Source organism: Lolium perenne, chromosome 6 (assembly GCF_019359855.2).
Source record: "Lolium perenne isolate Kyuss_39 chromosome 6, Kyuss_2.0, whole genome shotgun sequence".
Taxonomy (NCBI): domain Eukaryota; kingdom Viridiplantae; phylum Streptophyta; class Magnoliopsida; order Poales; family Poaceae; genus Lolium; species Lolium perenne.
In genome coordinates this window covers 31082583-31154671 of record NC_067249.2, presented here as the reverse complement: position 1 = coordinate 31154671, position 72089 = coordinate 31082583, and the positions used below count along the sequence as shown (strand labels likewise).

The 72089-nt window shown below is 44.7% G+C and overlaps 1 protein-coding gene and 3 long non-coding RNA genes across 6 annotated transcripts in view; 2 read left to right on the top strand and 2 right to left on the bottom strand.

Annotated features, from left to right (window-relative positions):
• Positions 1–480, top strand: part of LOC127308420 (uncharacterized) — a 3555-nt gene extending 3075 nt beyond the window's left edge. For 2 of the 3 annotated variants that reach the window (XR_011746612.1, XR_011746614.1), the window contains one exon: positions 1–480. This exon is cut by the window's left edge and continues 1052 nt beyond it. This is a non-coding gene — a long non-coding RNA (uncharacterized lncRNA). The other variant, XR_011746613.1, reaches the window with a different exon arrangement.
• Positions 481–33442: 32962 nt separating this feature from the next.
• Positions 33443–35261, top strand: LOC127309744 (uncharacterized). The gene is made up of 3 exons (XR_007857311.1): positions 33443–33571; positions 33653–34924; positions 35039–35261. It is a non-coding gene; the product is annotated as an uncharacterized lncRNA (long non-coding RNA).
• Positions 35262–38045: 2784 nt separating this feature from the next.
• On the bottom strand, positions 38046–38628 carry LOC127309745 (uncharacterized). Its single transcript, XR_007857312.1, has 2 exons — positions 38491–38628; positions 38046–38347 (listed from the first exon to the last, which is right to left on the bottom strand). It is a non-coding gene; the product is annotated as an uncharacterized lncRNA (long non-coding RNA).
• A 22311-nt stretch (positions 38629–60939) lies between these two features.
• On the bottom strand, positions 60940–62274 carry LOC127310619 (polygalacturonase QRT2-like). Its single transcript, XM_051341276.1, has one exon. It carries the CDS (start codon positions 62272–62274, stop codon positions 60940–60942), a length of 1335 nt encoding a protein of 444 aa, XP_051197236.1.
• Between the last annotated feature and the right edge of the window lie 9815 nt (positions 62275–72089).

Here is a 72089-nt window from a genome sequence, read left to right as displayed (position 1 = left end):
ATAGAACTGTTACCTTGTGCGCTCTCTTATCTTCTCTGAGTAGACGGATGTTGTAGCGAGTCTCTATTGGATAGTAGCTTTGCTGCCGCTAAACTCCACATATAGCCGGGTGAAGTTTATACCGCCCACCAGCGAGCATAGCTGGTCTTGTCTCGCAAGTACGTGCCAATGGTACTTACCCTCGCCTTCCTTTCTTTTTGTCTCCTCCCCCTTCTGTCGGCAACCGATGGCCCGACTTCGACAGGTACGAGATGACGACGTTAGCAAGGTTACCCTTCTGGCTTGGCCTGGGCAGGGTCATGGACGCCACTGGTTATCTTCAGGACTCTTAGTCCAATTTGTATCTTGTCCGTACTCGGACATATTCGATCTTCTGTATGATTTGGATCTTTGTATTGTATATTTGTATCTTGACTCGTTGGAGTCGTTGTTGTAATATATGTATCTTGTGGGCTCTATTGTAATCCTGTTGTAATGTTACCGCTCGTGTTAATTCCTCTGGCATCACGTGTGTGATTTGTCGCGCACGTCGTGTCGGAGGGCGTCTCTGGATCGATATCGTGCGGATTTTGGCGGGTTCGCTGGAATCCTCATGGTACCGGTTCCGGGGCGTCACAAGTTGGTATCAGAGCCCAGGTTGACGGTACCCCACTAGTTCAGCCTCTAGGATAACCTTGCCAATGAACGTTGTTGTGTCTAGTGTCAAAACTATTTTCTAAAATTCGTTGGATAGATCTGATTAGCTCTGATTTTTCTCCTTACCCCAATTCTTTCTCCTCTTACCTTTGCGAGTTTTGAGTCTTCTCTCTTATCTAATTTCTCGGAGTCTTAGGTTCCGACGTGGGTTGTACGATCTTTTCCCTTAACCTAATAGGACCGCTCTCTGAAGACTTTCCGACAGAAGAACATCACCGGCGGCCACCTCTGTCTGCTCCGTTGACATCAACTATGTGTTTGTGATCCTTCTTCAAATCTCTATGCTTTGACCCCGTCGAATCTCCGCTAACGATGCTTGTCGAGATCGCCAATCTGAATTTTGGGAGTTGGTTACACGATTCTCCTATTCATGTGCAGAGTAATACTTCGAGTGCGGGATGGAGTCATGACCATACCGACTACTCTTATTATTCGCTCTTGTTACGATGAATTGGTGGGTCCATGTGCCTATTGTTCCTTCCTTTGTTTCTCCGGAGTCATCATCATCGACGGAAGAACGACTTCTTGTTGGTGGTGTCGCCGATCAAGCAGGAGCAAGACTTCTTGTTAGTGGTGTCGAGGAGATCGACACATCGCCTGAAGATCCGATAGTTCACCTCTCTCCCCCGTACCATGGCGTGGAACCTCGGGGCGAGGTTCCTTGTTAGTGGTGTCGATTGTAGCGGCCCCGGGTAGCACCCCTATTAGATTTGTTTGTTATTTTCCTTTTGTGCATCATCATGTCATCATGCATCAGCTCATTCACAAGATTTTATCAAATAAAAATTATTTTAAATAAAAATTATTTTGTTTCCCTCTCATATGGTTTTTATAATAAAACCACCCCCACTCTTTTCTTGTTTTAATAAAAGCCGAAGCAACGATATTTGATTTATTTTTGAACAACTAGTTTTAACTAATAATAAGTTTTTGAAAATGTTTGTAAATTTCCTTTCGAGTTCCTATCTTGTTTTATTTCTTCTACCTATCCCTTTTTCCTTCTTCCTACTTTCTTTGGGATATTCCCAGAAATTCAAAGCAAGGCTGTATCTCTGTCTGGGTCATCTCACGTAAAGCCCATCACCAAAGCCTTTTCCTCACCGAGCAATGAGATGCTCGTCTCTCTCCTCATCTCTGTACAGTCACACAGGAAAACGTGATCCTCCTCACATGGCCGACGCCACCTCCAGCCATCGCACCCACAGCTCCCTCCCCTCTTTATTTCCCCACCGAAGCCAGAGCAAACCCTAACCCGCATCCTCTCCATCCTCGTGCCGCCGCCCCTTCTTTCCCCCTCGACCACGCAAACGAGCGAGACGAAAGTTTCAGAGAAAACAACGAACACCTCCGCCGCTGCATCACCGTCGCCCCATCGTCTCCGACCATCTTTCGCCGAACCATGGCCACCACGAGCTTCTCCTCGTCACGCTGAGGCTCCTCGACACACGCGCGCAACAAATCGAGTTCGAAATCGACGACAAGGATCGCTTCTCCATCTCCGCCGCCGGCAGAAATCACGTGTTTCCGGCCGCCTCCGACGTCGCCCACCCCCGTCGAGGTGTTCATCATCTTCCTGGTGAGATGGCGCACCTTTTCCATCTCTTCCCTGTCATGTTTGCTCTTTGTTCGGCGTCGTCTATTTCTGACGGAAGTGTCGTCTTTCTGTTCGAGATACGCTGCCGACGTTCGTTTTCACCGCCGTCGCCTGGAGCCGTCGTCCACTTGCCGCTGCGGTGCTCTCTGGCGAGTACCTCGTCGTCTCTGCTTCATCTCCGTCCTTGTCGAGCTCACCTGCCTCGCCACCGACTTCCTGGGTGAGCGCCCCTCTTTCCCACCCATTCTCTGGTCTTTCCATCAGCGTAGTCTACTTCTCTGGCGATGTCCGTGCACCGTCGTTACCGGCGCCGGCTCTGTCCGCTGCGTCGTTCACGACCCAGGTCGTGCGTCTGGAGATACGTCAGCTGAACGTGCATCTGTATCTGGCCACAAGCTTCTAGCTTGGTTGCGTCTTGATCTACTGCCCAGGATCAAATCCCAAGGGAAAACACACGACCAATCTTTTTAAACTCTGCTGTTCTCCTTCCAGTTTCAGATAACACATGTGCAAGTTCAGTTATCTTTGGTCTAACAGTTCCCGTTATCCTCGTGCATAGATCATCTCATGTTTTTTCTCTCTGGCTAGCTGTCCGATTCAATTACATGCAGTCCAAAGTTCAGTTAACATTTTCGTTTACTCGTCAGTTAACTGTAGCGACTAGCACTTCCGCTCTGTATCTGTTCATTCTTTTGAAAACCTGGTCGGTAGCCCAGTGGTCTTACCTTAATCGAGCCAGATGGTCCAGGCAACAAATCCTGCTAGCTTGCTTGGTTCAGCTAGCTAGGCATCAACGATCAATTGATCCAGCTACTTGTCTGCATGCTTAGCTGCTAGCTACCCATTCCATGTGTGTTGTCTCTCCGTCGGCATGTCTATGCTTTTCACTTCAGTTTCGTCAGACAAGTCACAACACTCCCAGATACATCTCAAAATTATCTGAACCCTGCCGTATCACATCTGCCTGCCCTCTTCTTTCTTTTATTTTGTTTTATATAAATCTGTTTGTACTTGCTGAAGTTAAATATATAAATTGATCAGAAAAATATGAGAAATCTAAATATGTCATCTATATACTTAGCTTGCATCTCGCATCATGATGTACCGTTGTAGTTGCATCGCACCTAATAAATATAAACGCGGAGTATTTTGGAATTACCGGATAAGAATTCCCCGCTCCGTTTAATATTGTTGTAGCTCACCCATGCCATGTGTTGCCATGCTAATGAACACTTAACTTTGTCGGTAGAAATGCAACTCTAACCTTAATTTGCTTGTCCGGGGTTCCGACTCCGATTAATTTGGATAAGTGCATCGCATCATGTTTGCCACGTCATGCATATCATCTTGATCATGCTGGATCTTCTTTATCCGTTGTAGTAAGACTTGCATCCGTTGATTGTCCAGCATTTGCTTCTTCCCGGATAGGATCGCGAAGTGTTGATGTGAGATACGACGAGTTCTCCGACAAGTTCTTCTGCAGCTTTCCACAAAGTAGCCCACCCCTTCACCTATTTTACTTTTACATGCTCTTTTGATCTATTGCTATCCTTATGTTGCGATTCTGTTGTGTCACGTGTCCTATCCACCTGTTACCTATATGTCCGAGATACACCTCCTCGCCCTACCTATTGTTTGTTGTTTGCCAGCTTTGCGAGTCGTAGGCGAGTTTAGGGTCTTGTTGATATCTCGAGATGTTCGGGATATCTTGTTGGGAGGTTTTCACATGCTTTATCAGTTGTTGGAGATACACATGCTTTACTTAATTGTTAACAACTAAAATTGTAAGCAGAGGCATCTGTGAGCCCCTTTGCGAAAGCATCGGAACTTTGACTTGCTAATGTCCCCTAGGACCCGAGTTCTTGTTATCTGTTCCGAGATTGAGCGCTCTACCCGTACGTGGGGGAATGGGACCCCCATCACCCACTACCTTTCCTCGAGTCTGTTTATTGGGAGCCACAACCTTGGTTTTATTTGCCCATATGCACGATGCACGATTTACTTCCTGTTGCCTTCGGGTGTTTATTACTGTACTGTACTCATAACGCGGATAGACTTATCTTGTGCCTGGTCGTAAGTGCCCGCCTGGACTATGTCGCAAACCTCTGGGTCCGTATCGGAGTACGGCCGAACTTCGTCACGGGTAGCTTAGTTGGGTGGCTCCCATTAAACTTTCTCTTGCATTGGGAACGGTCTTGATGTGAGACTCCACCTGTAGTAAGTGGGTCCGAGCATGCGTATGGTTACATTTGGGCAACCCCTGCAGGGTGTACATCTTATCGATAAGCCGCGTCCGCGTTTATGGACGACTTGGAATTGTATATCTTGATCATAGAACAACTTACACCTTATTTCATGTTGTTAATAAATTGCTAATAAAACCCTTTCAAAAGTGTGTGTGCCTTTGCAATACATCTTGGCGAAGGGGGATCGCATCGGCTGTGTTATGTTTGCAGAGTATAGAACTGTTACCTTGTGCGCTCTCTTATCTTCTCTGAGTAGACGGATGTTGTAGCGAGTCTCTATTGGATAGTAACTTTGCTGCCGCTAAACTCCACATATAGCCGGGTGAAGTTTATACCGCCCACCAGCGAGCATAGCTGGTCTTGTCTCGCAAGTACGTGCCAATGGTACTTACCCTCGCCTTCCTTTCTTTTTGTCTCCTCCCCCTTCTGTCGGCAACCGATGGCCCGACTTCGACAGGTACGAGATGACGACGTTAGCAAGGTTACCCTTCTGGCTTGGCCTGGGCAGGGTCATGGACGCCACTGGTTATCTTCAGGACTCTTAGTCCAATTTGTATCTTGTCCGTACTCGGACATATTCGATCTTCTGTATGATTTGGATCTTTGTATTGTATATTTGTATCTTGACTCGTTGGAGTCGTTGTTGTAATATATGTATCTTGTGGGCTCTATTGTAATCCTGTTGTAATGTTACCGCTCGTGTTAATTCCTCTGGCATCACGTGTGTGATTTGTCGCGCACGTCGTGTCGGAGGGCGTCTCTGGATCGATATCGTGCGGATTTTGGCGGGTTCGCTGGAATCCTCATGGTACCGGTTCCGGGGCGTCACAAGTGAGTAGTTCACCCCTGGACTATGGGTCCATAGCAGTAGCTAGATGGTCGTCTTCTCCTAATTGTGCTTCATTGTCGGGTCTTGTGAGCTGCCTACCATGATCAAGATCATCTATCTGTAATGCTATATGTTGTGTTTGTTGGGATCCGATGGATAGAGAATACTATGCTATGTTGATTATCAATCTATTACCTATGTGTTGTTTATGATCTTGCATGCTCTCCGTTATTAGTAGAGGCTCTGGCCAAGTTTTTACTCTTAACTCCAAGAGGGAGTATTTATGCTCGATAGTGGGTTCATGCCTCCATTAAATGCAGGACGATGTGAGAAAGTTCTAAGGTTGTGGATGTGCTGTTGCCACTAGGGATAAAACATCGATGCTATGTCCGAGGATGTAGTTATTGATTACATTACGCACCATACTTAATGCAATTGTCTGTTGTTTGCAACTTAATACTGGAAGGGGTTCGGATGATAACCTGAAGGTGGACTTTTTAGGCATAGATGCATGCTGGATAGCGGTCTATGTACTTTGTCGTAATGCCCAATTAAATCTCACAATATTCATCATATCATGTATGTGCATTGTCATGCCCTCTCTATTTGTCAATTGCCCAACTGTAATTTGTTCACCCAACATGCTATTTATCTTATGGGAGAGACACCTCTAGTGAACTGTGGACCCGGTCCATTCTTTTAATCGAATACAATCTACTGTAATACTTGTTCTACTGTTTTCTGCAAACAATCATCATCCACACTATACATCTAATCCTTTGTTACAGCAAGCCGGTGAGATTGACAACCTCACTGTTTCGTTGGGGCAAAGTACTTTGGTTGTGTTGTGCAGGTTCCACGTTGGCGCCGGAATCCCTGGTGTTGCGCCGCACTACATCTCGCCGCCATTAACCTTCAACGTGCTTATTGGCTCCTACTGGTTCGATAAACCTTGGTTTCTTACTGAGGGAAAACTTGCCGCTGTACGCATCACACATTCCTCTTGGGGTTCCCAACGGACGCGTGTTGTACGCGTATCAAGCAGATTTTCTGGCGCCGTTGCCGGGGAGATCAGGACACGCTGCAAGGGGAGTCTCCACATTCCAATCTCTTTACTTTGTTTTTGTCTTGCTTTATTTTATTTACTACTTTGTTTGCTGCACTAAATCAAAATACAAAAAAATTAGTTGCTAGCTTTACTTTATTTACTATCTTGTTTGCAATCTCCATATTAAAAACACAAAAAAATTAGTTACTTGCATTTACTTTATCTAGTTTGCTTTATTTACTGTTGCTAAAATGGGTACTCCTGAAAATACTAAGTTGTGTGATTTCACAACCACAAATAATAATGATTTCTTATGCACACCTATTGCTGCACCTGCTACTACAGCAGAATTCTTTGAAATTAAACCTGCTTTACTGAATCTTGTTATGCGAGAGCAATTTTCTGGTGTTAGTTCTGATGATGCTGCTGCCCATCTTAATAATTTTGTTGAATTATGTGAAATGCAAAAGTATAAGGATGTAGATGGTGACATTATAAAATTAAAACTCTTTCCTTTCTCATTAAGAGGAAGAGCTAAAGATTGGTTGCTATCTCTACCTAAGAATAGTATTGATTCATGGACTAAATGCAAGGATGCTTTTATTGGTAGATATTATCCCCTGCTAAAATTATATCTTTGAGGAGTAGCATAATGAATTTTAAACAATTGGATAATGAGCATGTTGCACAAGCATGGGAAAGAATGAAATCTTTGGTTAAAAATTGCCCAACCCATGGACTGACTACTTGGATGATCATCCAAACCATTTATGCAGGACTGAATTTTTCTTCGCGGAACCTATTGGATTCAGCTGCTGGAGGTACCTTTATGTCCATCACTCTTGGCGAAGCAACAAAGCTTCTTGATAATATGATGATTAATTACTCTGAATGGCACACGGAAAGAGCTCCACAAGGTAAGAAGGTAAATTCTGTCGAAGAAACCTCCTCCTTGAGTGATAAGATTGATGCTATTATGTCTATGCTTGTGAATGATAGGACTAATGTTGATCCTAATAATGTTCCGTTAGCTTCATTGGTTGCTCAAGAAGAACATGTTGATGTAAACTACATTAAAAATAATAATTTCAACAACAATGCTTATCGGAACAATTCTAGTAACAACTATAGGCCATATCCTTATAATAATGGCAAAGGCTATGGTAATTCTTATGGGAATTCTTACAAAAATAATAGGAACACACCCCCTGGACTTGAAGCTATGCTTAAAGAATTTATTAGTACACAAACTGCTTTTAACGAATCTGTTGAAGAAAAGCTTGGGAAAATTGATATACTTGCTTCTAAAGTCGATAGTCTTGCTGCTGATGTTGATCTTTTGAAATCGAAAGTTATGCCTAATGAAAATCATAATAATAAGATTGTTACTACAGCAAATTCCATCCAAGTTAGAATTAATGAGAATATAAGATTGATGGCCGAATTGCGTGCTAGGTGGGAGAAAGAAGAAAATGCTAAAGAAGATAATATAGCTAAAGTTTGGACTATTACCACCACTAGTAATACTAATGCTCCACATGTTGCTGCACCTCCTACTATTAATGGTTAAAGAATTGGTGTTGGCAATGTTTCCACTTCTAATGCAAAGCGTGAAAAACTGCCTGAAACTGCTAAAACTGCTGAAACTGCTTGTGATAAAACTGCTGAAATTTTTTCCAACATTGGGGATGATGATCCCATTGCTTTAGATTATAATGGTTTGGATTTTGATGATTGCCATATCTCTGAAGTTATAAAGTTCTTACAAAAACTTGCTAAGAGTCCTAATGCTAGTGCTATAAATTAAAAGAATTGGTGTTGGCAATGTTTCCACTTCTAATGCAAAGCGTGAAAAACTGCCTGAAACTGCTAAAACCGCTGAAACTGCTTGTGATAAAACTGCTGAAATTTTTTCCAACATTGGGGATGATGATCCCATTGCTTTAGATTATAATGGTTTGGATTTTGATGATTGCCATATCTCTGAAGTTATGAAGTTCTTACAAAAACTTGCTAAGAGTCCTAATGCTAGTGCTATAAATTTGGCTTTCACGAAACATATTACAAATGCTCTCATAAAAGCTAGAGAAGAGAAATTAAATCGCGAAACTTCTATTCCTAGGAATTTAGAGGATGGTTGGGAGCCCATCATTAAGATGAAGATCAATGACTTTGATTGTAATGCTTTATGTGATCTTGGTGCAAGTATTTCCGTTATGCCTAAGAAAATCTATAATATGCTTGACTTGCCACCATTGAAAAATTGTTATTTGGATGTTAATCTTGCTGATAACTCTACAAAGAAACCTTTGGGGAGAGTTGATAATGTTCGCATTACCGTTAACAATAACCTTGTCCCCGTTGATTTTGTTGTCTTGGATATTGAATGCAATGCATCTTGTCCCATTATATTGGGAAGACCTTTTCTTCGAACTGTTGGTGCTATCATTGATATGAAGGAAGGTAATATTAAATATCAATTTCCTCTCAAGAAAGGTATGGAACACTTCCCTAGAAAGAGAATGAAGTTACCTTTTGATTCTATTATTAGAACAAATTATGATGTTGATGCTTCGTCTCTTCATAATACTTGATACACACTTTCTGCGCCTAGCTGAAAGGCGTTAAAGAAAAGCGCTTATGGGAGACAACCCATGTTTTACTTCTGCACTTTTATTTTATATTTGAGTCTTGGAAGTTGTTACTACTGTATCAACCTCTCCTTATCTTAGTTTTGTGCATTGTTGTGCCAAGTAAAGTCGTTGATAGTAAGGTTCATACTAGATTTAGATTACTGCGCAGAAACAGATTTCTTTGCTGTCACGAATCTGGGCCTAATTCTCTGTAGGTAACTCAGAAAATTATGCCAAATTACGTGAGTGATCTTCAGATATGTACGCAACTTTCATTCAATTTGAGCATTTTCATTTGAGCAAGTCTGGTGCCTCAATAAAATTCGTCTTTACGAACTGTTCTGTTTTGACAGATTCTGCCTTTTATTTCGCATTGCCTGTTTTGCTATGCTTGATGGATTTTTCTATTCCATTAACTTTCAATAGCTTTGTGCAATGTCCAGAAGTGTTAAGAATGATTATGTCACCTCTGAACATGTAAATTTTGATTGAGCACTAATCCTCTAATGAGTTGTTTTGAGTTTGGTGTGGAGGAAGTTTTCAAGGATCAAGAGAGGAGGATGATACAATATGATCAAGGAGAGTGAAAGCTCTAAGCTTGGGGATGCCCCGGTGGTTCACCCCTGCATATTTCAAGAAGACTCAAGCGTCTAAGCTTGGGGATGCCCAAGGCATCCCCTTCTTCATCGACAACATTATCAGGTTCCTCTAGTGAAACTATATTTTTATTCCATCACATCTTATGCATTTTGCTTGGAGCGTCGGTTGTTTTTGTTTTGTTTGAATAAAATGGATCCTAGCATTCATTGTGTGGGAGAGAGACACGCTCCGCTGTTGCATATGGACAAATATGTCCTTAGGCTTCACTCATAATATTCATGGCGAAGGTTGAATCTTCTTCGTTAAATTGTTATATGGTTGGAAACGGAAAATGATACATGTAGTAATTGGTAAAATGTCTTGGATAATGTGATACTTGGCAATTATTGTGCTCATGTTTAAGCTCTTGCATCATATACTTTGCACCTATTAATGAAGAAATACATAGAACTTGCTAAAATTTGGTTTGCATAATTGGTCTCTCTAAGGTCTAGATAATTTCTAGTAAGTGTTTGAACAACAAGGAAGACGGTGTAGAGTCTTATAATGTTTACAATATGTCTTTTATGTGAGTTTTGCTGCACCGGTTCATCCTTGTGTTTGTTTCAAATAAACCTTGCTAGCCTAAGCCTTGTATCGAGAGGGAATACTTCTCATGCATCCAAAATCCTTGAGCCAACCACTATGCCATTTGTGTCCACCATACCTACCTACTACATGGTATTTCTCCGCCATTCCAAAGTAAATTGCTTGAGTGCTACCTTTAAACAATTCAAAATTTATCACCTCTGATTTGTGTCAATGTTTTATAGGTCATGAGGAAGTATGTGGTGTTTATCTTTCATTCTTGTTGGGCAACTTTCACCAATGGACTAGTGGCTTCATCCGCTTATCCAATAATTTTGCAAAAAGAGCTGGCAATGGGATTCCCAGTCCCAAATTAATTAACAAAAATAGTCACTCCTCCATGGTATGTGATTGTTGGACGGCACCCGAAGGATTCGGTTAGCCATGGCTTGGGAAAGCAAAGGTGGGGAAGAGTGTCATCATAATAAAACTAAAATAAAAAGGCACTCCTTCATGGTATGAGATTGTTGGCAGGCACCCGAGGATTCGGTTAGCCATGGTTTGTGAAATAAAGGTTGGAAGGAGTGCCACACAAAAATAAAAATAAAATGGGAGCCGCTCTTTGAAGGTTTGTCTGGCAAGGGGGTTAGAGTGCCCACTACCATTCGTTGACAACAACAAACACCTCTCAAAACTTTACTTTTATACTCTCTTTATGATTTCAAAATCAAAGCTCTAGCACAAATATAGCAATCAATGCTTCCCTCTGCGAAGGGCCATTCTTTTACCTTTTATGTTGAGTCAGTTCACCTATTTCTCTCCATCTCAAGAAGCAAACACTTGTGTGAACTGTACAGTGATTCCTACATACTTGCATATTGCACTTGTTATATTACTCTATGTTGACAATATCCATGAGATATACATGTTACAAGTTGAAAGCAACCGCTGAAACTTAATCTTCCTTTGTGTTGCTTCAATGCCTTTACTTTGAATTATTGCTTTATGAGTTAACTCTTATGCAAGACTTATTGATGCTTGTCTTGAAGTACTATTCATGAAAAGTCTTTGCTATATGATTCATTAGTTTACTCATGTAATTTACCATTGTTTTGATCGCTGCATTCATTACATATGCTTACAATAGTATGATCAAGGTTATGATGGCATGTCACTCCAGAAATTATCTTTGTTATCGTTTACCTGCTCGGGACGAGCAGGAACTAAGCTTGGGGATGCTGATACGTCTCCGACGTATCGATAATTTCTTATGTTCCATGCCACATTATTGATGATATCTACATGTTTTATGCATACTTTATGTCATATTTATGCATTTTCCGGCACTAACCTATTAAGGAGATGCCGAAGAGCCAGTTGTTGTTTTCTGCTGTTTTTGGTTTCAGAAATCCTAGTATGGAAATATTCTCGGAATTGGACGAAATCAACGCCCAGGGGCCTATTTTCACACGAAGCTTCCAGAAGACCGAAGATGATACGAAGTGGGGCCACGAGGTGGCCAGACACCAGGGCGGCGCGGCCTGGGCCTTGGCCGCGCCGGCCTGTTGTGTGGGGCCCTCGTGTGGCCCCCTGACCTATCTCCTCCGCCTACTTAAAGCCTTCGTCGCGAAACCCCCAGTACCGAGAGCCACGATACGGAAAACCTTGCAGAGACGCCGCCGCCGCCAATCCCATCTCGGGGGATTCAGGAGATCGCCTCTGGCACCCTGCCGGAGAGGGGAATCATCTCCCGGAGGACTCTTCACCGCCATGGTCGCCTCCGGAGTGATGAGTGAGTAGTTCACCCCTGGACTATGGGTCCATAGCAGTAGCTAGATGGTCGTCTTCTCCTAATTGTGCTTCATTGTCGGGTCTTGTGAGCTGCCTAACATGATCAAGATCATCTATCTGTAATGCTATATGTTGTGTTTGTTGGGATCCGATGGATAGAGAATACTATGCTATGTTGATTATCAATCTATTACCTATGTGTTGTTTATGATCTTGCATGCTCTCCGTTATTAGTAGAGGCTCTGGCCAAGTTTTTACTCTTAACTCCAAGAGGGAGTATTTATGCTCGATAGTGGGTTCATGCCTCCATTAAATCTGGGACAGTGACATAAAGTTCTAAGGTTGTGGATGTGCTGTTGCCACTAGGGATAAAACATCGATGCTATGTCCGAGGATGTAGTTATTGATTACATTACACACCATACTTAATGCAATTGTCTGTTGTTTGCAACTTAATACTAGAAGGGTTTCGGATGATAACCTGAAGGTGGACTTTTTAGGCATAGATGCATGCTGGATAGCGGTCTATGTACTTTGTCGTAATGCCCAATTAAATCTCACAATATTCATCATATCATGTATGTGCATTGTCATGCCCTCTCTATTTGTCAATTGCCCAACTGTAATTTGTTCACCCAACATGCTATTTATCTTATGGGAGAGACACCTCTAGTGAACTGTGGACCCCGGTCCATTCTTTTAGTCGAATACAATCTACTGTAATTCTTGTTCTACTGTTTTCTGCAAACAATCATCATCCACACTATACATCTAATCCTTTGTTACAGCAAGCCGGTGAGATTGACAACCTCACTGTTTCGTTGGGGCAAAGTACTTTGGTTGTGTTGTGCAGGTTCCACGTTGGCGCCGGAATCTCTGGTGTTGCGCCGCACTACATCTCGCCGCCATCAACCTTCAACGTGCTTCTTGGCTCCTACTGGTTCGATAAACCTTGGTTTCTTACTGAGGGAAAACTTGCCGCTGTACGCATCACACCTTCCTCTTGGGGTTCCCAACGGACGCGTGCTGTACGCGTATCAGCGCTTCACTCCCCGGCAACGGCGCCAGAAAATAGTATTGATGACCCACAAGTATAGGGGGTGTATCTTAGTATTTTCGATAAGTAAGAATGTCGATCCCAACGAGGAGCAGAAGGTGTTGACAAGCAGTTTCGATGAAGGATTCACTGTAAATGCTCACAGACAAGTATTCAGGGGGTTTTGATGTAGCAGATGAATAAAGTACGAGTAAGTAAAGTGCGAGAGAAATAATTGCAGCGAGTGGCCCAATCCTTTTTAGCACAAAGGACAAGCCGGTTTGTTTACTTATAATGACCAAACGTTCTTGAGGACACACGGGAATTTAGTCTAGTGCTTTCGCTTCATACAGCTGATTAATCTTCATTGTTTTGATAAGTGTTGTGTGGGTGAACCTATGCTAATGCACCGCCCTTCCTAGGACTAATACATATTTGTGATTATACCCCTTGCAAGCATCCGCAACTACAAGAAAGTAATTAAGATAAATCTAACCACAACCTTAAACTCTGAGATCCTGCTATCCCTCCTGCATCGATATACCAACGGGGGTTCAGGTTTCTGTCACTCCGGCAACCCCGCAATTGGCAAACGAGTACAAGATGTATTCCCCTAGGCCCATAAAGGTGAAGTATCATGTAGTCGACGTTCACATGACACCACTAGAAGAATAACACCACAACTTAAATATCATAACATTGAATATTACTCAACCATAATTCACTACTAACATTTAGACTTCACCCATGTCCTCAAGAACTAAACGAACTACTCACGAGACATCATATGGAACATGATCAGAGGTGATATGATGATGAATAACAATCTGAACATAAACCTTGGTTCAATGGTTTCACTCAATAGCATCAATAACAAGTAGAAATCAATACCGGGAGAGTTTCCCCTACCAAACAATCAAGATCTAACCCAAATTGTTACAGCGGTGACGAGGTGCAGCGGTGGAGACGGCGGTGATGATGATGGTGATGGTGATGGAGATGATGTCCAGCTCGATGGCGATGACGATGGCGTCGATTTCCCCCTCCAGGAGGGAATTTCCCCGGCATATTTCAGCCTGCCGGAGAGCTCTTTTCTCTCTGGTGTTCTCCTCCCCGCAGAGGCTGTGACTCTTCGCGACTATCCTCTGGAGCTTAGGTTTTCGGGACGAAGATGTACGCGAAGGAGAGGAGGCCAGAGGGGGCTGTGGGCCCCCTCTCCACATGGCGGCGCGGCCAGGGCAGGGCCCGCGCCGGCCTATGAGGGGGGCCCATGGCGGCCCTCCTTGGCTCCTCCTTTTGGCTCCCTTCGTCTTCTGGAAAAATAGGATTTTTCATATAATTTCCGTCAATCGTTGATCTTCCGAAATATTGCATTCTGACGGCGCTTTTCCAGTAGAATCCTGACTCCGGTGCGCGATCCTCCAATAATCATGAAACATGCAAAATAGATGAAATAACATAAGTATCACCTCTAAATATGAAATATATCAATGAATAACAGTAAATTATGATATAAAATAGTGATGCAAAATGGACGTATCAGTGAACTTCGGGATACATCGTTGTCTCTGCGTCACCTCGATTATTCCTATATCCGAGCTCTTTACTTATGCAATTTTTTTTTGTAATAGCCTCTGTGTTTGAAGTTATATATCTTGCTATCACATAGTTTCTTGTATTGCTTAGCATAAATTGTTGGTGCATGTAGGTGAACCCTAGTTACATAGGTTTTGTGCTTGGCAAATTAACCGCTAGTTTTATTCCGCATTTGTTAAGCCATAATCCGTGTCCTTTAAATGTGTTCAATTACAAGCGCATATATCACGAAAAAATGAAGCATGCCATATCGGTGTCACTAAGGATGACAATGGGTAGGGTAGAGCAATATCTTACCCATACCCGTATAATCGATGGGTACAAACTTCTACTCATACTCGTGCCTATGGGTATAAAACTTTACACATACCCATACCCGGTGGGTACCCATACCCATTGGGTACCCGGTGGGTATGTTAAATTATACACAAGTCATTCGCAATTTTACATTTATCAATAATAAATTGGATTAAAATATGAATTATCTCAACTCGATAACAAGTAGTTGAGTACATAACAATAAAATATCCCATTCTCATATAGTAACTCATAAATCAACAAAAGTAGACGTGTCACGTAAGAAATCGACAATAAACGGGTAGGGTATGGGTATACCTGCAGGCACAAAGCTATACCCATGCCCTACGCATGAGTTAATGGTAGGGTATAAAAGGTATATCCATATCCTACCTATGCTGGTACCCGTAACCATGGGTAAAATTGCCCCTTAGGTGTCACCATGGGCGGAGCCAGCTGGTAGGCCAGGTGGTCCGTGGCCTACCCTGGATATTGGGGGGGGGGGGGGAATCTGAACCTACTACTATTTAAAAGCCTAATCTGACAAATAGCCCATTTCTCTGTCAAATGGGCCAGGAGTTAGAATGCATCGTGGTCTCGTATGCGACTGTGCGTAGACTGCGTGCGTCGTTCTCTTCTCCCCTGACCGAAGGGTCCGAAGCCGCTCGACCACTGCCGGCAATTTGCACAAAAATAACCCAAAAGTGAAAGAAAAGCACAGACTGACCCTCCGGCGAAACTATTTCACCAATCAAACCCTTTTGTGTGGCGCCCCTCCCACGGGCGCCACACATGCCCATGTGGCGCCCCTCCTGCCGGCGCCACTGTCCCAGCCGACGTGGCCCCCTCGCCGCTGAGCTGGTGCGCCCATCCGACGTGGCAGCATGTGTGGTGCCCCTCCCAACGGCGCCACACGTGCCAACTTATATCATGTTTTCGGTCGAAAACATCCAGGGGCTCCGAAACGTCTGGGACTTAGCCGTTTTGCGAGGCTCGATGTGTGGCGCCGATGCCACGGGCGCCACACATCCACTTAAGTGTGGCGCCCGCGCCCGCGCCCAGCCCGACCCTCTCTTTCTATTCTTTCTCTCCTTTCTTTCTCTGCTCCAACCGCCGCCGCCGCCCGCCTCCCCTTCGCCCCCCCACCAAATCGACCAAGGAATCGTCAGATCTATCCGGCCAAGTCATTCCTCCTCCATTCCTCAAGGTATTCCCCTTCGATTCCCTCCTATTCATCCACTATTGTTGGTGGATTTGGTAGATTTGGGTATGAACCCTAGACATGGAAATTCATGTTGGTGGATTTAGATATGAACCATTGATGTCTACGGGTGCTTCTATTCTTGTAGACAGTGTTGGGCCTCCAAGAGCAGAGGTTTGTAGAACAGCAGCAAGTTTTCCCTTAAGTGGATCACCCAAGGTTTATCGAACTCAGGGAGGAAGAGGTCAAAGATATCCCTCTCATGCAACCCTGCAACCACAAAGCAAGAAGTATCTTGTGTCCCCAACACACCTAATAGGTGCACTAGTTCGGCGAAGAGATAGTGAAATACAGGTGGTATGAATATATATAAGCAGTAGCAACGGCACCAGAAAAGTGCTTTGCCCAGGACAGTAAACAAGCAGTAGTAACGCAGCAGTAGTAACGCAGTAAAACAGTAAACAAGCAGTGATTTCAGTATTTAGGAACAAGGCCTAGGGATTAGACTTTCACTAGTGGACACTCTCAACATTGATCACATAACAGAATAGATAAATGCATACTCTACACTCTTGTTGGATGATGAACACATTGCGTAGGATTACACGAACCCTCAATCCCGGAGTTAACAAGCTCCACAATTCAATGTTCATATTTAAATAACCTTAGAGTGCATGAAAGATCAATAAGACTAAACCAAGTACTAACATAGCATGCACACTGTCACCTTCATGCTAAGAAAGGAGGAATAGATCACATCAATACTATCATAGCAATAGTTAACTTCATAATCTACAAGAGATCATAATCATAGCCTACGCCAAGTACTAACACGGATGCACACACTGTCACCATTACACCGTGCAGGAGGAATAAACTACTTTAATAACATTGCTAGAGTAGCACATAGATAAATTGTGATACAAAATACATTGTAATCATAAAGAGATATAAATAAGCACTTCACTATGCCATTCATAACAGTGAATAAGTATTCTGTGAAATATAGCCTAAGAGACCCACACGGTGCACACACTGTCACCTTTACACACGTGGGACAAGGAGTCTCCGGAGATCACATAAGTAAAATTCACTTGACTAGCATAACGACATCTAGATTACAAGCATCATCATATGAATCTCAATCATGTAAAGCAGCTCATGAGATTATTGTATTGAAGTACATAGGAGAGAGATGAACCACATAGCTACCGGTACAGCCCCGAGCCTCGATGGAGAACTACTCCCTCCTCATGGGAGCAGCAGCGGTGATGAAGATAGCGGTGGAGATGGCAGCGGTGTCGATGGAGAAGCCTTCCGGGGGCACTTCCCCGTTCCGGCGGCGTGCCGGAACAGAGACTCCTGTCCCCCAGATCTTGGCTTCGCGATGGCGGCGGCTCTGGAAGGTTTTCTCTGGTTTCATCGAACATATCAGGGTTTTCGCGACGGAGGCTTTAAATAGGCGGAAGGGCAAGGTCGGTGGACTTCTGGGGGGCCCACACTATAGGGGGGCGCGGGCCCCCCTGGCCGCGCCGGCCTAGGGTTTGGTGGGCCTGTGCCCCTCCTTTGGCGGTTCTCGTGTGTTCTGGATGCTTCCGGGCAAAATAGGAACCTGGGCGTTGATTTCGTCCAATTCCGAGAATATTTCGTTACTAGGATTTCTGAAACCAAAAACAGCAGAAAACAGGAACTGGCACTTCGGCATCTTGTTAATAGGTTAGTTCCAGAAAATGCACGAATATGACATAAAGTGTGCATAAAACATGTAGATATCATCAATAATGTGGCATGGAACATAAGAAATTATCGATACGTCGGAGACGTATCAGCATCCCCAAGCTTAGTTCTGCTCGTCCCGAGCAGGTAAAACGATAACAAAGATAATTTCTGGAGTGACATGCCATCATAACCTTGATCATACTATTTGTAAAGCATATGTAGTGAATGCAGCGATCAAAACAATGTATATGACATGAGTAAACAAGTGAATCATAAAGCAAAGACTTTTCATGAATAGTACTTTCAAGACAAGCATCAATAAGTCTTGCATAAGAGTTAACTCATAAAGCAATAATTCAAAGTAAAGGTATTGAAGCAACACAAAGGAAGATGAAGTTTCAGCGGTTGCTTTCAACTTGTAACATGTATATCTCATGGATATTGTCAACATAGAGTAATATAATAAGTGCAATATGCAAGTATGTAGGAATCAATGCACAGTTCACACAAGTGTTTGCTTCTTGAGGTGGAGAGAAATAGGTGAACTGACTCAACAATGAAAGTAAAAGAATGGTCCTCCATAGAGGAAAAGCATCGATTGCTATATTTGTGCTAGAGCTTTGATTTTGAAAACATGAAACAATTTTGTCAACGGTAGTAATAAAGCATATGTATCATGTAAATTATATCTTACAAGTTGCAAGCCTCATACATAGTATACTAATAGTGCCCGCACCTTGTCCTAATTAGCTTGGACTACCGGATCATCGCAATGCACATGTTTTAACCAAGTGTCACAAAGGGGTACCTCTATGCCGCCTGTACAAAGGTCTAAGGAGAAAGCTCGCATTGGATTTCTCGCTATTGATTATTCTCAACTTAGACATCCATACCGGGACAACATAGACAACAGATAATTGACTCCTCTTTTATGCATAAGCATGTAACAACAATTAATAATTTTCTCATATGAGATTGAGGATATTGTCCAAAACTGAAACTTCCACCATGGATCATGGCTTTAGTTAGCGGCCCAATGTTCTTCTCTAACAATATGCATGCTTAACCATAAGGTGGTAGATCTCTCTTACTTCAGACAAGACGGACATGCATAGCAACTCACATGATATTCAACAAAGAATAGTTGATGGCGTCCCCGTAAAACATGGTTATCGCACAACAAGCAACTTAATAAGAGATAAAGTGCATAAGTACATATTCAATACCACAATAGTTTTTAAGCTATTTGTCCCATGAGCTATATATTGCAAAGGTGAATGATGGAATTTTAAAGGTAGCACTCAAGCAATTTACTTTGGAATGGCGGAGAAATACCATGTAGTAGGTAGGTATGGTGGACACAAATGGCATAGTGGTTGGCTCAAGGATTTTGGATGCATGAGAAGTATTCCCTCTCGATACAAGGTTTAGGCTAGCAAGGTTATTTGAAACAAACACAAGGATGAACCGGTGCAACAAAACTCACATAAGAGACATATTGTAAACATTATAAGAATCTACACCGTCTTCCTTGTTGTTCAAACTCAATACTAGAAATTATCTAGACCTTAGAGAGACCAAATATGCAAACCAAATTTTAGCATGCTCTATGTATTTCTTCATTAATGGGTGCAAAGCATATGATGCAAGAGCTTAAATATGAGCACAACAATTGCCAAGTATCACATTACCCAAGACATTTATAGCAATTACTACATGTATCATTTTCCAATTCCAACCATATAACAATTTAACGAAGAAGAAACTTCGCCATGAATACTATGAGTAAAGCCTAAGGACATACTTGTCCATATGCTACAGCGGAGCGTGTCTCTCTCCCACAAAGTGAATGCTAGGATCCATTTTATTCAAACAAAACAAAAAACAAAAACAAACCGACGCTCCAAGAAAAGCACATAAGATGTGATGGAATAAAAATATAGTTTCAGGGGAGGAACCTGATAATGTTGTCGATGAAGAAGGGGATGCCTTGGGCATCCCCAAGCTTAGACGCTTAAGTCTTCTTGATATATGCAGGGGTGAACCACCGGGGCATCCCCAAGCTTAGAGCTTTCACTCTTTTTGATCATAGTATATCATCCTCCTCTCTTGACCCTTGAAAACTTCCTTCACACCAAACTTCTCATAAACTTCATTAGAGGGGTTAGTACATAATCAAAAACTCACATGTTCAGAGGTGACACAATCATTCTTAACACTTCTGGACATTGCTCAAAGCTACTGGAAGGTAATGGAACAAAGAAATCCACCCAACACAGCGAAAGAAGCAATGCGAAATAAAAGGCAGAATCTGTCAAAACAGAACAGTCCGTAAAGACGAATTTTTAATAAATACTTCCGTTGCTCAGATCAGAAAACTCAAAACTAATGAAAGTTGCGTACATATCTGAGGAACACGCACGTAAATTGGCATATTTTTCTGAGTTACCTACAGAGAAAACAGCCCAGATTCGTGACAGATAGAAATCTGTTTCTGCGCAGAAATCCAAATCTAGTATCAACCTTCGATTAGAGGCTTCACTTGGCAAACCAAAACACAAAACTAAGATAAGGAGAGGTTGCTACAGTAGTAAACAACTTCCAAGATACAAAAATAAAACAAGGTACTGTAGCAAAATAAACACATGGGTTATCTCCCAAGAAGTTCTTTCTTTATAGCCATTAAGATGGGCTCAGCAGTTTTAATGATGCACTCGCAAGAAATAGTATTTGAAGCAAAAGAGAGCATCAAGAGGCAAATTCAAAACAAATTTAAGCCTAACATGCTTCCTATGCATAGGAATCTTGTAAATAAACAAGTTCAAGAAGCATAATGTAACAAGCATAGAAAGATAAAACAAGTGCAGCTTCAAAAATTTAAGCGCATAGAGAGGTGTTTTAGTAACATGAAAATGTCTACAACCATATTTTCCTCTCTCATAATAACTTTCAGCAGCATCATGAGCAAACTCAACAATATAACTATCACATAAGGCATTCTTATCATGAGTCTCATGCATAAAATTATTACTACCCACATAAGCATAATTAATTTTATTAGTTGTAGTGGGAGCAAATTCAACAAAGTAGCTATCATTATTATTATCATCATCAAATATAGGAGGCATATTGTAATCATAATCAAATTCATCCTCCATAACAGGCGGTAACAAAAGACTACTATCATTATAATCATCATAAATAGGAGGCAAAGTATCATCAAAGTAAATTTGCTCCTCAATGCTTGGGGGACTAAAAAGATCATGCTCATCAAAGCCAGCTTCCCCAAGCTTAGAATTTTCCATATCATTAGCAACAATGGTGTTTAAAGTGTTCATACTAACATGTTCCATGGGTTTTTTAATTTTCGGATCAAACCATCCATGTCTTAAATCAGGAAATAGAATAAGAAGCTCATTTTTGTCCATTATGCCAAACTAGTGTAAACAAGAAACAAAAAGATGCAATTGCAGGATCTAAAGGAAATAGCTTCGAGTACTTACGGTGCCGGAAAATAGCTTAGTAGCCGAGATCCGGAGTGTGAGTACCTTTTACCTTTCCTCCCCGGCAACGGCGCCAGAAAATAGCTTGATGTCTACGGGTGCTTCTATTCTTGTAGACAGTGTTGGGCCTCCAAGAGCAGAGGTTTGTAGAACAGCAGCAAGTTTTCCCTTAAGTGGATCACCCAAGGTTTATCGAACTCAGGGAGGAAGAGGTCAAAGATATCCCTCTCATGCAACCCTGCAACCACAAAGCAAGAAGTCTCTTGTGTCCCCAACACACCTAATAGGTGCACTAGTTCGGTGAAGAGATAGTGAAATACAGGTGGTATGAATATATATAAGCAGTAGCAACGGCACCAGAAAAGTGCTTTGCCCAGGACAGTAAACAAGCAGTAGTAACGCAGCAGTAGTAACGCAGTAAAACAGTAAACAAGCAGTGATTTCAGTATTTAGGAACAAGGCCTAGGGATTAGACTTTCACTAGTGGACACTCTCAACATTGATCACATAACAGAATAGATAAATGCATACTCTACACTCTTGTTGGATGATGAACACATTGCGTAGGATTACATGAACCCTCAATGCCGGAGTTAACAAGCTCCACAATTCAATGTTCATATTTAAATAACCTTAGAGTGCATGAAAGATCAATAAGACTAAACCAAGTACTAACATAGCATGCACACTGTCACCTTCATGCTAAGAAAGGAGGAATAGATCACATCAATACTATCATAGCAATAGTTAACTTCATAATCTACAAGAGATCATAATCATAGCCTACGCCAAGTACTAACACGGATGCACACACTGTCACCATTACACCGTGCAGGAGGAATAAAACTACTTTAATAACATTGCTAGAGTAGCACATAGATAAATTGTGATACAAAATACATTGTAATCATAAAGAGATATAAATAAGCACTTCACTATGCCATTCATAACAGTGAATAAGTATTCTGTGAAATATAGCCTAAGAGACCCACACGGTGCACACACTGTCACCTTTACACACGTGGGACAAGGAGTCTCCGGAGATCACATAAGTAAAATTCACTTGACTAGCATAACGACATCTAGATTACAAGCATCATCATATGAATCTCAATCATGTAAAGCAGCTCATGAGATTATTGTATTGAAGTACATAGGAGAGAGATGAACCACATAGCTACCGGTACAGCCCCGAGCCTCGATGGAGAACTACTCCCTCCTCATGGGAGCAGCAGCGGTGATGAAGATAGCGGTGGAGATGGCAGCGGTGTCGATGGAGAAGCCTTCCGGGGGCACTTCCCCGTTCCGGCGGCATGCCGGAACAGAGACTCCTATCCCCCAGATCTTGGCTTCGCGATGGCGGCGGCTCTGGAAGGTTTTCTCTGGTTTCGTCGAACGTATCAGGGTTTTCGCGACGGAGGCTTTAAATAGGCGGAAGGGCAAGGTCGGTGGACTTCTGGGGGGGGCCACACTATAGGGGGGCGCGGGCCCCCCCTGGCCGCGCCGGCCTAGGGTTTGGTGGGCCTGTGCCCCTCCTCTGGCGGTTCTCGTGTGTTCTGGATGCTTCCGGGCAAAATAGGAACCTGGGCGTTGATTTCGTCCAATTCCGAGAATATTTCGTTACTAGGATTTCTGAAACCAAAAACAGCAGAAAATAGGAACTGGCACTTCGGCATCTTGTTAATAGGTTAGTTCCAGAAAATGCACGAATATGACATAAAGTGTGCATAAAACATGTAGATATCATCAATAATGTGGCATGGAACATAAGAAATTATCGATACGTCGGAGACGTATCAACCATTGATATGTTAGTGCATTTGGCTCTGAACCTAGCAAGATTTGGATATGTTGCTGGATTTGGATATGAACCCTAGATTTGTTGGAACCCTAGATATGAAATTTTACATGTATGTGTTGAAGTGGCTATGTATGTGTTGAAATGGGTATGTAAGTGTTGAATGTGTATGTGTAGGAACCCTAGATATGTTAGTGGATTTGGATATGAACCCTAGATTTGGATATGTTGGTGGATTTGGATATGAACCCTAGATTTGTTGGAACCCTAGATATAAAATGGCTATGTATGTGTTCAAATTCTATGTATGTATGTCTTGAAATGTATAATATTTGCCTAGCAAATGCATTCAAATGTGTTACATATGCCTAGTATTCTTGGTTGAATAACTCATATTTGTTAGGAATGCCTAGATATGAATGTATGTGTGATGGCTTATTTGGATATATCCTCATGTATGTGTTGCTCATATTTGGTATGAATGGCTCATAATATGTTGTATTTGTGTAAACATGTAGGATGGTGTGGCTCCTGGATGAAGAGTACGAAAGGGAACACTGGGCTGTTCATATGATGGAGAGGACAACGGATCTTCACCCTTTGAAGATTCGTTACCATGGCACAGTGGATATACCGTATGACGAGAGGTACACGGAGTTCATCCAGCCTACCGGTCTTATGCCGTTCATATCCCTTGTAAGCCGTGGGGGGCCACACATGAACCCCTCGGCACTCACCGCCCTTGTCGACCGGTGGAGGCCGGAGACTCACACCTTCCACTTGAGGGCCGGCGAGATGGCCCCTACTCTCCAGGATGTTTCCATGATCCTTGGACTACCTATTCAGGGCGAGCCACTGTGTATGAACACAGCTTCTGATGGGTGGCGCCAGCAGATGGAGGTGCTTATTGGCAGGGCTCCTCCGCCGCCAGCAGATCCAAAGAAGAGAGCTCCCGCCGGCGCGTCTTTCTCTTGGATCAGGACTAACTTTGCAGAATGCCCGGAAGAGGCCGACGAGGACACTCGGAGGACGTACGCCCGCGTGTACTTATGGTACATGATTTCGAGGACTCTCTTTCCTGACAGTGGGGGGAAGCTGGCCCATTGGTGTTGGCTGAAGGCGCTTACGGTGTTGGATAACCGGTGGAGTTGGGGAACAACGGGACTTGCCTACCTCTACCGGCAGGTGATGATTTGCTCTATGTACTATTTTCCTATAGTAGTGTGCTAGACAAAGTACTAACCAAATGTCTTATGTGCGCAGTTGGACGAAGCTTGTCGCAGGACTGGGAGCAGGACTAGGAGCGGCGGTATTGGTGGATGCATGCTCCTACTTTCCGTATGGAGCTGGGACCGCCTATCAGTTGGGCGGCCTAGGACACTCAACGAGAGGCCATGGCCTCATCACCCGAACAACCCTGATCGGGAGCCCACTTGGGCATACCTTTGGGACAATGTCTCGGAGATGACGAGCGATCCAATTGTCATGTACAGGCAGTACACTGCGGAGTTGGACACTCTTACCGCTGAGCAGGTAACCGATCACTCTTTTGCAATCCTAGTTTTCATTGATTCTACGGTCATGTTCTAAATTCTGAGATATTTGTATGTTGCAGGTGGAATGGGAGCCATATGGTAGCTACTACCATATTGGCTCGGGGATGGCTGACCTCAACCACAAGTGCACGGAGGAGGCGCGGTTCTGGCGTATGCGCTGCCCACTCATATGCATGTGGCTTGTTGAACACCACCAGCCGCAAAGAGTGATGAGACAGTTTGGGCTGTATCAGGAGTGCCCACCTCAGTGGCAAGACACGGACAAGGCGCTTCATAGGTAAACTTCTGGAATCATGCGATGGAAGATTCTTCATAGAAGAGGTACAAACTAACTTGTTGATTCTTGCAGGCTTGATAGACAGCGGCAGAGGAAGATCACATCATAGCGGCCACGTCGCAGCGTTCCTACACTGTTTGGAAGCGACACGGAATGCTGGCCCTGAGCAGATTGTGCCTCACGACTTCGCCGCTTTCAACAACTACCTCGAGTGGTTCCATGAGAACACGCGTATCGAGTTAGTTAAGCACGCGTATCCTGAGGAGATCTTGGACGACCCCATCCAGTTCGATGAGGTTGGGCAAACCAGCACGACACCTTTGCTCGCAGAGGGAGATCGACTTCTATTGCTTCCGAGCTGAACTTCGTGGTAATGGATTCTCTCACTAACTAGTACATCATCTACATTGCCATTTGCTCGCTTCAATTGTGTAATGCTATGTTTGTCACAGCGGGAGGAGATCCAAAAAACAGCTGAGGAGTGCGAGGTTATGTGGGAGCAGAGCGGGACAGATGACAAGCCTGTCGGACCGTTGCGGTATTTCATTAAGGTATGATCACCAACTTTGAATGTACGCTACTATGATGTGGTGGCTTTGTAACCATGAATGGCATGACGCAGAACACTGCACGAAAGATGCGGCTGTTAGCCAGCTTGCTAGGTTGTCGGGAAGCCGAAATCGCTACATCTTCCTCTTCAGAAGAGCGGGAGGTATGGACTATTTTGTTGCTGTCAAGCATGTTCTTACTAATTTCAACTTTTGTAATCTCATGTGTTCATGTTTGTGAAGATTCCTGAGGACGAGCTAATTCTGAGTCAAGGCATACTTCCAAAGTGTACCTCCAAGCAAGCCCCACGGCCAGCTTACCAGTTGAAGCTAAGGGGCAAGGGTCCAAACCGGTACACTCCGGAAGATTATGTCAACCGGGGAAAGAAGGTTGTCACTGAGGAGGATGAGGGGCCGCCGCGGAGATCAGCTTTGTCGAGGATGAGGAACGACGAGCCGTTCTCTTCAGAGTAGGAGGAGCAGGAGGAGCAGCAGGAGCAGCAGGAGCAGCAGCAGGAGCAGCCACGGCAGCGGACGAAGAGGATGGCCATCCGGAAGCAGCCCGCGAGGACGGCACGTTGAGGACGATACTAGGATGTGCTACGTGTTGTTCTGAACTCTATCCTCATAAGTATCGATTTGTGAACCCTATGTCATTTCGAACCATGGTCTGTAATGCTACTTGTTGTTTGAATCTACGTGCTACAATGTGACCTATGAAGTGTTATATGTGTACGTCATGAAATTGCTACTTGTTGTGTCCAATGTTGTACTCATAATTGTTGGAGTTTGGTAGGATTTTCCATGTTTTTAACACAAGTCAATGTGTGGCGCCCTCCACACTGGCGCCACACTGCACTGTGTGGCGCCCGTGGCATCAGCGCCACACATGCCAACTTATATAAACTTTTGGGTCGAAAACATCCAGGGGCTCCGGACGATAAGTCCTTAGCCGTTTTCGCGAGCCTCTATGTGTGGCGCCCGAGGCATCGGCGCCACACGTGCTACTGTGGCGCACGTGGCGTCGGCGCCACACATTGAGCCTCGCAAAACTGCTAAGTCCCAGACGAATTGTCTCACAGTATGTTTTGGGCAATTACAAGTGCATGTGTGGCGCCGTTGGGAGGGGCGCCACACATGCTGCCACGTCGGATGGGCGCACCAGCTCAGCGGCGAGGGGGCCACGTCGGCTGGGACAGTGGCGCCGGCAGGAGGGGCGCCACATGGGCATGTGTGGCGCCACACAAAAGGGTTAGATTGGTGAAATAGTTTCGCCGGAGGGTCATTCTGTGCTTTTCTTTCACTTTTGGGTTATTTTTGTGCAAATCGCCACCACTGCCCGTCTGCCCCGAGCCCCCGACATAGCTTCCGCAAATCGAAACCCCCCTGTCACCGCCGCAGGCGCCCTCGAACAGGCCCCGGCCCCCTTTTCCCAATCCTCCTCCTCAAGGCCTCAAATCGAGCTTCTCCCCGCGCGCGTGTGGTCGTGGACGGGCAGGCGACAAGACAGCGACGGTCGACGGCCGGACGACGTCCAGCTCGAGCAGCGCGGAAGCACGGCCGCTAGCATCATCATGATGCAGAAGCCGGGGTTTCATTCCCCATTTCGAAAAAAAGCAGTAGGAAGGTAATTTGGAAATGCTTGTACTGTGCTGTGCGCCTGTGCCTGTCAGCCTGTATTTCCTGTGTACAAGAACATAACAGAGAATGAATATATGTCAATCTGTGCACCGTTTTTTCTTATTCACGGTGATTTGGTTGGGATTGCAGACACACTTGAACATGAAGAAGAATGGCGACATTGCGCTCCTTTTCTCAGAAACATGAAGCTAAATCAAAGAACCTTATGGTTGAAGAACAACCCGGGAGCAACAAGAAGAGAAACCACAAGTCTAAACCGAGGTTCAGATATTAGAGATGGATTTTGGGACTGAAAATGAATATGCAGACGAAGCACCATCCTCACCCACACATCCCGATTCAAGTGCAAGGTCATATGATATTCATCTCCTTCTGGGCAATCCGGGGAAAAAGGATTGCTATTTCACGGTATGAAGTTAATGATCAAGATGTTGTTCGGAGAGGATATATTGCAAAAGGTCCATGCCAACCATATGCACATGATTTCCCTACTAGAAACATATATGGTAGAAACCGACGCTTCATTTTTGTTTGGTTTGAAAGGTACAAGTGGCTAGAATATAGTACCTCAAAGGATGTTGGGTTTTGCTTTGTGTGCTATCTGTTCAAATAGGAAAAAAATGGGGGCCATCGGGTTGATACATTTGTTAATAAGGGTTGGAGAAATTGGAACAAACCCGGTGCACTAGACAAACATTTGGGGGTTATAGTAGTGTTCACAACCAAGCTCAAGAGAAGTACAACTTATTTGTGATGCCCAATACATCAATTGACAATGTTATCGTGAAGGTGTCTAAAGAAGATCTGCGCCTTTATATGGAAAGGCTAACTTATCCACTTAGATGCTTGAGATTTCTTTTGAATCAATGATTGGCATGCCGTGGACATGATGAGAGTGAAGAATCAACTAACAAGGCTAACTTTCTTGAACTTTTGGCCTGCGGAAAATAATGAAGATGTTAGCAAGGTTTTTTTGAAGAATGCTCCGAAAAATTCTTGATTGACTAGTTGAGTGATCCAAGTGCAAATAATTGAATATTGTGCAGCGAAAACTACTAGGAAAGTTATTGATGATCTTGGTGATGACAACTATGCAATTCTAGCGGATGAGTCTAGTGATGTCTCTCACAAAGAACAACTAGCTCTTTGCTTACGTTTATGTTGATAAATTGGGAAGAGTATGTGAGCGGTTTCTTGGTGTTGTTCATGTTGCCAATACAACCTCTTTGTCTCTCAAAGGTGGAATTGCTGACTTTACTTGATGATCAACATTTGACTCTTACTCAAGTTCGTGGACAAGGCTATGATGGGGCTTACGTTATGTTGATAAATTGGGAAGAGTATGTGAGCGGTTGATGGCTCCCAAGTGCAAGAGATCAATTATAGTACTTTTTAATAAAGAAAAGTTTTTGAGGAGCTGAAGGTATTTCTCATCAAAAATAATAAGAAAGTAGTAATAATAAATTAATGGTTTTAGTATTTTGGATATTTAGTTTGCAAATAAAAATAAAGTGCGAAAAAGTAAATAGCAAAGAAGTAAATGCTCTCGATGAGAGAAAAATCAAATCCTCTACGCAGCAAGAAGATAAGCTCAAGTGTGTATGCTTATACGAGATAAAAGTTCCCGATGGCTGCATGGATTCACTAGCATCTGAGATCTAAAACACATGGAAAATATTTTGTCAAGCTTTATTCAATTAGGGGCGGAGCCTTAGTTAGGTGCATCCATAAACATATGCAAATACATTCCTTATGATGGGTCCTAGAGCCATTTTCATGTGCAAGTATAGGAATCATTAAGACATAAATGTCCCATCATACCAATAACATTTAGGGTCCCCGACATAAACCCCTCTAATGCAACCTATAGTGTTGGAAGACGGTTTCTGTCATTCCGATCCCTCCAACACTAATGCATTACATCAAAGGGCAGCCCTATGAGATCATATAGGTGAAGTAATATGTACTCAACGTTCACATAAAACCATCATAGAACAACATAAAAGATAGAAAACTTGACCAAATACTCATTGCACATCATATAGAATCATAGACAGATCATCCTATGCCCTCAGGAACGTGGGGAAATACTCACAAGTGACAAACATAATATGGTCCAGAGGCATAATGGTTCCAACATAATCTAAATATATAATCTCCCCACCAAATAATGATAAAGTACCAATCACGAACATGCAATAGCACTAAAAACAATATCCGAGGTTCAATTCAACACAAACTATGAGGGGGGTGACGTCGATCTCGTAGATGGAGATGGTGGTGATGATGGTGCTTGTGGAGATGTCGACGGAGATGCCGCCTCCCAAGCTAAGGAGGAGTGGCAATGTCGATGGTGTCGCTTTCCCAATCACCGGAGGCACCGATGCAGCAGGATCTGCCCTCTCCCAGAGTAGGAGAGGACTTCCGCCTTTGCCGCCGCCTCAATAAATCTCGGGAAAATATGGCTTTGGTGTTTGGGTGAAACGGAGCGTGTGAAATAAAAGAGGAACCGAAACGATGCCCGAGGTGCAAACGGGCATGGGTGGCGCAACCAGAAGGTTGGGTCGCGCCACCTGGTGCCGTTTGCACCTCGTACACTACAAGAAAAGTTTTGATCTACAACGTCAAAATTTTCATGAGGTAATGGCCCTTTTCCATCGCCTGTGAGCTTAACCCGACGATATGGGTTCTGTGGTGCATACTGCGGCAGGTAAGGGCTTACCACAGATTTTTCGGTGCGTAGCGTTTGGGCACCCTTTGGCCACGGAAAATCGAACCGTTGCAAAATATTTTTCGGGAGGCACGTGGCAGCCGCCGTTAACTGCCCGTTAACGCCGTTAACCGGCTGAAAACCCGTGGTAGATGGTAGGCCCACACAAGGCCTGCCACGTCTTAAGCAGGTCGGGCCAGCTGACTTAGTTTGACCGGTTAACTATATAACTAGGCTGGTCAATTCGGTACGTGGGCCGGGCCTAACTTCTCAGATTGACTGGTCAAAACCTAAATGGGTCTGCCTACTAAGCACGTGGGTCGGGCCAAATGTCTTCGTTTGACCGGGCAACATGATAACTGGGTTGGCCCAGTGAGCAAGTGGGCCGGGTCGAATGTCTTCATTTGATAGGTCAACGGGACAAGCAGGCCAGCCTAATAAGCATGTGGGTCGGGCCAAATGTCTTATTTTGACAGATCAACGGGACAAACGGGTCGGCCCAATAAGCATGTGGGCCGGGCGAATGTCTTTGTTTGACCGGTCAACAGGATAACTGGGCCAGCCGATTAAGCACATGGGCCGGGCTTACTGTCTTTGTTTGACCAGTCAGCGGGATAACTGGGTCTGCCCGTTTAGGTGGTGGGCCGGGCTAAATTCGTTTGTTTGACCGGTCAAGTGATAATTTTAATGGCCCAATTCGTTAAAGAGTCGGCCCTCTGTAATCTTTTGTCCGATCAACATGTTTATCGGGTCAGCTCGTTTAGTTGGTGGGTCAGCCCATTGGCCCATTACATAATACATTTGTGCGCCTAGTAAGACCCAATAGCCTTGTTGCACCGAGATGCGTGTTGCCCATTGTTATTTATTGGGCTAGCCCATCTGTGATGTGCTATCTTAGCATGCCGGCATGTAAGACGCTTTAGGATTTTTCAGGCCCCATCTGTGATTTCGCTTAATTGGGTCATTGCCGGGATGTGAATTTATGATTTAGTTTACGCCAATATTGACCGGTTATACTCTGAGAATATTTACGCATCACATTATTTCAGTTGAATAGTTTCACTTACCACAAGCACCATAGAAAAAATGCGTGAAAGAACCATAAAATAAAGAACCTTGCTTAAAATAAAGAACCTTGCTTATAAAATAAAGAACCTTGCACCATCACGGTTTCGGCTCACAAGATTCATATTGTAGCTCACGGTATACGGGACATTTTGTCGTTCCGGCCACAATCCCTCTCGCTTATAATTAGCTCACACCCATACACCGGGTAATTAGGCAACCAAGGCAGCTTGTTCTTCTGTATTCGCTTGCTGATAGTCAGACAACTTGCGAAGTATATAAATCGGTGAATCTCGGTATCTTTACTAGTATTATATTTTAGTTGATCGTACGTCATACAACGTGTTTGATGAAGGAGATTCGGAGCATCCGAACCGTTCAATGAAATCTCAGGGTCTCCGCTTAATATCCAATGGTTCAATCACATTTGATAGCAAGTTGTGGCTCCTTCCATTTGTCAACGCTGATGGTATCAATTAATTAGGAAAAATAGCCTTAATTATTGCTAATCGAAGCATTCCAACTATCATGCCAAATACTACGGAGTAGCCATAATTCTTGCTAATCAAATCAGCCATAATTCTTCACTTAATATGCAACCGCCAGTTATGGTAACTTGCCCCTCCTTCCTTTGTGAACGTGTATCTTCAATCATGGTTAATCACGACAAGATATATTTCCTTTCCGTAATCACCACTAATAATAAAAGATCCAGAAAGTCTCATCCGGCCATCCAAACAATCTACACCATCCACACACCTTAATCCAACGTCTCATATTGTCTCAATGATGTATTGTCTGTCCAAGCAAATCGCCAGGGAAACTACCGCTAACCACGATTAGAGCATCTCCAGGAGCTCATCTATATGGACATGTATAGCAAATATAGAGGACAGACCCCCAAAAACTGTCTCCAGCAGCACATGTATATGGACATGGGTCGATACATGACCATCCAGCTCTCGGGTGCGTCCTCCACTTCTGGGTGACCAAGCCGGGATCATCGCTCCCTCGCCCGCGCGATTCCGCTCACCTCCCACGCGATTCCGCCTGGCTTCCGCGCGAATCGGAAGCTGCAGGCGACGAGGAGGAGGACGCCGGCGCCTGTCCGCGACTCGCCGAAGGTACGCGCTGTACCTTTTTTTTGCATCGCCGCACGGTAGGTAGGATGGGGACGGCGGCGGCGCTGGAAGTAGGGCCCGGGCTGGGGCAGCGCAGGCGAGATGGGGACGGAGGCGGCGCTGGATGTAGGGCCCGGGGCGGCGCAGGCGAGATGGGGCGACGGGGCGGCCGAGATGGGGCGACGGGGGCGGCCGAGATGGGGGCCGTGCTGGGAAGAAGCAGGGGAGGAGGGGGTGGCGGCGGGCATGGGAGCCGGCGCCATGGTGGTAGGGAGCAAGGGAGCAGGGGGCGGCGGAGGGCAGGGGTCGATTTTTCTGCTTTGCCACTGCCTTGGTACTGCATCGCATGGAAATTTTTGTACTGCTTTGCTATGAATACATTTCTGCTGTGAATTGATTTTGTGTAGACACTAAATTGTGATGTTGTTTATTGTAGATGGACAATTCAGAGATAAACAACTCACCGGCACCTACTTGTGGATCTTTTTTGGACCTGTTGAATACTGGTTCCGGTGACATGAATTGGGGTGACACACAAATTTTAGCCCAATTGGAGAACAAGTGACAACGCCAATTGCAAATGTTGTTGCATATGGTAAACCCAAACCGAGTAGAAAGGGTGTCTCGAAGGGGAAAAATTGGTCAAGTCTTGAGAACAAGGTGTTGATAGAATCATGGGTTAAATAAATTACGGGACATCCTAAACCTGTGCATAAAAAAGGTAAATGAGACACGGTACTAAAAATATACAAACACAGAGTAGTGTTCTAATGACAAACCTTCGCCGAAATAAGTGCTCGGGGTAGCGAGGATTTGTTTTGAAGTAATCATCCCAGAGAAGAACAAATCCGGCATCTCTTCCTCTGTCGATTATCTGACGTCCAATCTTGGAACCGCCACGGCGTCGGGCTTTTCCCTGCTCTTCCTCCTCGGCGATTGCTGCCATAATAAGTTCATCGCCGCCTGATGAAGACGAAGATGAATTCATCATCATATCCCAAGAGGTGATCATTGTATCGTGAGAGAGTGGATAGAGAGCAAAGAAGCTACAACCATGAATGTAGTGAGAGAGCTGGGAGATGGTGGTATATATAGATACAAAAATATAGCTGTTGGAATATAGCCGTTGGAAATATAGCCATTGGAAATATAGCCGTTGGGAATCTAACTGTTCAAAAAATAGAGCCGTTGGAAAAAATCTGTTAAATAGTAGTTATAGGATATATTAAAATATAGGAGAGAGAATATAGATGTCCTGGTTATAGATGATCTGCTGGAAAACTAGAAACATCTAAAAAGGAATCTTTATAGATGATCCTCTATATGGAGATATAGAGGACCAAATTCGTTGCATACCGGCGGCAACTTATACAATGGTTCAATGTTCAGATAAAAACTAGAAGTAATACGTCGTTGCATACCTAGGATTCGGTCATCAAGGGCACCTCCGGACCGGTCATGGCCAAATGACCATGTCGACCAAATCCAGTTTCTTCATTGTGAGTTACTTATTTCAACCCCATAGTGTCTGGATTTACCATGCCCCCCCGTAGGATTTTGTCTCATATTTAGAGTTTTAGTTTTTCTGCAGGTACCAAGGAAAACCCGCAGAAAAATAGCCACATGAAGCATGGAATATTTTAGTTTCCAATATAATATAGTTGTCACACTGGAAGATTCCAGTGTTAACATCCAGTCATGTAGAGGTAAATTTTGTTTTTGTTGATCAAATTCAGATTACAAGGGTGTATTTTACTTGACTTCATAAACAGTGACGATCCTGAGTTAAGAAGACCAAGTGAATGTGTAGGTTTCCAGTGCTTTTAGTTTGTTAACATTCCATGAGTTCATGGTGAGTGAGCAGGGTTCTTTAGTTTCCTTAATTACTATAAAAATGTGATCCTTCCACACAAAAAGCTGTCTGTAATATGATCATTTTGTATATTTACACCTCACCATCTCCTTTCTTACTTATTATCACTTTATTTACCAGAACCATTTGGATTCATATTGTACATTTTTATAATTTTTGCTCTACATATGTACTGCTAGCCTTCTTCTTATACGCAATGTCACTATGACAAGTTCGTCTTTAAATGCAGAAATCGTGGGAAAAGGGTTTTCAGTTTCCATGCAAAGGAAATGTGTAGGCTGAAACAAGTAGTGTTGTAAAAATATGATGGCCAGAGATTGTGAACCATTTTGGTTGATTTTCCTCTTTAGTGTGACAGCAGCATAAAGTAATTCATATTGAACATATTTATAACACCTCCTCTGTGTTGAAATCTGTGTTTCTAGGGTGAATAATTGGATTTGAGTGGATTGTGAATAGATATGGGTTAAACTCTTTACCATGCTTTAATTAGATCAAGTTGAATGGGAGACCCTGAATAATATGAATTAATATTATTATTATGCTATTGTTGCATATGCTCCCTCTTCATTGTCCACAATAGGATCTTAGTTTTAGAAGGCACACATGACATGCTATATCGTGTACTTCCCATCTACCATTTTTTATGCAGTGACCAAGTCCACGATCAATATATGATGGGCTACAAAAAATTTCTTGCACTCCCCATTTAGATGTTCCTAACCGTTTTGACAACAACCAGGTAGGTGGCACTGGGAAGGGGGTGACAGTGTTTAGGCATTGGAGACGACACCACAGGGGACATGTCTGCATATTGATAATATACAATAGAATCACCCTCCAATTCCAGTGATGGTGATGATGTTATCGTCTTGCCCTATATGCTGTCTGATTTCAAGCCACCATTTGAAAAATAATGTTACTAGAATACAGAAAAATGTTATGGATGAGTGACCTCGAATCAATTGTTATCAATCAGGTATTATTGCATCCTCCTACAACTCAACATTTTGGTTTTCCCTTTAAGCATCATTTATCATAATATTTTCTCTTCACTAACAATCTTTGTTTATGTTTCCATGCAATATTGTAGGGCATGATCCTTGTCTACCATGAAACAAAAGGAAGCCCTGGACACTATACTTGCATGTTACATTTTGCTATACTTGCATGTTACCCGTCTACGATTTTTTGTAACCAGCTCATAAATTGTGCATTCAGTTTTGTGTTGTTGAAGACATGTGCAACTCTTTGCTTCCATAGCAACCAGAAGATCATAGATCTCCTAACTATGCATCTTGTACTGAATAAACAGAAATGACTATAAATGTCATCAAGTACTGCATCAGTTCATCAGTAGCTTATTGTGTTACTCCATTACACTTGGTTTAGATTACAGCCATCAAAGAAATAAAAAAATATTGGAAACACACAAAAAAAGTACTGTCCTTTACTTTCTGCTCCTTTAATAACCACAAAAAAGATTGACACTTAATGCATGAGAAGAAAGGGAAATTCTGAGTCCATTGGTTCCATGTCTGAATGACAAACATGTACCCTGCATCTCACAGCAGGTGATGCATTTCTATTCCGTTATATTTTTGCATAGTGGTATGTAGCTAGCGCCCAAACACCATTATCGGAGGTAACTAAGGAAAGTAATCATCATACATGGAATTTATCTTCTCAAATATTCTCTCTGTGAAATACCATTATCTATTTGAAGGAAACCAATCACAATTATCTCGATGAATGGTTCAGTAAATCGTTGAGTCCCTATCTAAGGAAACTAATCATGGAATTTTGGGGAACCGGTCATGGAATTTTGGGAAATTTATCACGTAACTGTTTGTCAAATTAGTAGGCACAAACCTTCTCCGGAGCAGCTGGAACCGCCGCAGCAACACTCGAGGCCTCAAACCTCTTCATCGCATCGTCAATCCTTCGAGTTCGGGTCTATTTCCTGCGGTGGAATCCAGGGTGGTGCGTGACAGTGGAAGGGAGGTTGGAGCGGAGCATAATGGTGGAAGGGAGGACTGGGTGGCCCGCCGGTAGTGGGGGCGGCCGACGGAGGAGATCCAGCGCCGATGTGGAATAGGTGCCGCCAGCAAGGAGGTGCACCGGCGTCGATACGGAACATGTTCGCGTTTGACGACCTGACTACGGCGAGCGGCGGAGGGAGATGCAGATGGAGGTAGAGCTCCAGCGTCGGACACCCTCTCCGAGGAGCGGCGGCACGCTGTCATCCTTGACGCGAAGAAAGATGATCATTTGAATCAGACGTGTTTTCGGAACATTTGGAACTAGAGATGGGTATTTTTGTAAAAACGAATTACTATATATGGTGCACATGTTATATCGGGACGTACGTAGTATTTTTTGCATATGTTTACGACCTGAGGAATTTTCTTTGGTACGCTTACTTAACTAGCATTAAAATAAAGCCGACGAAAATAACGAAACATATACCAGCGAGTTCGATGTGGAACAGGTTCGTGCTTGAGTTTGACAATCGGACGATGGTGGACGGTGGAGGAAGCTACAGATGGCGGCAGAGATGCAGCATAGACACCCTCTCAGAGTAGGAGTTGGCGCGCGGTCATCCCCGACGCGAAGAAAGTTGATGATTTGAATCAGATATGTTTTCAAAACATTTAGAATTAAGGAAGAGTTTTTGTAAAAATGAATTACTATATACATGTTGGACATGTTATTTTGGAATCGTAGGGAGTATTTATTTTACTGGATGTGAGTTGATACACGTGATTTTTGCAGGCATTGTATTGATATGCTGCGAGGAAACATATGGTAGCTGTAGCAACGCACGGACATTCAACTAGTAAAAAAGTAGTGTGGGACTAAAGATGTGTCGTGGTGTCGTATGGCTTCCATTGAACAAATCGACTGCAAGCATCGAAGCAACCAGGCCTGTACCAGGCCTGGATCTTCTTGTCCACCGTTCCTGTAATACATGGGCCTATTGAAGTTGTCCAGCTTATTATGGCCCATCAAGCCTAGCACTCTGGCCGTGACTGTGGTAGACTACGAGACTTTTAATACCACCTCGTTAACCTGGTGGCCGAGGGACCTTCTTCTCCCCTGGATCTCAGCTCAGGCGATGCCTTCCTGGCCGGTCGTAGTGGTGAGGAGGTGAGGCAACCTGATGCTGTTAGGCCTGCTTTTTCTCTGCTCCTGGCCAACCATGGTGGCGAGGAGGAGCTTGAGAAAAGTTGGCTGCTTTTGTCTCTTGGGGAGGGATCTTACCCTCTCTGCTGGTGGAGCTGCTCCTCCAGCGCGTCTCTCTATTCATCCTCTCTGCCTCGCCGTGGTGGTGAGAGGAGAGGTGGAGGTTGGACGAGCTGGACCTCTGCTCATCAGCGCCTGCCTACAGGGTGCTATGGAGCTTCTTCGGTGAATCTCTTCTGTGCGGAACACGTGCCGCTCCTCGTCGACGGCACGATCTTAGGCCGGCATGGCGGCCCATCTGCAACCTCCAAGTCGGAGGCTCTTCTTCGCTCTGTTCGCCGGAGCTCGTCGCCTCTCCACCGCCAAGTGGTTCGTCCCCGGAGGAGGAGAAGCGGCCGGCGGATCAGCAGCATCGCCGGAAGTATGCTATCGAGCATATCAGCATCGTATCTCGACGGCAGCGTCTCGAGGTCGCCGGCGAATGGTGGTGGTGGCACCCAGGGACCCGATTGCTTTTTCAATTTCTGTCTCAGGGTGTTTTCTGTAATTTGGGAGGGCCTTTCTTCAAATTTAGGTTTTCCGGTGCAAGAGATGCCTGAGGACTTCCCTGTAAATTTGTACCCACCACGTGTGATGGAATGAAAGCTCCTGGGCCTTCTAGGCCTTTCTTTGTTCAAAAAAAAAATACCACCTCGTTAACTTGAAGAGACCGTGCTCGCGCGACGTAGGAAATTGTTTCTTTTGTCAGCGGGACGGACGGGCGGACGACGGAAATACACAGAGGGAACGGACCAAACGAAGAAAACATTAGCTCCTTTATTAGTAGGTATATATATAGATATAAATAATTATGATTTATTTTTCTGCATCGTGGCGACCAAATGGTTTTTATGGAAGGGTGAAAAAGCATATGCTAAATTAAAAATTACATATATTTTATTGGCTCTTTTGTATGAGCTGAATCGAGGTTCGCACAGACAAATTATTCAGTCACCTCCACACACGATATTTCTAGCATGATACATCGCATAAATAATTTTGATTGCATGCATTTCTCACTTCGCGCAGCAGCAGGTGGAACTATTGTCTGGTAAGCAAGCGCTTTTATCCTTGTCATAACCTCGGCTAACGCAGTAAGCCCTACACAAAAGGTTGCCATTAAGTTCTACCGGGGGCGCACAACCTTCCGCAGCAACACATAATTTGCCTGTTGTACCTATATGCATAATCAAGTAGTACAACCTAATTAGCTCCGACAAATACTAGTAGCGATGTAGAGATAAATAGCAAGAACTTTCTATTACATCCAAATATGAGTACCGATATCATGAAAGAACGAACAAATGAAGAAAGACCGACCTATGTTCGGCCCTGCTGCATGGCATGACAAGAAAGTAGACATCACCACAAGAGCTAGGAACCACAGGGTCCGTGTGTGGTTCATGATACGTGCCATGAGAAGTAGTTAGCTATTCTTCGTCCAGTACTGCTGGTCGATGTCAGTATTCCACCGAACTCATGTTCCTTGTGCTGGCGTTTATGTACACTGGAAAATCTAATCTTAGAGATTAATGCGCAATCAAATTCTGGAGTGAATAGATTGATTCTTGCCTTATATAGTTTCCTGGCATATTAATGCCGGTTATACCAATAAATTATTGCCATTTTATCGTCTTATGTGTTAATGTTTCCTTATCTTTACCCAGTAACAACAAAAAAAAGGTTTTTTACGGCTTTTTTTGTCCAACTTAAAACTGTTCATGGATTTGACAGAAATTACCCAATGTGCCATCCTAAGACATGCGCCGTCCAGTTCGTTTTGTTACCCATTCCTAGCCTGGACTACCTCCAACCGAGTACAATTCCTGCGAAGGAAATGAGGAGTCGTTTTCGTACAGGACTCATCTCGCACCCAGAGGCGCGTTCAAGCCATGATATAGGGCCTTATTGGTGGCTCCTACCAAAATTTTCCCGTTTCTACTTTTGGCCCGGTAGATGCCGTATGAGGTGAAACGAAGGCCGAGTCTATTTGTGCACTACGTTTGAATGCCAACAATGTTTCGTTTGAATGCCAACAATGTTTCGGCATGCAGTTTTGGTCCAGTGATTGGTTGGCCACAATGTGCGCTATGTTGGCTGACGGGGGGGGGGGGGGGGATTAGTTGTTTGATTAATACCTCCCTCTTTATAAAGGTGCTCTTACCGCTATGAAGCCAGTAGCACATGCTTAGCTAAATGCATAACCTCTAATCACCATAGTCAGGACTTAGAAATATGCCTGCGCAAAAGCAAGGAAATTTCAGGGAGCTATAATACCGTGGAACCCCTTGATCAAAAGTAAGAAAGTTCTAGGGCAACATAAGCCCTAAAAACCCTTAATCAAACACTAATCAATGTCTTGTACCCATAAGTTCTGAAGCACCACTACAATCAAAGATAGACAGAATAAATAGACATATATAAGAGGGTCGCCGCCGCCTAGCCGTGATCGGGGCAGGTGTAGAGCCTGGCAGTCGAGCAGTCCGCCTTGTAGATGATCATCTTCAAGGCGAAGGCCTGCAGCTTGAACTCCACGACGTCGCCGTAGTGGAGATCGTACTTGTAGACCACCTGCGCCCTGTTTCGGCCGAAGACGACCTGCCCACCAAGGCCACACTGCGAGGAAGTGTGATCTTGATCCACTCGTGGAGCGCATCCTGGAACCATGGAGGGATGACAAGCATGCGGAGGTTCTCCGTGTTGAGTTGGACGTAGAACCTCGGCGGCATGAGCGCCCTCGCGATGTGCCCCAGTTTAGGCTGGCGACCGACGGTGGGAGGTGGCATGAGCACATCCTCCACCCTCCCTGGCACCGCCGGCTTCAGAGCGCTCGTCCACCGGTTGAGGACGGTGTTGTCCTGGTAGCCTGGTGAAGCGAACCATCGTTTGCTGACCATGTCGCACTGATACATCCCAAATGTATCTACTTTTCCAAGCACTTTGCTCAATGATTTGCTCGGGAATCTCACCAAGCGAAGTCTTTTTTTGTCAAATTTTCGTAGGAAATAAATCGAGGAAAAATACCACTGACGTTTTTCATGAAAAGGAAGGACCTGGAGCGTTGGATCACGATAGGGGAGCCACGAGGCCCAAACGAGGCCAGGTGGCGCATATTACTTCTTTGGGCACGCCATCCAGGCCCGTTTGGCCCTCGGCCGCCATCTCGCCTCCCTCCTTTGTGTGGTGCCTTATATACCCTAAAAACCTACCTCCTGGAAGGAGACAACGTTTCACAAAACAGAGCGCAGCTGAGACCACGATCTTCGTTTCGGGGGTCAGATTGATCCTGCTCTCCACCCCGGAGAGAGGGATTTTGAGGGCTTGTTCATCATCACCACCACCGACATCATCATCAACCATCATGGACTCACTCTCCATCACCATGAGTGAGTAGTTCTCTGTAGGCTTAAGAGGTGGGTGGGTTTTGGATGAGATTGATCATGTAATCATCCATATGTATCGAGATTTGAGGTGTTCGTCTTGAAGATATTCGTGTATGAGTGTTGGTACATCTTTGCTATGTTTAATGCTTGTTACTATGGCCCGAGTGACATAATTTCAGTACTGAACCTATATTGTTTTATCATATTTATGAGGTTGGTATTTATTTGGAAGGTGTATTACTTGTTATTATGTTGACCCTGCGAATCCCTAAGGTGACAGATAGGAAAACAAGAGAAATATGTGATAGTTCGAGGATTATGTGTTCATGAATCTTAATGCTTTGTTCCGGTCTATTCGAAAGGGTAGACCTTAATTGCTTGTAGTTCCAAGTTGGCCTCGGTAAAATGGGCAAGCATGACGAAAGATGTTAAGCAAATTCTCTTAGTTAGTACCCATAACTATATTTGGATCACACACCTGCACACAACTGAATTAGAAATGAATTATATGTTAGTTGGATTACATTATATGACCAATATCATCCATATATTACCCCATTGTTGCCTCATGCCTACGCTTTTAGCCACTGAAAGTTACATACTACTTCTTCCGGTGAAAACTGAAAATCTGCTGCTTTTATTTACTATTTGCTTTTACTGCTTTGAATCAACTGCTTTAAAATCACCACTTGCTTTGTGAGTTTATTGATATACAGGTGTGGTTGAGAGTGATGTGCCAATTGCTAAAATCTTATTGGTATTCTTGTGTTCTCCTTGAGTCGAACTATAAATTTGGGTAATACTTCCCATCGAAAATTTCAGCGATCTCCTATACTTGTGGGTATCACACACTCCATGATCAAACATGTATGCCACTATCAATCTGCTAGTCACAATCCTGACCATGAGCAAGAGCATGATCAACACTATGCAACTATCATTGTGTTCATCAGCATCCCGATCATGCCCAACTGCATGATCAACACAATGGCACTGCCATTGTGTTGATGACCATCTAGAGCATGAGAAAGAGCATGATGAACACTATGGCACTACCATTGTGTTCATCAGCATCCCGACCATGCCTAATAACCTGATCAACACAAATGACACTGCCATTGTGTTGATCACCATCCAGAGCATAAGAAAGAGCATGATGAACACTATGGCACTTCCATTGTGTTCATCAGCATTCTGATCATGCCCAATAGCATGAACAACACTATGGCACTGACATTGTGTTCATCAGCATCCCGACCATGCCCAAGACCATGAACAACACTATGGCATTGTCATTGTGTTGTTCACCATCCAGATCATACTCTTGGGCATGCTCAACACTACGACAGTGCCATGCTCAATATTGCCACAACATAAGACAAATGCACATGATCAACATCTATGCAACTATGCAAGTTTTGTCCCAATTTCCCAATTTATGGTGTGCAATCATTTCACAACGGCAAAAAGCACTTTCCAAATTGGGAATCTACATTGTGCATGCAACACCTTGCCAAGAAACCCTAGTACCGCATGCATTTTAGCCCTAACACCGAACGACCGTTCGCCGGACATAGCACATTCATCGGATTTTACGAAAATCGACCAAACCCTAACCGCTGCCTAAATATGTTACGCGTACCTTGGAGAATTTGGGCATCCCCGATGGCGGAGGAATGCTCCTAGACCGGGACCGACCCGCCGAAGCCCGGGAAGAAGAGGACGGCATGGTCGAGGCGTCCGCCGGAGGGGTCGAAAATACCCCTGCCAAATCGGCGAGGTAGGACCTGCGTAGGCAGGAGCCTTGCCAGCCGCAATGCTCTGGAGCCCGGGCATCATATATTCATGTGAAATGGGCGGCAGGAGAGCAGATATATGCCACCAATCGAATCATTAAGTAACAGTAAAATGGAACTAGGTAGGGGCACTCTCAGCGATTTAACGTTGTGAGCCGTCGGATCTGCTGATCTAACAGTTTGCATGAGCTGAGTATTCCCGAGCGGTCGGTAAGAATGTTATTTCCTTCGTTCGATCGCGTTGAGGAGTCCAGCATCCTTTACTGGGCTGCTACTCCAGAAAATGAGCTAGGCCTTACCTGGTTTATCGGGCCGCAAACACTAATATGGGCCTAAACGGTTGGGCTCCTGCTTATACCCCGTCCCTTTCTTCTCTGTTCTCGCTGCGCCGCCGACGGGTACGGGACGCTAGCACCGCCGACGGGACACGGGGACACGGCAAATGATAAATTAGCAATCCGATTTACACCACGGAAGAAGCAGGGGGGCGAGGCTGCCGATGCCTGCAGGTTATGGATCTCCGTGTATTTCGCCTTGTTTTAGAAGGAACCGCACAGTCCTTTGGTTTCTTCTCCGGTGACGGCGCCGGTGAGGTTCGGATGACGGACATGCAGTTTAGTGGGCTCCGTCCATATACGGGCCTAGGATACTTGCATCCACCAGTGGTCCCAGTTCATCGTCCAAGGAAACGCCTGTCTTTGCGTTCGTGTCGTCGGCGTCTTAATCGCTGAGCCGAAACAGAAACCGTCGGTGCCCTAATCATGGTGGTAAATTTCTACCGCCTCCTTCCTGAAATTACGAAGATTAATCTAAGAGTTATTGCCACTTTTCCTATGCGTTATTGCCACTTTTCCTCTCCCCTTGATATAAATTTGTGCAGCGAGCGATCTTCCTTTCGTTACCCCTTCCATCTCGCCTTGGACCTCCCATTGTTCAGGAAAGAAGCTCGGTTCTTAGGGTTGGTGTTCTGTTTGCCAGCCATCCTGGTTCTTTCCTGTAATTTCATCGACGCGAATATTAGTTAGCCAAATGACTTTTATTTGTTTCAGGGATTGTCCTCCTTATTTGTTTCCGATTTTAATACATAGTCTGATTGTTCTCCTCGTTTTTCCGGGATTTTAATTCACGGATTGCTCACAGGAACTTTGTAACCAGCTGGAGGTACACTTCCTCATACATGCTTCGTTTAATACTTCTTATGTATGTTTGTCTCCTTTAAATTTGTTCCACGCTATGTGAAACTTGTTTGGGTTTAGATCCCAGCAAATGCATCCATATGCCCGCTGCCTTTTTATTTACCATGATAAGCATTTGCGACCTACCTATCTCTCACTGTATTTCTAACCGTCTATATGACAGGATACACTTTTATAGGAAAAATGACCAGGCGTTGCACTTGTGTGCAAACTCTGTAGTTGCTTTAGTTTTATAAGCAACATCCACGCAGGAGCCTATAGCAGGTGTGATTAGGAAAATTAGGAGGAGCAAAGCCTGCTGTGAATGAAGAATAGTGAAATGATAACTACAGGACTTGCTAAATGTTCAAGTGGGAAAGATGCCTTTGAACTTGTCTAGATTTGAGCATTTCATCAAACATCAGAATTGGAAGATTTAGGTAGCTAAAAAAAGACACCTGAACAAAAAGCATTTGCTGCACAAGATTTAAAAGTTTCAGCATCAATATTAATGGATGAAGAGTTGAATGATGAAACCACAGAGATAGAAGTTACAGAGGTACTTGTTTTGCCAAACATCTATATTTCTAGAGAATTATGTTATCCAAAAAAATATGTGCTATAAATCTTAGATTTCCCTGCAGATGGTTCATGCGAATATGAGACTCATCTTCAGTTACTGATGTACGTCTGCCAAACAGAACCAGTGGAGGGATTGTGCACTTGCTGTAAATGTGACAGAGCCGAACTAGAGGACCATTTTGTTAGAACTGGTAGTACTGTTAGCATTCATTCTTTCAAAATGGAAAAACGAAAGCTGATTACGATAAGGGGTTTTATTTATCCATGTTTGTCTTGTCTATCTAATATGTAGTAGTTTACACTTGCAGGTTAATCCAGGTGTTCAGTTAACTGAAGTCCGGATCCTGATGAATGGAACGGGAAAGAAACTTACTATCTAAATTATCATCGATGATAGTGGATGGATATATGATTCCGTTTAAACTCCTATATTATAGCTGTCCACATTCGGGTTTGGTTGTGCTACTATAGAAGATGTGGTTACTTAGGCGATGGCAGTGAGGTTTGGTAATGAGACTGATCTGATCATATTCCTGAATTTATTTTCCGGTGTTCTATGTTATGTACGTTTCACCCAAGTCAGTATTGGAACTCATGGATATCAAGTATCTCAACTTGGCACATGTCAAATCCCACATGCAGCCTTGCGGGTACATTTTTTGAAATTCATTTATTTATATTACTCTTTTCTCAACTAGCTTGTTCTGTGCTGTTGTTGCTCGGTCATATTACAATTTGATTAGTTGCTTTGTATGCATGCACTGATTCTTTCTGAACCAGCTGGACCTCACATTGTCTCATATGCTTCTGCACTCAGCAGTTTATTCTCCTAGGCTGCAGAAGCGTGGTACATGATCAAAGGAAGTATTTCTTGTTTCCATGTTTGAGATGAGGATGTGAGTTCAGTTATATGAAGGAATTTGGGAGCCTCCGGTGGATCCCAGGCAGTAATGTACGATATAAAGATAAAAGGGCACAATGAATAGCTCTCAGCATTATGCTGGAACGCACCTAAGGATCCTGTTTTTGACAACCATTTGTGCCCTACTGAGGAGAGAGTCAATTCTATGCATACAGTTCCACAGTGATATCCCACCCCAAGAAGGCTAGAACTCTTGCAAAGTTGAACATGTGTATCCTTTGGAATATAGAACGTCGTAATTATCTTTGTTATGTCTATTCTTGATTATCTTTCTGAATGTGATCTAGAGAAAATGTAAACATGAAAGCATATTCAAACTTCACATGTTTCATGATGTCTATACTGTATTTGCTTTAAACTCTTAACATTTTATGGGAAGGACGGTGGCCGAGGTTGACATTTTCTATCTTGTGATATTTCTATCTTCAATTATTCAAACATCACATGTTTCCTATTCGGCATATACCAGATTTGTTTTGAACTTCAAAAATACGTTCACACGCCACACTATTAAGGCCCAGTCAACAGCCAGCTGCAGCCCATTATACCCACATACAAAGTACACTCCATTCCATAATTCTTATCATCTTGTTAGTTCAATTTAACTAAGACCACACGAAAAGAATTATAAAATTGAGGGAGTAATTCTCAAATATTTTATTTCACGAAAAAAAATTGTACATATATGTGTACACCAAATCTATTATTTCTTCAAATATGGGCGGGCGCGACAACGTGCGCATTCATGGTCTAGTAATTACTTACAACATGTAATCTTGTTGCAATCGGTGCCTTCTCAGGGCCTCTACTGTTCCTTACACTGCATGTGGGCCCGTGTACCAACCGCCTCCATCTTCTGAGCCTCGCCCTCGATGCCTTTCTCTTCCCCTCTCCGAGCATCTTCTGAGGATCGCCTATACCATGGAGCCTTGTAATAATTAAAGTAATTCAATTCGTTTGAACTTCCCGCAAAGATTTGCAGTTTAAAATTTCAAGCTGGATATATGTGAACTGAACTGTGTGATGTAGGTTCGGAATATGCCAGAGATGGATTACGTGATATCAGCGAGCAGCCTGCTCTTTAAGAAAATAAGAGCATCTCCAGTCGCGTCCCCCAAACCGTCCCCCAAACCGCGCCGGATCGAGCGTTTGGGGGACGTGTTTTGTTCGTGCCGCCTTTGGGGGACGTCGCTCCCCAGCCGCGTCCCCCAAACGCCGCCCCCAATCAGAAATTTAAATAGATGCATTCAAAAGAGATCGTTCCCGCCGATTCGTCGCGATCAGAGTAGAGGCGATCGATCAAAGTACTGGGCGCGCGATCATATTACAGACCGGTGGTGCATGCAAATTAGAAGAAGGGGAAGGGGTTGGGCGACGGCGTCGTATCCTGAGTCGACGCAGGCCTGTCGAGCACGATGACCTCGTCGCGATCTGCCTGTTGCTGTGCATGGTGCGTCTGCTCCGTCGCCGACGCAGAGGCCGACGCAGGTGTAGCAGTAGAAGACGCGTCAGCCTGCTCTTGCTGCGCTGCCGCTGCCGCCGATGCCGCTGCCAGGGCCGCCGCGTCCGCCGCCGCCATTTTGGCTTCGATGTCGTCGAGGATCTAGCCTTTGAAGAAGTTGTGCGCCGCTCGCGTCCGGGGAGACATTCCCTCTGTCGACGTTCTCAGCAGGGACATGTCGTCCCTGCGTTTCTTGAGCTCCAGCTTCTCCTCTTGCCTCTTGAGCAGCTCGGCCCACCTTTGGTCGGCCTTCTTGTCGCGGGAGATAAAGGTCGAGGAGACGTCGGCGAGGCATTTCGTGATCGACGCATGCGTCTTCTCAGACGACGCAGCGTCGGCCAAGGCGGCCTTGGCAGCCTTGTTGCCAGTAGGACGCCCTGTCGAAGTTGCCAGCGGCGCGTCCAGATCAATGGCGTCCTTCCCCTTGGACAGCGACAAGCGCGTCAACCGTCATTTCTCATTCATTTTGAGCTTGCCATAGCAATGCATGAGCACGAAAGACTTGTGACCTTCCGAGTTCCTCGAGTACAATTCCATGGCCCTATCAAACTAACCAAAGGAAGCAGAGTCATTTCATCGAACACAATGTAGGCGCTACGGATTATGGAAGAAAGAGTCGTACCAGTTGGGCGACGTCGGCGCCGCTGTCGCATCTGGTCTCTAAGTCCTGATGGTACCCATGGAAGGAGTTCACCGACGCCTGGATGATGGCCCATCGCGTCGACATTCCCTTCTGGCTCCTCTTCATTGGCACTTTCTTGTACTCGCTGTTGATGAGCTTGCGCTCATCGAACTCGGCCTTGATCCTCGCCCAATACTTCCCGCTTTTTTGGTTGGCTCCGATGATGGAGTCATGGCTCACCGTCGCCCACGACTCGCACAGACAAAGATCTTCCAGAGGCGTCCACTTCGGGCCTCGTGTGCCCGACGCCTTCTTCTTCTTCTTCGTCCTCACGCCGTCCGTGTCTACCTCCACGAGATCATCGTCACCGGCACCCTCATCGTCCTCTTCCTCGCCGCCCTCTTCGTCCTCATCGTCGTCCTCCTCGTCGTCCTCCACCCCGTCCTCTTCCTCGTCGTCCTCCTCCTCAACCCCGTCGTCCTCCTCAGCACCGGCGCCGTCGTATTCGAGCGGACCCCTGCGGCCGGTGAAAGGGCCGCCGTCCGGACCGGGTCCTGGCTCGCGCTGCTCGTACGCCGGGGAGTAGAGGTTGTTGGGGTTGAAGCCGCTGTGCGGCAGCGCATCCTGGTAGTGCGGCGACAAGTTAGGCGTCACGCACCCGGGAGTGCCGGAGGGGCCGTCGTTGTAGAAGGCGGATGACGACGGAGAGAAGACTCCCGGAACGTACACCGGCACGTTCGTACTATATGGGCTCGCGTTGGTGGCGGCGATACACCCGGCCAGTATGTGCTGGTGCTGGCGCGCCGCCAGAGCCTTCTTCTCCAGCTCCGCCGCCCTCCGTCCTTTCCGCTCCGCCGTCGATAGCTTCCGGCGCAGGCAATCTTGCTGCCATTGATCGTCGGTCCATCCTTGAGGCTTCTTCTTCAAAGCCGGCGCCTTCCGCGGCCTCGCGAACGGCGCTGTCGCCCCTTTCGTCCCATTGCCCGGCGGCTTCTTGGCGCTTTCTTCGCCATCTTTTTGGGGGCTGTCGGCGGCGCCATGTGGAGAGGGTAGCGCCGGCGGGTGGACGGCGGGAGGGAGAAACAAATCGGCGGGATAGGAGAAATGAATCGGCGGCGGGATATGTTTTGGGAGGCCTGAAATGCGCGGCGGTATAGGCGCGATTTGGCGGGAGCGGCGGGATTTGGCGGGAGTGTGAGACGAATTTTCCCTGTGCCGCTGACGGGTCGGCCCCGCCACTCCCCGTCTCGCTTTTCGTTGTGTCCGGCGTCCCCGGTGCGTCCCCTGTGGGACGGGGACGGGCTCGGGGCGCCGAACACCGTATGGGGGCGCGCCGGACAAAAATGGGCTTTGGGGGACGCGGCTGGAACGCATTTTCTGTCCGGCGCGCCCCAAATCCCTTTGGGGGACGCGACTGGAGATGCTCTAAACGCAACTACTGGAGAGCCTGGGGTGGGTGCAATTACCGGAGGAATGTCGTTGGGATCTTGCTTGGGATCCGGAGAACAACCTAACCTGGAACACCTACTTCCAGGCCAGGCGCGAGCAAAAGCTTGCGGCCTACGACGGTGCTGCCCCTCCCCCGTCCGCCCCCAAGAACATTAATGCTGACGAGCAGAGGAGGTGGTGGACGCGCTGGGCTAGACCCTAGCGGTAGTCCTGGAGCACATCCAGGCGGGCAACAACCTGCGGCTCTGCTTCCTGCTGCCCCCGACACCGGTCGGTATCGAGGGGTCCTCCTCCATGTAGGCAGTGTCGGCTGCGATCTCCACTCGCCACCTCCAGAGTGTCATGAAGGAGGAGATCAAGGAGGTTGTTGATTTGCTGCCATGGAAGCGGTCCGGTGGCAGCAGACGCAGGATGGCAGGATCGTCAACCCCGACCACGCCGCGCCACCGTCGCCTCGCAAAGCCGAAGATGGAGGTGAAGGAGTGAGTGTCGCTGTCGCCAGAAGCCACGACGCATATCGCCCACAAGAGTTATGGCGACCCGAGGAATGGCAGCCAGCAGAGGGCCATGTCCCATGTGCGCCTCCTTAGGGTGTGTTTGGTAGGCCGGCCAATCTCAGATATTCTCATCTCAACCTAGCCCAGCTAACTATTTGTTGTTTGTTAGATCGGCTCGGTCCATCTCAGCAATGCCCACCTGATACGAAAAACGCCTCTCAACCGGGCTGAGTTGCGAAGCTCAAATCGAGCTTCACAACTCGCCCAGGCTCAACTAGCCCCGCAAAATATTGTACAGACCCGCGCGGACCCCCCAGACCCCCACCCCACCTCCTTCTCTCCTCATTTTCCCCCATATCTTTCTCTCTATCAACCCTGCAGCAACCTGCCCGTCCCCGAGCTACGCCGCCACCTCGTCCATGCTGGCCCGCGCCGCGCCCTTCTCGACGCGGAGCTGCGCCGCCGCCTTGAAGCCGGCCTGTGCCACCGCCACGGATGAGCTATGCCTCTCCCTCGTCGCGTCTCCGTCTCTCCGCCTCTCCTTAATCGCGCCTCCGCCATGCCACAGAAGAGCTCCGCCGCCGCCTTGTCGACGCTTGCCTGCGCCGCCACCTTCCCGACGCCGAGTTGTGCCGCCGCCGCCTCGACGCCGGCTTGGGCCGCCGCCACAGACGAGCTCCGCCCCGCGTTTCCGCCTCTCCCTTGCTGCCTCTCCCTCGACGCGCCCCTCTTCTGGCGGGAGCTCTCTTCCTCCGGAGGGGCGACGCTGACCCGGCCAGGCGAGGCTGCGGCGTGCGGCCGTTGATGCTCCAGGACTTGGAGTCTCCACTGGCAAGTTCCATGGCGTGGAGCTCAGCTAGGACCCGATTGTTTTTTTCTTTGTTTGCAAGGTTCTTTCTGTAAAAAGTTGGAGATGGGCAGTGCCCTGGTGAGAAGTCGGTCCAAACACAATCTCTATTCAGCCCGTTCCAATGCATACGAGCTAACAAACATACACCCAAATCCCAGGCCAGCTAGTCTCAGGTGGGCAATGCTCAGATGGGAAAGTGATTCCCAGGAGACCCGGGCTACCAAACACACCCTTAGGAGGTGCCGCCGGCTACGCTGGAGTACGCGCTCGCCTGGTCCAGGCGGGACGCGAAGGAGCGTTAGCGGGAGGTGGCACGGGCGCACACACATGTGTTGTGCCTCGTCATCGACCTTGGCGATGACTACGTCGCGGTGGAGCACCCAGGCCGACAGGGAGACGCTGTCCATGGCACCAGCCGCGGTGGCGATCCTATCCAGGGCAGCAGCCGTGGCGGTGCCGGCGGCCAGTGGAATGATGACGGCGGCAACAACAACGGTGGCGAGGATTACACCGTCTTCTACCGCCACCTCAGCTGCTAGAGCCGCCATCTTTTTATGTTTTAATTTATGTTTTTTATTTCACCTAAATGTGAACTGCCTTCGCCTAAATATGATTGAATTCGCAAATTTGCCTAAATTTCGTTTAAATTTTGAACATTTAATGATCTGTTACCGCTAGGAGTGATAGGCTCAAAATATTTACCCACATAATTTTTTTGAATAAATTTCATCATGCCTTTTGAGAATACATTTTCTTTTTGTTTATCAAATGATTTATTTCCATATGTCATGGCGATCAAATATTATTTGCAGGGAAGCAGTAAGAAAAACACATAAACCAAAGGTTACAATTTATAGATCACTTTTGTACTTTAACCATCTGCGACCACTAGTAAAAAACATGCATAATGTCGCAGGCCATAAGAGCTTTTTGTCTCGGCTGGCCAGCCGGGACAACGGGGGTGCGACACTTGGCCTATTTTCTACTAGTAGTCACAGATCCTTTTGTTCTGGCCCGATCCACCACCCGCGACGGAAGTTCTTAAAGAACCGGGACAAAAGGCCCCGTGCCCTCCAGCTGGCTTCGGAGTGACGTGGTCTGACACATTTGTCCCGGCTCCAGACTGGGCTGGGATAAAAGGCCTGGACGAAAGGCCAGTTTTCGTGGACTAAGGAATTATCATTCCAAGTGATAATAATGATTTATTCGCGCATCTCATGACGAACAAATGCTGTATGCAGGGAAGCGGTAAAGTAAATCAAGAGTGAAAATTTAATGACCATCCTTGTGTAAACCAAATAGAGGTGTGCACAAATTATTGTTCACCCTCACCCGCAAATATATTCCTAGCAAGAACCCCAGTAACACTCGCGCAGCCTTTTCCCTTCGCTCTCTTCTCTCCCACCTAACCAGGGCGACCAGAGAGGCGACAAATCTTCCGGCGCTGGTTCCGGCCGCTTCTCCGCCCCGAGGGCCTCGTGCTCGTCGGTGGTGCAGAAGTTGCCGGATCTGGCGTCCAGATCTGTATAGCAATAGGCTAGGTTTAATCTTAGGTGCTTCGGTTTGTCCTCCCAATGTCTCTGCTCCGGTGGCGGTGATGGAGGGGGTCAATAAGGGGCCTCCAGATCGGCGGGAGATGGGGCGGTTTCTGCCGGCGTCCTCCAAGGATCTGGTTTGGCTCTATGTGTCCGAGCGGAGTTGTCGTGGTGGCGGCGGCGGCTCAGCCGTGATCTTTTGTTCTCCTCTCTCCGCTCCCTCTTTGTCGGTGTCTTCTCCATCTCCGGCGATGGGTGAGAGGGGATTGGTATAGGAGGGTTCCGGTCGGTGTTGTGCAGTTCAGCTGCGGCGTCGCCGGCGCTTCGAGCTGGACTTCTGTGCAGGAGCAAGGTCCGTGGCGCGAAGGAGGCAGATCTGGTGGCTACTCTCGACGGCGTCGACGGGTTTGGCCGGATCTGGGGCCGGAGCTGCTTGGGGAAGATCCCCGGTCGACGCTCCCCATGGTCAGAAGCTCCGTCGGTGGCGGAGTTCTAAATCGACTCGTAAAGCCGCTTGACGGCGATGGAGCAACTCCGGTTCTTGCTGGGCTAGTTGGTCGGGCCGCGCGTTGTCTTCTCCTTGGGGAGGAGCGGCGGCCATGGTGTCGGTGGAGCTTGAGGACCTCCAGGGGCCTATCTGTAATTTTTCTTTTTCTTGAGGTCCTTTTGCTTTTACTGTTGGACAGTTGTCCCGTCTCGAAGTTTCGAGCGGAGTGCTGTATTTGGCTTTTAATATAATACGCAGGTTCTCTCTCTCTCAAAAAAAAAATATTCCTAGCAAGTAATTAATTGCATGCATCATTTCCTTGGGCTCCTTGCGCAGCAGCAGATGCCACTGCCTTCTGGTGTGCAATCGCTTTTATCCAAATCATAACCTCGGCCCCCGCAGTAACCCTTGCACCCAAGGTGGTAGCTAGGTCGTAGTGGGGCCAAACAACCTTTGTCATGTACACAAAATTTTATCCATCCGCCCGGATCTTGACCTATGCAGTATGCGCCAAGCTCTCAGTCAGCACATATAACTCCAGACTCGCACAAAACAACATATAGCTCCAAGCAAAAAAAAAAAAAAAAAGTATGCCCAAACTTGAGTGCAGATATCATGAAAGAAAGAAAGTAGATACACATACCTATGTCCATCGTCTCTTCTGCATGGCATGACAAGAAAGTGGTAGACATGGCCAGAAGAGCCATGAAGCAAAAGGCATGTGCGTAGTTCCTGATATGTGCCATGTGAGGTTGATGTCTGTTCTTTTGATTTACTTCTTGTGTTGGCAGCAGATATGACTAGTCATGTTTCCTTTGGTGTTTATATAGGTCCTAATTTATGTGGAGAAATGTCTTAATCTCTAGTGATAAATTCTAGGGATCAGACGCAGCTATCCATCGGACGGCTTCATGGCCACACCCACACGGTTGGTATTTTGAAGATTAATGCGCAAGCAAATATTTGGAGTGAATTGACTCGTTGACTTCTACTATAATTTCCCAATATATTAAGGATACGTCTAGCGGGCGGCTGCGTGCTCGTTTGCGGTGTCCATCGTACCCATATATTAGAAAAGTTTTATCTCATTCGATAAAAATGGAAAGATTCCACAATTAATAAGCTGGTTGGCAGGCGTTGGCACGCTTTTTCTTTCCTAAACGTACATGCAACGAGTAGGCCAGCTAGATATTGTAGATCTATTTCAAAAATCTATAACTTTTAAACCGTGTATCGGAATTATGATTCGTTTTCACATTTAGAATCGTCGGGACAAGATCTTCAAAACTAGATCTCGCTTGCATATATTTTGACAGAAAAAAGAAGCAACTTTGGTGCCCTACAAAGCAACCAAGGTGAGCAACTAAGCAATTTTGGTACGCGGCGAAAAAAATATGTCGGACATTGTCAACACTAGAGTTACACACTAAGGTACCAAAATTATTATGTCGGACACCAAGAATGTGCTGCAAGCACCAAAGTTGCTCTGTCCGGCAGCAAAGTTGATCCGTCAGGTTCCGAAGTTGCTCTGATGGGCAGCAAAGTTGCTCCGTCGGGTTTCAAAGTTGCTTCGTCTGGTTCCGGCGGCTTCATAATAGTGGTACCGGCGGCTGCTCCCCCTCTTTGGCTGCTTCGGCACAGACGGCTGCTCCCCGAAATCATGAGCACTAAATTTGTTCTAACATGCACCATAATTGCACTGTTAGAGCATCTCCAACAGAGGCTCTAAAATTTGGCGATGTAAAAGTCGTTTGCAGCGCGCTCGATCCGGATATAGCATGCGGCGTTGGCGCGAGCTTCAGCAGAGGCTCTATTTTACAGCGCAACTAAGAAGCCAAAAACAACCCTTCGCCAGAGGCTGTAAAATAGAGCTCCACAAACAAGTTTTTCCAGCATACATACAACAAACAAGATCAAACATACCACAAATAAATCTGAAAAAATCAACTAAATTTCGGAACTAGTACATTCCTAAAACAGATTTCAGATCGGAGTAGTCTATTATGAACATTGGAATGGAACAGTGAGCAGTGCGATGAATCAGTGCAGAAAATGTCGGTGCTGTAGTAGCTGAGGAGTCCGTGCTTGACTCCGCACTTGAACTCCCCGACGTAGGAGCTCCCGTCGGACTGTCGGAGCACGTCTGGCCCCGACGCCGTGGCTCTGCCCGCCCGACCACTCCACCGCGTAGCACTCGCCCTCATATTTCCCCTTGCAGAAGAAGTTGTAGACGCCGGCGCCGGTGGTCGTGGAGGACGAGGACGAGGAGCAGGATCAGTAGCGCGAGCGGGAGGGCGAGCAGGACGAGGGCCGGGTGGGTCGCGGCGGGGCGGAGGCCGTGCGGGTGGTGGAGATCCTTGGCCTGCTGCGCTGCGATGGCCTGCGCCTTCTTGTGGTCGGGCTCCGGGTCCTCGAGCAAGACGGCCTGGAAGGAGGAGCAGTTGGATACGGTCGGGGAGCGGAGGAGCGAGGAAGGCGTGTGCATCAGCTTGCCGGCGCCGGGTCCGGGCCCGTGGCCGCCCATTCCTCGCCGCCTGGCGCGGCCGTCCCTCTCCTCAATTTCAGCTGCTTCTTCCCGCCGGAGGCCGCGAGCGCAGATCGGGTCGAGGGTGGAGCAGGGGAAGGGGAGAGACGTTTCAGAGTCGTTTTTCTTCGCGCGGGGGAAGAATCGCGCTGAAAGATTACAGCGCGCGGTAGCCGGCGCATCAAATATAGCGCTTTGGATAGCGCAAACTGCCGCGCGCACTAAATTATTTACAACGCGGGCTACTTTACAGCGTCTGCTGAAGGGCAAAAAAACACGCGCAGCGCTGTATATTGACGGTTTTTTTAGCGCAGCGCTAGTTTACAGCTGTTGGAGATGCTCTTAGGCATCAAAGTTGCGCTATTAGGCACCAGAATTGCACTATTAGGCACCGAAGTTGCTCTTTTCGGCACCAGAATTGCGCCGGCAAGCAACAAAGTTGTTCTGACACCCAGCGTTGCTCTTTAGGGCACCATTAGTTGCGTTGTAAGGCAAGAAAATTGTCCCGCCATGCACCAAAGTTGCTATGTCGAAAACCAGAATGGCCTCATCATGCACCAAAGAACAAAAGTTGCTCGGCCGCGCATGATAGTTCCTGTGTTGGCACCAAAGTTGTGTCCCGAGGCACCAAAGTTGCTCTGTTGGTATCAAAGTTGTGCCGTCAGGCACCAAAGTTGCTTCGTCACACATTGAAATTGGTCCAATGGACACCAAAATTGTTGTCGGGCACCAAAGTTGTCCTTTCGTGTACCAAAAAGTGTACATGTTTGTTGCACACAAAAGTTACTTTGCAGCACACCAAAGTTGTTTTGCTACACAATAAAGTTGCTCTGTCGCGCATCAAAGTTGCTCGTTAAAAAATTTCATCAAAACATATGAAAATATGGTCTAGTTTCGAAGCTCTCGTCATGAGGATTCTAGAAGTGAAAACGAATTGTAATTTCGCTGCACGATTTAAAAGTTACAGCTTTTTAAAAAACAACACGTGATATCAGCTAGACTACAGCGCTGGACGCATGGAGCTGTTCCTGTAGTGCGTCCGCACGGAACTTTGGTTTGGCACACGCCCGCCCGGAAGAATTCAGGATATATTAATGCCAATCTGTACCGGCAATAAATGTCATAATCTATATTGATAAATCCCAAATGCTAAGATTAGCTATAGTGCTAGTATCATAGCTAGTATCATGCATCATAACCCCACCAAAAATGCTGATGTGGCAGATAATTATGAATGAGAGAGGAGATTAGAGTATCATAGGTAGATACTATATCATAGAGCACATCACGAGAAAAGTTATTATCAAATAAATCTTGTACACAAATTTGTATTGGGATTCTACAAATCAATTAATATAGCAAAACTATGATACTAGTCTATGATATTATGCATTATGGATCTAGTATCATATAAAAGTACAGTATCATATACATGATACTACTCATTGTGACCAGCCTAAAAAGTGCTTGGATGCTAGTTGACAGATCGAGCACTCGTTTCTGGGCCGTCCGATCGTCTTCGGTCGACTAGATCCGCACGCGTCCGGCCGAACCTGTTCCGACAAACTAGCACCTGGGAGAAGCGCGGCTGCCCTCTCTGTTTCCTGTTCGGCCGTTCCCCATTTCTTCCCCATCTCGCTAGGGTTCAATCTCGCGTGGGAGGCCGTCGAGCTCGTCCGCGGAGAGCGGGATACGTGGGAGGTCGTCGAGTTCGTCCGCGGAGAGCGAGGTATGCGGGAGCTCGCTAGCGGAGAGAGATAACCGCGCGGGAGGGGCGGAGGGCAGGAGTTCGCCGTCGGAGAGCGAGGCGCGCGGGAGTGCGCTGAGCTCGTCGACGGGGAAAGACCGGCGTATGAGTGCGGAGGTCTCGGCGATGAGGAATGAGGAACGCTGGACAACATCGAGCTCGACCATGGAGAGCAAGGCGAGGAAGAGCTCGGCGACGGTGAGCAAATCTAACGCTCACGAGCCCGTCCTAGTAGGCAGGCGTCAGAGATTCCTCGAGGCCGGCCTGGCGGGTAGCTATAATCCAGTAATTTGCTCATCTTTTTATCACTTGGGATCTTTCTAATCTTCTCGGTAATTTATTGATGCTGATGTGGGTTCTTGCTAACTGCTCCGATCTTCACTTCTGTAGTGAGCATAATCGCCGGCTGCCGGTTGATTAGGTTGGCACTTGGCAGTCCGTGTGTGCAGGAGGGAATATTTTCACGGATTAACTAATCAAGCACAGTTGGTTGGTCGAGCAATTCTGCCTTCATACATGATGATTGCTCAGATCCTGAGGTAATCATACAGAGGGAGTATTAACCAATCTATTATCAAGTATAATCGTGAATCCATGTCGCGCTCGTGTTTCCTATGGGGTTGAAATTCTTGTGTGCACATGTTCTATTTAAGATGGAGGTAGATCATGGACATATCAAAAGACGTGTAGATGCCCATGTCTCTTAGGTTGGTTATATAGTCTGATTTTTTGTGTGTTTGTTTCATCATGCAATCTGGTGATCCCGCATAATCAATGAACAAGGTAATCAGTTTTTGGTTGTTAATTTAATGTTCAATAACCAAGTAGTTTTCGTTAGATTGTTTCATACAACACCAGGGATCACCCCAAGGTCCTTTCGATTAATTCATGGTGAATTATCAAGACTAACAAGCCTTGGGCCTGTGGGCTGCTGCGTAAGTTTGTTCGTATTTCAATATATGATCAATTGCAGATTCAAGAACCAACAGTACTAGAAACAAACAACTGAATGTTTTGTGTGCATCATGCACCGTTTGGTTGACAAATGAAATCCATACGCAAGTACGGCACATTCTAGACTTTCCTATTGTGGGTTCTTGCCACTATCTAGGATATTTGGTGCACTCTAGTTCTTGTATATATGCATTTGAATTCATTGGATGAAAATTTTATAGTGAAATTGGACATTCTATAGTCTGCCCGGTGCGTGCTGCTGCAAGTACTCTTCCAGCAGGACGAGCTTCAAGTAGTTTATGTCATGGTCAATCATCACCATATTGTGTTCATTTTGTTATGTTCGTAGTTGCAGTAGGCAGCTGGTCAGATATCAGGGAGGCTGACTAGTTGTTTTTGTTCTACACTGAATTAAGTTGTAGTTTTTTTCACAAAATGGTTACATTTGTACACAGATTTTAATTATGTTGTTTGTTCATCATGAATAAGTTGGTCAATGAATTCAACTTAGGTGCTTTTTGTCATCATGATTTTGCCTTTTCTTATCTGCTAGTTAAGTTTTTTGGCTCCATGATTTTAGGTGATTTCAGTAAGTTGTTTGTCCAACATGGCTAGGTTGCTTACTGAATGCAACTTAGTTGTTTATTGTTCGTAGTTTTCTTGTTTATTCTTAGCTGTTAGTTAAGTAGTTTTTTAAGCAACATAAATTTAGTTGTACACTTATTTTTTAGTAAGTTGGTTCACAAATGCAACTTAGTTGTTTTTCTTCAGCTGTTTTTTCCCTGTTGGTAAGTTGTTTATTCAACATGGCTAAATTGGTTTCTCTACTGAACCTAGTTGCTTTTTGTCAACTAAGGTACCTTCTGCCTTTTCTCACTGGGAAGCAATCAAGAGGGCAACGTAGGCGACGAAACGCGCATAACCCTTTCTTTCGCTTTTGTGAGATCCACATGCAAGGTTCTCTTGGCCCTGTGTAGATGTGCTTCTTCTCCGTTCATGCTTGAGAGTTACAGCGGTCGATGGAGTAGAGTAGTTGTTACAGTGCTACTGCATGCTCCACATGCCAAGTTGGCTAGTGACGTTTCTGTTCTCTTCCATAGCGCACACGCTCTTTGATGCAAGAGCTAATAAGCTCGATGGCACAACCCTGCAATTATTGGAGAATCAATTTTTTCTTGTTTCAATCATTAGTTCAGTGTTACTATCTAAATGGAGCCAATATTGCCAATGGCGGTAGCCTGCTTTTTACCAGAACTGTTTTGCACAAGATTCTTTCTAGCCAAATTAACTTGGCTAGAAAAATATTTACTTAAGTTCTATGTTGAATATGATTAAGTTGCCTTTGCAAATGAACTTGAGTCAGAATTTTTGATGTGTTTCAGCACCATGATTACGTTTCTTGATTTTATTTAGTTGTTTTCATCAACTAGATTAAGCTGCACACAAATATTACTCCCTCCGATCCAAATTAATTGATTCCACTTTATCTAGATACGAATGTATCTAGTCAACAAACACATATAGATATATCCGTATCGAGTCAAATAATTTGGATCGGATGTGGTACATTATTTTGTATCTTGTATATGACTAAGTTTACTTTCTAAATAAACTTGAGTCGATATTCTTCATGTGTTTCAGCACCATGATTATGTTGTTTCCCAGATTCTATTTAGTTGTTTCATCACTAGATTAAGTTGCACGGGAATATTACTTAAGTTGTATGTCGTATATGACTAAGTTGCCTTTCCAAATAAACTTGGGTTGCATCCTGATTTTCAATTGAGTTGTATTTTTTCTTAGAACTGAACAAAGTTTATTTTACAACCATTACTGCACCAAAGTAGCATACCTTACCGAGCTTCTGAAGTAATTGATTTGTTTTGATACCTTGCTTAAGTTGGCCTCTGAAAGAAATTGAGTTATTTTGATAATTATGCCTAAGTTGGCCTCTGAAAATAATTGAGTTGTTGGTACATGTATTCCCCTTCTAAGTTGTCTACCGTTACTGCTAAGTTGCATGAGTTGCCTATCGCGATGCCACAATCTCCCTTCATCTCGCTCGGTTCACTCTTATCGTTGACATATGTTGAGCTAACAAGTCCGCCACATCTCGTCCTCTCCATCGTCCTAGAGCTCCCACGTAAGCACCATCGGTATCAAGGCGATATACTATTCGGCTTCTTGCAGCTATCATAGCATCCTGTGTTTGGGATCAGCCACATTCGTGTTGATCGAGATGGAGTCGTGTACCTTGAAACGATAACTGTCATGAAGACAACAAATTTGTTTTTTTCATACATTTGATATGTTGTATTTTTGTCAGCCGTACTGTGAGTTCCACATATGAGCTTAGTTTTATTTTTTCACACAATAAATTGTTCACTTACACATTTGCTAATTCGTATTTGTAGACAGTAAATTGTTGTATGTGCTAAGTTGCATATCCACTATTTTTAAGTTGTGTATCCACTACTATTAAGTTGCATAACAATTATTGTTAAGTTGCATTCGCACTCTTGTTAAGTTGTATACCAACAATGATTAAGTTGCATACATTGTCCAATATAGTTTCACCACGTCTAAGTTGTCTACCACCGCCCATAAGTTCTGTACTATTTGGTTAGGAAGTTGTATTTTCGCTGCTAATCAGTTGTTTGGTTACCATCAATACTAGAAACTATGGTGGGCAGTTAGTAGTGCAATGCTGGAAGTATCGTTACTATGAAGTTGCTAGCTATTGTTGCTAAGTAAGTATCTTAGAAACTAAGTTAGCTATAAAATATATCAAAAATACAGTGAAAGCAACTCTTTGTACGAATTTGCTTTGCTACAACACTAAAGTTGATTTTCTATATCAAGAGAGTTGCTTTTCAAAAATAAGTTTGTTGAAATATGTACATATGGGATCTAGTTTCGAAGATCTCGTCGTGAGAGGCCCAATGGTGAAAGCGGATAACAATTTCAACATACAGTTTAATAGTTATGACTTTTTGAAAAAAAAAATCACGTAAAAGTTAAATGCACCGTGTGGTGTGGTGCTTTTGAGTGATTACGGTCTATTCAGAAATTTCCTTTTATGGCACGTGGGGCAAAGAGCTGCTTCAACTTTCTTTTTATGGGGTGAGTGCTAACATATACAAACAAGCATCCGGATGCCCTCTAGCCAGGTCCATTGATAATTTGAAGTATACTCAGTTTCCGTGCGTGGAATTAGCGCTAACTCTTTCCTAATTACCACCGTAAATCACATTAGGTCTGTCATTCTTTGTTGTTCTCCTTCCAACCATGCATGTGCTTCCTACTCCTTGCTATCAGAAATCCTTCATATGGCATACTTCAGTCCTTTGCACATTATGCTTCTAGCAAGTACCTCCAATATATACGTGCTTCCTTCTTACTCCGTACTAGATCAAATCATACCGCAGTTTGGGTTAGCCTCAGGTTTGAGAGTTTAGCCGGAACTTGCCCTACACTATGTAATTCCTGATGTCTTTGATTAATATACATATGTTTCACAAGAAAAAAAAAATAGATTGCCATCTAAATATGCCGAAGCTGCACAGAAGGCAAATAAAACTATTCCATTTGCGAGCAGAAGGACCTGAACAAAAAAATATCAATCCTGTCTTCTGCCAAGAGGCTATCTAATTTTACAAATATGAAAGATAAAAGCAACAAACAACCTAAATGAAGGAAAATCAAATACAAAAGGTAACCTCTACACTAGCCATGTCGCATTATCTCAGCATGTTTTTGGAATGACATTGTTCGATATCTTTAACTTCGTGTTCTTGCATGTACTTGTAGCACCTTTGCCATGCCCACTGAAGGTAAGCTTTACATCTTGTAGCACAAGATCATGGCATGGAATGGTGTCACTGCAGTCTAACTTGATAGCCTCTTTTGTTCCACTCGTGCCTCTTATATTCTTGAACTGAATATTACTTAGCTCCACCGCTGAAGTTTGTTTCTTGCATGCCTTAGGCTGTAATGGATCATCCATATAGCAATAGTTTTGGTCAATTATTATTGGGTTCTTGACCTTGTCCATGATGATATCCTCAAATGTGATGTCTTTGGCATATCCCTTTCCTCCTTGCCACGACTTTATGCGGGCACCATTCGTCGTGCCAACGAGGTGTGCTTTGTTGATAGTTATGTTGGAAACTCGAGCTTCAGAGTTTTTGTCACCTAAGCTTCCGACACTGATTCCGTGACCAGGGCCACAGGTTATCTTTGAAGCATACAAGTTCTCTGTCCCGGTCTCGATCGACATGCAATCGTCTCCGGTTTTAATGTTGCAATCCATGACTTGTATATCCTTCGTGCGGGCAATGTGGATACCATCGGTATTAGGGCTGTCTTCGGGCGCAACGATCGTGATATGCTTCAGAACTACGTCCTTGCAATCTTCGACGGACATATGCATCTGTTGGCTGTTTAAGAGCCTGATATTTTCCACCTTCAAGTGATTGCACTTGCTGAGCAACAACGCCGTCGGGGCCTCCGTGCACTTGAGGTTCTTATCGACTCGGCATGAGTTCTTCCACCATACTTCGCCTTTCCCGTCCATGGTACCATCGCCCGACACGGTTAGCTTATCAACGTTGTTAAACATGATCCACTTATTCATGTTGTCCTTCGGCCAAGTTGATCGTCCGGGAGCTACCAACGTTCCATCGAGCTTGAATCTGACGCTTGACTTGCACTGCCCCGAGAAGGTGGTCTGTTTGACGAGAAATTCCTTCTCCTTGGGAACCAGCATGGTGGCTGGCTTAGACGATGAGCAGGCCGCGGCCCAGGCTTTCCGAAACGCCGGCGTGTCATCAGTTTGGCCATCGCCAACGGCTCCGTAGCTTACCACGTTGAACTCGGCGTCCTGAGGAGGCTTGGTCTCCTGACCAAGTTTGCGATGCCGCCGGACAGGCGTGTCGGCCTTGATGCTCTTCTCTCCCAGTCTGCGGTGCACTGACGACTCTGTATGCATGCCGCCGGCCGAAAATGCAAAGGCAATTGCCGGGAAGACGAACAGTAACAGCAGGAGAAGCACTGCCAGGATGACCCTGCGAGATGGCATGTCCTGACGAATAAGTGCGCGTATGTTCAGCTCGTACACCCGGGCTGGAACAACTCGATTAAATTAACCTCAGCTTGAACTACGCTAGGAGATATGATTGAGTCTGGGGCTCGATTGTTGTATGGTTTCACGGCTGGTGTTTGACGATGAACAAGGCAAGTGCGTGCCTGTACCTTTATAATCGACCAGCTAGCGTGGTAGCTCTCTGACTCGGATGTTCAGCAACATCCAGCCAAACTCAGATAATAAGCAACATCCGGTCAGACTCGGATTTTCTTTTAGGAAACAGACCGGACTCGGATACGAAGGATTTACGGTCGTGGAATACTAGTACAAAGTTCGGCCCAACAACGCTGTAAATCCACTAGACGTTGAGCTACAGTCAACCATCTACACAAAGGAAACCGTGAGCTTGTGATGGTGTCGGAGCTAATTGATGAGGCTACAGGCTCATGGAATCAGCAACTGATCATGCAGCATTTCTCAAAAGCATCCCAAATACCGGCACTTTGACAACATAGGTCTATTTTCAGTTAAATCTGCCTACAAAGTGCATGTTGATTTTGAGCGAGGTTTCGCTGTCATACAGGAGGGACCGAGGGACAAGGTTCAGAGAGTACGTCTTTGAAGCATGAAGTTTTCAGAAAAATCTGGAAGGTACAATGTTCACCAAAAGTTCAACATATTGCGGAGACTTGCTCAGAACAGTCACCCAGTGCATATGAATATTGCATGACGAGGTATAGAGCTTTACAGTAGATGTGCGGTTTGTAAAAAATATTTTGAAGACGGAGGACATCTTTTCCTATCTTGAAAATAGCCAGACAATTTTTTTTATTTTTCTTTTTTAGTTTATTTTTTCTATGTCGAGGGCAGCCGTCGGCATAGCTAGACAGTGTTGAAATATTGGGCGTGGCCCAAATTAGATTTTAGTTTTTCCTATAAATCTCAAAGCCCACATAGTGGCAGCCTTGTGAGTTTAAGCCCAAGTTGGTGGCAGCTCACTAGGGAGTGGCAAGAGGTGGGAAGTTTAGTCCCACATGGAAAGTTGGGAGCAAGTTAGACCACCTTATAAGGTGGGTTGTTCCACCACTAGTAAGTGAGTAAGAATAGGAGTGCTACACGCGCACGCTCCTCCTCCTCGCTCGACTCGACACGACACGTCACGTCACGTCACGTCACGACACGACACGACACGACACGACACGACACGACACGACACGACACGACACCGCGCTCGTGGTGAGTGGATTGAGCCACGAGCCGAACAGAGTCCTAGACGGACGCGTCGCAGTTAGTCGGTTCGGGTCGCTCCCGGATCGTGGGCTATCTGTAACCGACTCGAAACGTCCTATATATAATCTCCTGCCCGGCTACCGCAAAAACATATCTAACATACGAGTTAGGGTTTCCACCTCTCTCTGCTTGCGCCGCCATCGTAGCCTACTCCATCCCGCGCGACGACGTGCTCGTCCTTGTGATCCTGTACGGGAGAGGGCGAATTAGGTTTTTGGGAAGCGCTCTGCGCGACTGCTCAAGCTCTTCATCACGGGTCGCCTTCCGTCCAAGTCGGGCGGTGCTGTCTACTGTCGTCTTCAACGCCGTCTACTTCGACCTGTCGTCCCCGTCATCAACAACGTTGTCATCAACAACGTTACTGCTGCAACATCGTCTGCTACACCTTCACCGCCACCTCCTCCAGATCGGTACGTGCGACATATCTCGATCTGTTTAGCGATGGATGTTGTACTGTTTCCTCTGCTACTGTTCATGTTGATCACTGCATCTAGTATGTTCGAGTTTCACATGTTAGTAGTTACTGTCGTCATGCTTAATATTCTGGAATTAATCATGGAAATTGTGCCTAATTATCCAACAATCCAAAAACCTAATTGTAGGCAATCTCCTGAGTTAACAATGGCTGGTTTTGCTGATGCACTGAGGCCGGATAAGTTTACCAGTGTGCACTTCAAGAGGTGGCAGGTTAAGGTCATGCTCTGGCTTACTCATCTGAAAGTGTTCGAAGTTACTGATGGTTTACCTGAAGGAACTATATCTGACCAAGATCAGAACAAGTTCAAGGAAAACAATACTCTCTTTGTCGGATGCGTTCTAAGTATTCTTGCTGATCGTCTGTGTGATGTGTACATGCACATAACAGATGGTAAAGAGCTCTGGGATGCACTGAATGCTAAGTTCGGTGCAACCGATGCAGGCAGTGAACTGTACATCATGGAGAGCTTCCATGACATCAGGATGGTTAACAACCGTTCTGTAGTCGAACAAGCTCATGAGATACAGTGCATTGCGAAAGAGCTTGAACTCCTTAAGTGTGCCTTACCTGAGAAGTTTGTGGCTAGATGCATCATCGCTAAGTTGCCCCCTTCATGGAGGAACTTTGCCACAACTCTCAAACACAAGAGACAGGAGATATCAGTTGAAAATCTGATAGCATCTCTTGATGTTGAGGAGAAAGCTCGGGCTAAGGATAATACTGAGAAAGGAGAGGGTCAGTCTAGCGCCAACATGGTGCAGAAGAAACCCTACAGCAAGAACAAAGGGAATAACAAGCCCTCCTTCAATAAGCCTATGAAGACTACAACCTTCAAGAAGAAGAAGATGATAAACAAAGCAGATCTGAGCTGCTTTACATGTGGAGAGATTGGCCACTTTTCTAAGGACTGTCCAAAGAGGGCAGACCGCAAGAAAAAGGCGAGGCAAGTCAACACGGTGACCGCTAGCAATGCTAATGGGTACGGTAATCTCTTTACTGTTCTTTCGGTATTTCAATCTCCATGTTGGTGGATTGATACATGTGCTAATGTTCATGTGTGTGCTGACATATCCATGTTCACTTCTTACCAGGTCGCCCGGGATTCTTCCGTCTTGATGGGGAATGGGTCACATGCTTCTGTTCGTGGTGTTGGCACGGTAGATCTGAAGTTCACTTCGGGGAAGATCGTGCAGCTGAGGAACGTGCAGCATGTCCCTACTATGAACAAGAATCTCGTTAGCGGCTCCCTTCTATGCAGAGATGGGTTTAAGGTTGTTTTAGAGTCGAATAAAGTAGTTGTTTCCAAGTTTGGACAATTTATTGGTAAAGGCTATGAGTGCGGAGGCTTATTCCGCTTTTCGCTTTCTGATTTCAGTAATAAGTCTGTGAACCATATCTGTGGCAATGTTAGTGATGATACCAGTGTTTGGCATTCTCGTTTATGTCACATTAATTTTGGTTTAATGTCTCGGCTATCCAGTTTAAGTTTAATTCTGAATTTCACCATTGCCAAAGGTTCTAAGTGCCATAGTTGTGTGCAATCGAAGCAACCTCGGAAGCCTCACAAGGCGGCCGAGGAGAGAAACTTGGCACCTCTAGAACTCATACATTATGATCTATGCGAGATGAATGGTGTGTTGACAAAAGGTGGAAAGAGATATTTCATGACATTGATTGATGATGCGACTAGATTTTGCTATGTTTATTTGTTGCGAACTAAAGATGAACCTTTAGACTACTGATACGTCTCCGACGTATCGATAATTTCTTATGTTCCATGCCACATTATTGATGATATCTACATGTTTTATGCACACTTTATGTCATATTCGTGCATTTTCTGGAACTAACCTATTAACAAGATGCCGAAGTGCCGATTCTTTTTTCTGCTGTTTTTGGTTTCAGAAATCCTAGTAAGGAAATATTCTCGGAATTGGACGAAATCAACGCCCAGGGTCCTATTTTGCCACGAAGCTTCCAGAAGACCGAAGAGGAGACGAAGTGGGGCCACGAGGCAGCCAGAGCATAGGGCGGCGCGGCCCAAGCCCTGGCCGCGCCGACCTGTAGTGTGGGCCCCTCGTGACGCCCCTTGACCTGCCCTTCCGCCTACAAATAGCCTTCGTCGCGAAACCCCCAGTACCGAGAGCCACGATACGGAAAACCTTACTGAGACGCCGCCGCCGCCAATCCCATCTCGGGGGATTCAGGAGATCGCCTCCGGCACCCTGCCGGAGAGGGGAATCATCTCCCGGAGGACTCTACGCCGCCATGGTCACCTCCGGAGTGATGTGTGAGTAGTCTACCCCTGGACTATGGGTCCATAGCAGTAGCTAGATGGTTGTCTTCTCCCCATTGTGCTTAATTGTCGGGTCTTGTGAGCTGCCGAACATGATCAAGATCATCTATCTGTAATTCTATATGTTGCGTTTGTTGGGATCCGATGAATAGAGAATACTTGTTATGTTGATTATCAAAGTTATGTCTATGTGTTGTTTATGATCTTGCATGCTCTCCGTTACTAGTAGATGCTCTGGCCAAGTAGATGCTTGTAACTCCAAGAGGGAGTATTTATGCTTGATAGTGGGTTCATGTCTCCGTGAATCTGGGGAGTGACAGAAACCTCTAAGATTATGGATGTGCTGTTGCCACTAGGGATAAAACATTGGTGCTATGTTCGAGGATGTAGTTACTGATTACATTAGGCGCAATACTTAATGCAATTGTCTGTTGTTAGCAACTTAATACTAGAGGGGGTTCGGATGATAACCTGAAGGTGGACTTTTTAGGCATAGATGCATGCTGGATAGCGGTCTATGTACTTTGTCGTAATGCCCAATTAAATCTCACTATACTCATCATAATATGTATGTGCATGGTCATGCCCTCTCTATTTATCAATTGCCCAACTGTAATTTGTTCACCCAACATGCTGTTTATCTTATGGGAGAGACACCTCTAGTGAACTGTGGACCCCGGTCCAATTCTCTATACTGAAATACAATCTACTGCAATACTGTTCTACTGTTTTCTGCAAACAATCATCTTCCACACTATACATCTAATCCTTTGTTACAGCAAGCCGGTGAGATTGACAACCTCGCTGTTTCGTTGGGGCAAAGTACTTGGTTTGTGTTGTGCAGGTTCCACGTTGGCGCCGGAATCCCTGGTGTTGCGCCGCACTACATCTCGCCGCCATCAACCTTCAACGTGCTTCTTGACTCCTACTGGTTCGATAAACCTTGGTTTCTAACTGAGGGAAACTTACTGCTGTACGCATCACACCTTCCACTTGGGGTTCCCAACGGTCGCGTGCTGTACGCGTGTCAAGCTAAATTTCTGGCGCCGTTGCCGGGAGATCAAGACACGCTGCAAGGGGATTCTCCACAATCCAATCTCTTTACTTTGTTTTTGTCTTGCTTAGTTTTATTTACTACTTTGTTTGCTGCACTAAATCAAAATACAAAAAAAATTAGTTGCTAGTTTTACTTTATTTGCTATCTTGTTTGCCATATTAAAAACACAAAAAAATTAATTACTTACATTTAGTTATTCTAGTTTGTTTTATTTACTACTGCTAAAATGGGTACTCCTGAAAATACTAAGTTGTGTGACTTCACAACCACAAATAATAATGATTTCTTATGCACACCTATTGCTCCACCTGCTACTACAGCAGAATTCTTTGAAATTAAACCTGCTTTACTGAACCTTGTTATGCGAGAGCAATTTTCTGGTGTTAGTTCTGATGATGCTGCTGCCCATCTCAATAATTTTGTTGAATTGTGTGAAATGCAAAAATATAAAGATGTAGATGGTGACATTATAAAATTAAAATTGTTCCCTTTCTCATTAAGAGGAAGAGCTAAAGATTGGTTGCTATCTCTGCCTAAGAATAGTATTGATTCATGGACTAAATGCAAGGATGCTTTTATTGGTAGATATTATCCCCCTGCTAAAATTATATCTTTGAGGAGTAGCATAATGAATTTTAAACAATTGGATACTGAGCATGTTGCACAAGCATGGGAAAGAATGAAATCTTTGGTTAAAAATTGCCCAACCCATGGACTGACTACTTGGATGATCATCCAAACCTTTTATGCAGGACTGAATTTTTCTTCACGGAACCTATTGGATTCAGCTGCTGGAGGTACCTTTATGTCCATCACTCTTGGTGAAGCAACAAAACTTCTTGATAATATGATGATCAATTACTCTGAATGGCACACGGAAAGAGCTCAACAAGGTAAGAAGGTAAATTATGTCGAAGAAACCTCTTCCTTGAGTGATAAGATTGATGCTATTATGTCTATGCTTGTGAATGATAGGACAAATGTCGATCCTAATAATGTTCCGTTAGCTTCATTGGTTGCACAAGAAGAACATGTTGATGTCAACTTCATTAAAAATAATAATTTCAACAACAATGCTTACCGGAACAATTCTAGTAACAACTATAGGCCATGTCCTTATAATAATGGCAACGACTATGGTAATTCTTATGGGAATTCTTACAACAATAATAGGAATTCACCCCCTGGACTTGAAGCTATGCTTAAGGAATTTATTAGTACACAAACTGCTTTTAACAAATCTGTTGAAGAAAAGCTTGGGAAAATTGATATACTTGCTTGTAAAGTCGATAGTCTTGCTGCTGATGTTGATCTCTTGAAATCGAAAGTTATGCCTAATGAAAATCTTAGTAATAAAATTGTTACTACAGCAAATGCCATCCAAGTTAGAATTAATGAGAATATAAGATTGATGGCCGAATTGCGTGCTAGGTGGGAAAGAGAAGAAAATGAAAAAGAAGATAATATAGCTAAAGTTTGGACTATTACCACCACCAGTAATGCTAATGCTACACATGTTGCTGCACCTCCTACTATTAATAATAAAAGAATTGGTGTTGGCAATGTTTCCACTTCTAATGCAAAGCGCGAAAAACTGCCTGAAACTGCTAAAACTGCTGAAACTACCTGTGATAAAACTGCTGAAATTTTTTCCAACATTGGAGATGATGATCCCATTGCTTTAGATTTTAATGGTTTGAATTTTGATGATTGCCACATCTCTGAAGTTATAAAGTTCTTGCAAAAACTTGCTAAAAGTCCCAATGCTAGTGCTATAAATTTGGCTTTCACGCAACATATTACAAATGCTCTCATAAAAGCTAGAGAAGAGAAATTAGAGCGCGAAGCTTCTATTCCTAGAAAGCTAGAGGATGGTTGGGAACCCATCATTAAGATGAAGGTTAAAGATTTTGATTGTAATGCTTTATGTGATCTTGGTGCAAGTATTTCTGTTATGCCTAAGAAAATCTATAATATGCTTGACTTGCCACCGCTGAAAAATTGTTATTTGGATGTTAATCTTGCTGATCATTCTACAAAGAAACCTTTGGGGAAAGTTGATAATGTTCGCATTACCGTTAACAATAACCTTGTCCCCGTTGATTTTGTTGTCTTGGATATTGAATGCAATGCATCTTGTCCCATCATATTGGGAAGACCTTTTCTTCAAACCATTGGTGCTATCATTGATATGAAGGAAGGTAATATTAAATATCAATTTCCTCTCAAGAAAGGTATGGAACACTTCCCTAGAAAGAGAATGAAGTTACCTTTTGATTCTATTATTAGAACAAATTATGATGTTGACACTTCGTCTCTTGATAATACTTGATATACACTTTCTGCGCCTAGCTGAAAGGCGTTAAAGAAAAGCGCTTATGGGAGACAACCCATGTTTTTACTACAGTACTTTGTTTTTATTTTGTGTCTTGGAAGTTGTTTACTACTGTAGCAACCTCTACTTATCTTAGTTTTGTGTTTTGTTGTGCCAAGTAAAGTCGTTGATAGTAAAGTTCATACTAGATTTGGATTACTGCGCAGAAACAGATTTCTTTGCTGTCACGAATCTGGGCAAAATTCTCTGTAGATAACTCAGAAAATTATGCCAATTTACGTGAGTGATCCTCAGATATGTACGCAACTTTCATTCAATTTGAGCATTTTCATTTGAGCAAGTCTAGTGCCTCAATAAAATTCGTCAATACGAACTGTTCTGTTTTGACAGATTCTGCCTTTTATTTCGCATTGCCTGTTTTGTTATGTTCGATGGATATTTCGATTCCATTGACTTTCAGTAGCTTTGTGCAATGTCCATAAGTGTTAAGAATGATTATGTCACCTCTGAACATGTATATTTTGATTATGCACTAACCCTCTAATGAGTTGTTCTAAGTTTGGTGTGGAGGAAGTTTTCAAGGATCAAGAGAGGGAGATGATACAACATGATCAAGGAGAGTGAAAGCTCTAAGCTTGGGGATACCCCGGTGGTTCACCCCTGCATATATCAAGAAGACTCAAGCGTCTAAGCTTGGGGATGCCCAAGGCATCCCCTTCTTCATCGACAACATTATCAGGTTCCTCCCCTGAAACTATATTTTTATTCCATCACATCTTATGTGCTTTTCTTGGAGCGTCGGTTTGTTTTTGTTTTTGTTTTGTTTGAATAAAATGGATCCTAGCATTCACTTTGTGGGAGAGAGACACGCTCCGCTGTAGCATATGGATAAGTATGTCCTTAGGCTCTACTCATAATATTCATGGCGAAGTTTCTTCTTCGTTAAATTGTTATATGGTTGGAATTGGAAAATGATACATGTAGTAATTACTAAAATGTCTTGGATAATGTGATACTTGGCAATTGTTGTGCTCATGTTTAAGCTCTTGCATCATATACTTTGCACCCATTAATGAAGAAATACATAGAGCATGCTAAAATTTGGTTTGCATATTTGGTCTCTCTAAGGTCTAGATAATTTCTAGTATTGAGTTTGAATAACAAGGAAGACGGTGTAGAGTCTTATAATGTTTACAATATGTCTTTTATGTGAGTTTTGCTGCACCGCTTCATCCTTGTGTTTGTTTCAAATAGCCTTGCTAGCCTAAACCTTGTATCGAGAGGAAATACTTCTCATGCATCCAAAATACTTGAGCCAACCACTATGCCATTTGTGTCCACCATACCTACCTACTACATGGTATTTCTCCGCCATTCCAAAGTAAATTGCTTGAGTGCTACCTTTAAATTTCCATTCTCCACCTTTACAATATATAGCTCATGGGACAAATAGCTTAAAAACTATTGTGGTATTGAATATGTACTTATGCACTTTATCTCTTGTTAAGTTGCTTGTTGTGCGATAACCATGTTCACTGGGGACGCCATCAACTACTCTTTGTTGAATATCATGTGAGTTGCTATGCATGTTCGTCTTGGCTGAAGTAAGGGAGATCTACCACCTTATGGTTAGAGCATGCATATTGTTAGAGAAGAACATTGGGCCGCTAACTAAAGCCATGATCCATGGTGGAAGTTTCAGTTTTGGACATATATCCTCAATCTCATATGAGAAAATTAATTGTTGCTACATGCTTATGCATAAAAGAGGAGTCCATTATCTGTTGTCTATGTTGTCCCGGTATGGATGTCTAAGTTGAGAATAATCAATAGCGAGAAATCCAATGCGAGCTTTCTCCTTAGACCTTTGTACAGGCGGCATAGAGGTACCCCTTTGTGACACTTGGTTAAAACATGTGCATTGCGATGATCCCGGTAGTCCAAGCTAATTAGGACAAGGTGCGGGCACTATTAGTATACTATGCATGAGGCTTGCAACTTGTAAGATATAATTTACATGATACATATGCTTTATTACTACCGTTGACAAAATTGTTTCTTGTTTTCAAAATCAAAGCTCTAGCACAAATATAGCAATCGATGCTTTCCTCTTGAAGGACCATTCTTTTACTTTTATTGTTGAGTCAGTTCACCTATTTCTCTCCATCTCAAGAAGCAAACACTTGTGTGAACTGTGCATTGATTCCTACATACTTGCATATTGCACTTATTATATTACTCTATGGTTGACAATATCCATGAGATATACATGTTACAAGTTGAAAGCAACCGCTGAAACTTAATCTTCCTATGTGTTGCTTCAATACCTTTACTTTAAATTATTGCTTTATGA

Bases quoted from the DNA above. Each gene is read 5' to 3' on its own strand.
- LOC127310619 (XM_051341276.1), bottom strand. From the start codon at position 62,274: ATGCCATCTCGCAGGGTCATCCTGGCAGTGCTTCTCCTGCTGTTACTG.